General features: G+C 44.8%; 1 protein-coding gene and 1 non-coding gene across 2 annotated transcripts; one reads left to right on the plus strand and one right to left on the minus strand.

Moving 5' to 3' along the window:
• Positions 1-5,868: 5,868 nt before the first annotated feature.
• sdhaf3 (succinate dehydrogenase complex assembly factor 3) lies at positions 5,869-15,010 on the plus strand. Its single transcript, XM_068333430.1, has 2 exons — positions 5,869-6,330; positions 14,673-15,010. The coding sequence occupies exons 1-2, from the start codon at positions 6,154-6,156 to the stop codon at positions 14,865-14,867; spliced, it is 372 nt and encodes a 123-aa protein (XP_068189531.1). The 5' UTR covers positions 5,869-6,153; the 3' UTR covers positions 14,868-15,010.
• Positions 15,011-21,429: 6,419 nt separating this feature from the next.
• Positions 21,430-21,502, minus strand: trnar-ccg (transfer RNA arginine (anticodon CCG)). The gene has a single exon. It is a non-coding gene; the product is annotated as a tRNA-Arg (tRNA).
• Positions 21,503-63,475: the final 41,973 nt, after the last annotated feature.

Here is a 63,475-nt window from a genome sequence, read left to right on the forward strand (position 1 = left end):
AATCTTCTGGAGACTTTGACAGCATTATTCTGTATGAGCTCACTTTATGGTTGGTCCTCACTCCCATTGAGTTGTCATTAAGCTCCAGGACTGAGAAACTGACTGGTAACACGGAATAATAAGGGGATTTCCATTTTGATTGAACTGCTCTGCTTTGCTCACTCCAGCACCTTTAACACAACAGGAAGATACATTTGCAGCGCTGCATAAAGATTAAAATCCACAATCTTAACATTTAAATTAGTATTACACACAGTGACATCAATGACAGGTGAGAGAAAACAGATGCAGTCACACCACAAACATCAGTGACCGTTTCCAAGCAGGCCTTGGCAGGAAAAATAAGCAGGTGGAACATCTCATCTTTGATAGATAGATGGATGGATGGATGGATGGATGGATGGATGGATGGACGGACGGACGGACGGACGGACGGACGGACAGACAGACAGACAGACTGTGGTGTAATGTAGAGGACACAAGCCAGTGTCTTATTGTGCCGGTCCCAAGTCCGGATTAATACAGAGGGTTGCGTCAGGAAGGCCATCCGGCGTAAAACTTTTGCCAAATCAAACATGCGAATCATCCTATGACCTCCATACCGGATCGGTCGAGGCCCGGGTTAACAACGACCGCCATCGGTGCTGTTGACCTACAGGGCGCCGGTGGAAATTGGATTACTGTTGGTCGAAGAAGGAGAGGAGGAAAGTGTGTTCGTAGGAAGAGTGACTGCAAAGTAGTGGTAGGTGAGAGTGTAGCCAAACAACATAGGATGGTGGTGTGTAGGATGACTCTGGTGGTGAGGAAGATGAAGAGGGCAAAGGCAGAGCAGAGGACGAAATGGTGGAAGCTGAAAAAGGAAGAGTGTTGCATGACTTTTAGGAAGGAGTTAAGACAGGCTCTGGGGGATCAGGAGGTGCTTCCAGATGACTGGACAACTACAGCTAATGTGATCAGGGAGACAGGTAGGAGAGTACTTGGTGTGTCATCTGGAAGGAAAGGAGATAAGGAGACTTGGTGGTGGAATGAGGAGGTACAGGAGTGTATACAGAGAAAGAGGTTAGCTAAGAGGAAGTGGGACACTGAGAGGACTGAGGAGAGTAGACAGGAGTACAGGGAGATGCAGCGTAAGGTGAAGGTAGAGGTAGCAAAGGCCAAACAAGAAGCTGATGATGACTTGTATGCTAGGTTGGACAGTAAGGAGGGAGAGACTGATCTATACAGGTTGGCAAGACAGAGAGACAGAGATGGGAAGGACGTGCAGCAGGTTAGGGTGATTAAGGATAGGGATGGAAGTCTATTGACAGGTGCCAGTAGTGTGATGGGAAGATGGAAAGAGTACTTTGAAGAGTTGATGAACGTGGAAAATGAGTGAGAACAAAGACTAGAAGAGGTGACTGTTGTGGACCAGGAAGTAGCAAAGATTAGTCAGGATGAAGTGAGGAGGGCATTGAAGAGGATGAAGAGTGGAAAGGCAGTCGGTCCTGATGATATACCTGTAGAGGTTTGGAAGTGTCTAGGAGAGGTGGCAGTAGAGTTTCTGACTAGGTTGTTCAACAGGATCTTAGATAGTGAGAAGATGCCTGAGGAATGGAGGAGAAGTGTGCTGGTGCCCATTTTTAAGAACCAGGGAGATGTGCAGAGTTGTGGCAACTACAGAGGAATAAAGCTGATGAGCCATACAATGAAGTTATGGGAGAGAGTAGTGGAAGCTAGACTAAGGGCAGAAGTGAACATTTGTGAGCAGCAGTATGGTTTCATGCCAAAACAGAGTACTACAGATGCAGTATTTGCGTTGAGGATGTTGATAGAGAAGTACAGAGAAGGCCAGAGGGAGCTGCATTGTGTTTTTGTAGATCTGGAGAAAGCTGATGACAGGGTGTCCAGAGAGGAACTGTGGTATTGTATGAGGAAGTCTGGAGTGGCAGAGAAGTATGTTAGAGCGGTGCAGGACATGTATGAGGACTGTAAGACAGTGGTGAGGTGTGTGTAGGTGTGACAGAGGAGTTCAAGGTGGAGGTGGGACTGCATCAGGGATCAGCTCTGAGCCCCTTCTTGTTGCTATGGTGATGGACAGGCTGACAGACCAGGTTAGACAGGAATCTCCATGGACTATGATGTTTGCAGATGACATTGTGATCTGTAGTGAGAGCAGGGAACAGGTGGAGGAGAAGCTAGAGAGGTGGAGGTTTGTCCTGGAAAGGAGAGGAATGAAGGTTAGCCGCAGTAAGACAGAGTACATGTGTGTGAATGAGAGGGACCCAAGTGGAAGAGTGAGGTTAGAGGGAGAAGAGATCAAGAAGGTGGAGGATTTGAAGTACTTAGGGTCAACAGTCCAGAGCAATGGAGAGTGTGGAAAAGAGGTGAAGAAGCGTGTCCAGGCAGGATGGAACGGGTGGAGGAAAGTGTCAGGTGTGATGTGTGATAGAAGAGTTTCAGCTAAAATGAAAGGAAAGGTGTACAAAACTGTGGTGAGACCAGCGATGTTGTTTGGTCTAGAGACAGTGTCCCTGAGGAAAAGACAGGAGACAGAGCTGGAGGTAGCAGAGATGAAGATACTGAGGTTCTCTCTGGGAGTGACCAGGAAGGATAGGATCAGGAATGAGTACATCAGAGGGACAGCACATGTTAGAGGTTCTGGAGATAAAGTCAGAGAGGCCAGACTGAGATGGTTTGGACATGTCCAGAGGAGAGATAGTGAATATATTGGTAGAAGGATGCTGAGTTTTGAACTGCCAGGCAGGAGGCCTAGAGGAAGACCAAAGAGGAGGTTTATGGATGTAATGAGGGAAGACATGAAGGTAGTTGGTGTGAGAGAAGAGGATTCAAAGGACAGGGCTAGATGGAGGAAATTGATTCGCTGTGGCGACCCCTGAAGGGAAAAGCCGAAAGGAAAAGAAGAAGAAGACAGAGGAATAAAGCTGATGAGCCATACAATGAAGTTATGGGAGAGAGTAGTTGAAGCTAGACTAAGGGCAGAAGTGAACATTTGTGAGCAGCAGTATGGTTTCATGCCAAAAAAGAGTACTACAGACGCAGTATTTGCTTTGAGGATGTTGATAGAGAAGTACAGAGAAGGCCAGAGGGAGCTGCATTGTGTTTTTGTAGATCTGGAGAAAGCTGATGACAGGGTGTCCAGAGAGGAACTGTGGTATTGTATGAGGAAGTCTGGAGTGGCAGAGAAGTATGTTAGAGCGGTGCAGGACATGTATGAGGACTGTAAGACAGTGGTGAGGTGTGTGTAGGTGGGACAGAGGAGTTCAAGGTGGAGGTGGGACTGCATCAGGGATCAGCTCTGAGCCCCTTCTTGTTGCTATGGTGATGGACAGGCTGACAGACCAGGTTAGACAGGAAGCTGAAAGGAAAAGAAGATTTTTATTTTTTCAAAAACACTTAAATCACATTCAAAACATTTCACAATTTTTCATTAGATGAAACTTCAAAAACACTAAACACCAATAAGTAAAAGGAAATACAATTTAAAAATTAGTGCATTATAACAGGAACTTTGCAAAAGTGAGGTTATCATCAACTAAAGTGCATAGGACATTTTTGTAACACCAGATGTTCCTAAAGTTATTCAGGTCTTTTGTCAATTTATAGAAACCAAATTCTAGTTTTAAGCGACATCTGATGTGTGATGATCTGCATCTGCCATGTTCTGTTTTGTCTTTTTCATACGCTCCTGACTTTGTCTTTTGTTTATTGGTTTTCAGTTCATGCACTTTCTGTTTTCTGTCACTGCCACATTCCTTATTCTTTGCACCTGGTTTGTTCTCCCCTACATTCTGGGGAGCAACATTCTGGGGACCAACCACTTCCATTTCTTAAATTTCCCTTCTATTTTTTCAATGACGCCCTCCCAGTTCTTCCTGGTTGTTGTCTCATCTCCCAGGTACACACCGAGATATTTGAGACCATCAGTCTTCCAACACAAGTTTTGAGGAAGAACCGGGAGGTTGCCATGCCACTCGCCAACAGCAAGGGCTTCACTTTGGCTCCAGTTTACTTTTGCAGCAGTTACAACATTGAATGAGTTTGTCAAACCCACCAGAACATCAACATCCCTTTGGTTTTTGATAAGAACAACAACATCATCAGCATTAGCAGATAAAAGAATGTTCTCTCTAACACCAGGTAAAATCAAACCGTCGATGCTTTTGCGGATTCTACAGAGGAGGGGCTCCAGAGAGAGTGCATAGAGCATCCCAGACAGGGCACAACCCTGCCGTATGCCCCGGTGCACCCTGAAGGGGGCACACAAACTGCCGTTAAACTTCAGAATACTCTCAACGTCACTGTACAACACCTGGATCTTGGCAATAAACTCGGTGCTGAACCCAAACCTCTCCATAGTTGTCCAGAGGAAGCTGTGCTCAACACGGTCAAATGCCTTTTCCTGATCTAATGAAACAAGACCAGCATTCATACCCAATGATCTGGACACCTCCAAAACATCACAAATTAGGTAGACATTGTCTGCCATGGACCTGCCGGGCACACAGTAGGTCTGATCCCGGTGGATGACCTGCTCCATAGCTTCCCTCAGCCTGGTAGCCAAAGCCTTGGACAGAATCTTGTAATCGGTGCAGAGCAGTGACACAGGGCCCCAGTTCTTGATGTCCTGCAGATTGCCTTTTTTAGGCAGGAGGGCAACGACCGCCCTCCGGCAGGACAGTGGCAAAGAGCCTGAGGCCAGACTATTGGTAAACACGTCCAGCATATCACATGCTAGAATGTCCCAGAAGGCTGTATAGAACTCGACCGTCAGACCACCGATACCCGGAGATCGTCGTCCCTGCATGTTCTGCAGGGCAGTGTGGAGTTCCTCTAACTCCAGCGGCCGGTCGAGTTGTGATTTGGTCTCCGTGGAGACCTGAGGTAGCTCTGACAGAACTCCTCCAACAGTGGCTGGTTTTCTCGGTATTCACTGTCATACAAAGATGAATAAAAACTCACAGCTCACCTTCTGATCTGTCCAGGCTCTGTCAGCTCCTGTCCTGTGTCAGACAGCAGGGAGTGGATCACGTTGGTCTGTCCATGCTTCTTCTCCAGGCCGAAGAAGAAGCTAGAGGGAGCATCCATCTCGGTGATGTTTTGTACCCTGGATCGGACCAGTGCACCCTGTACTTTAGTATCCAACAGGTCGGCTAAAGCCATTCTTGTGGACTTGAGGATTTCAGTACACCTCTGACTTCCTGTGGAAGTGCTTGTCTCTAACTCCACGATCTCAGCCTCCAGGTGTTTCATAGACCGACAGGTGTCACGTGTGACGTTCAGAGTATACTATTGGCACAGGACTTTTATCTGTTTTGTCATAGTCCCACCACTGGCTAAGAGAGGTAAAATCAGCTTTTCTAAGTCTAAAAGTGCTCCAAAAATAACTGAAGATCTCCCTAAAGCCTCTGTCCAAAGCTAAAGTTGAATAAGAAGAAGAAGAGTCATATGTTAAGGATGTTGTGTACTGGGGGGATGCTGGGAACAGAAGCATCACTTTGTTTAAGGTCTAATGATGACACCAACCGATTTTAAAGCAGGATACATTTGTTTTTATTTCACAGTTTGAGTTTGGATGTGTAATTGCTAAGAAGTTATGTTGGGTCAATCAAAAAACCATTCACTCTATTCTAGTTTTTATTTAGTGTCCTGGTGTGTTTTTACCTTTTCCACCAATTTATTCTGAGATATTTTTAATGATAAGCCAAATAATCGAGGTAGTAATACTCAGATCTCTTTTGTGTTTTGAAATTTTAATGATCAAACAATGTTAAAATGAAATATACACACATTTAGGAAAAGTAATTTCCTATTGGTTCATGGGTTTTTTGAAAACCAAGTTATGGCGTTATCAATTTTACCAAGACAGTCAAAATGACTGCGTTGGTAGTTTAAAGGGATTAAAAAGGCCTCGAAACACTGAGTTCACTGAGAGAGAGAGGAACGTCTTGACAGGACGTGGAGAACAGCCTGGCTGCAGTTCCAGCTCCCAGCCACCAGGGGGCGGCGGCGGACCCGGCTCTCACCCCAGAGGCGGAGAGGAAGACTAACGTCCGGGACAGACAGGGACATGTTGGGTAACTACCGGTGTCACCGGTGGACCGTCGTCTCTGCTCCGCCGGGGGAGTGACCTCAACATCCCCTCTTCTGGGAGTCATGGCGGCTTCTGCTCACGTCTCCAAAGTCCGCTGGATGTACAAGAGGATCCTCGTCCTGCACCGGTTCCTGCCCCTAGAGCTCAAAGCCCTGGGTGACCAGTACGTGAAAGACGAGTTCAGGAGACACAAACAGGCCTCCGCTGAGGAGGTGAAGAGCTTCATGACGGAGTGGGAGGTAAACGTCTTGCTAAAGCCAGTGTCTGTGTGTCTGTGTGCTCATGAAGACAGACTGTCCGGGGAGACTTAGAACGACTGTTGTGGAGGTCAGGGATGCTGTCCGCTCTGTATGACAGTAACACAGTGCACCCACATTCTGTATGACAGTAGCACAGTGCACCCACACTCTGTATGACAGTAACACAGTGCACCCACATTCTGTATGACAGTAGCACAGTGCACCCACACTCTGTATGTATGACAGTAACACAGTGCACCCACACTCTGTATGTATGACAGTAACACAGTGCACCCACATTCTGTATGTATGACAGTCTGGGCTTGCGCTAGCCATTCGCCACTTCGCCATAGGCGAAGTAAATTCCAGATTGGTTACAAGGTTTTTAGACTCTGTAGCCACAGTGGCGTTCTTATTTTTACAGGAAAAAAAGCTAAAACTTTCAACTTTTTCGCTCACTAGCGCCGCTATTTTGGCTAGCACCGCTCGCTAGCGCTGCTATTTCCACTTGCGCAGCTCGCTATTTCCGCTGGCGCCGCTCGCTAGCGCCGCTATTTCCGCTGGCGCCACTATTTCCGCATGCCGACGGAAATAGCCGAAGTGACCCGAACGCTCCCGATCATTAAATATGCACTCAGGTCATGACCTCCTCTCGTCCAATGAAAAACAAAGATTCTTTTTTACAAGCTAAACCCGTGAATTGGTGACGACAAGGAGAGGACCATCGATCAAAATAAATTAAGAATCCAGTGTCATACAGTAGAATTTGTTTAAAAATACTAATCAGCAAATGGTGAATGCTGGGGGGGGGGTGGTGACAGACCGATCAGAAGGTCAATGAAAGATATTATCAATACTTGTTTTAGTCTTAGACTTTTGTTCCCTCTGACCAGCAGGAATAACCAGCGATGATGTAAATGTGTTTTCACCTCTGCTACAGTAGCAAGTAAAACTACCAGTAAACACTGAGTAATATTTTGTATGACTGTATCTTCAGAGTGAATGAAGTTATCAATGGTTGAATCTCACATTCATTCCTGCATAAAGTAGGACAGAAATAAAGAGAGTTCAGCTTCAGCTGTTGACCTTAGTGTATTGTTGTAGGTAAACTGAACAGAAGATTTTGCCCTCAGAATGCAGGAAAACAACCTCATTTTCTAAAACATTTCCCGGGGGAGATTCCACAGACCCCCTTTTGGGGGGCTCTCCCCCTACACACACTCCATGACGAGTGTTGTTTTACACTACTTTATTCAGGTATAAATGTGAGATTCAACAAATGAAAACTTGCATTCACTATGCAAAGATACAGTCATACGAAATATTACTCAGTGTTTACTTGTTAGTTTTACTTTCTATTATAACAAGCCGCTGTCTTGGACACAGAACGTGGCTTTTTGTGGCTTACTCAATTCTTTTACACTGAGCCACAGTGGCTTAGTCACACTAGCTCCTGGTGCAAGACCAGACAGTAACACAGTGCACCCACATTCTGTATGTATGACAGTAACACAGTGCACCCACATTCTATATGTATGACAGTAACACAGTGCCCCCACATTCTGTATGTATGACAGTAACACAGTGCACCCACATTCTGTATGTATGACAGTAACACAGTGCACCCACATTCTGTATGTATGACAGTAACACAGTGCACCCACATTCTGTATGTATGACAGTAAGGAGGCTTTTGGATTCATATCTTGTTGTATTCAACGACTAGTCGTTGGTAGATTTAGTTACCACAAACACCATGAGTGGTAAAACCTCCTCAGACACTTAATCTTTTTTTATTTATTTTTTTATTCAGTTTATTTTTTTTTCCAGACATGTTCTTACAGCAGACTTTCATCAGTGTTGGAACATCAACAACATCTGAAAAAAAAAAAAAAGGGTTGACGGGTCGAAGCCATTGGCTTGTAAAATTCCCTTCCCCTTAATCAACAATATCTCTCTCATTGAAACACACGATCAACCAAATTCATACATTGCACGTCACATTTCAATTACTTTATTTTGATGTGTTGTTGTCTTAAATCGTCCATTTAAAACAACAATGCACCAAAATAATGAATAAGGACTTAAGGTCGTAGTTTGTAGAGGGGCGATAAAGAGCAGACATTTTTAATATTTAAAAGATCATAAAATCTGTATCATTTCAGAATAATAAACCTCAGCGCACCCAGAGGTGATAGAAATGTTGCCAGAGGATGAGAATTCAGAGTCATTGCTTTTGTCCAACTCCCCAGCTGCTGTGACAGACTGCGTAGTGTCTGTAGACTGTTGGCTAGCCGGTTATGTCCGTTCACCTCCACATGATGGCAGAGCAGCATCAGAACATAGAAGCTCCTCAGCATCAGTGAGTCTTCAGCTGATGTCTGTTCAAGATGATGATGAAGGTCGGAATCAGACACCACAAAGGGTTTCCTAGTTAGCCGGAACAGCTCACATGTTAATGCAGAGTGCCAAACTTCATCACTCAAATCAGTTTAAAATCCCATTTACAGTGTAGATATGATTTAGAACTTGTTTTGTATTTTGTTTTGTTTTACCTGAAAGTGTCATGAAGTTACAGATGTCTCAGAAAACAACACTCTTCCTCCTCCATCATCTGTCAGACATAAATGTTTCTACTTTTAAATACATCAGTGTTTCCTACATTGAGAACAATTCAGACTGAAAACAGTCAGATTTACATGATGACCCCCCCTTTATGGGACAGGCCCCTCCCACCTGTGCATGGTTTTCATTACACTTTTGACAGCAATGAAGTGAAAACTGTACCATCTGTATCTTCTGCCAGAGACATTAATTGTAGTTACAGGCTATTGACCGTCCCAGGGCTGATCTAATCTGGTGTGGAAGCTTTGTGGGGACAGTCCCCTTCAGAGTGGGGACAGCCAGACGACACCTGGTTTTAGGGACCGGCAAGGGAACGAAGATGTGCTCAGGTTCCCAGAATAGTCCTCACCATGCCAGGTGTTTATACAGCAGAGAACCAGTGTTTTCCATTTCAATTACACACTTGAGGGGGATAGTGAATCACCCATCGACACATAATTTCTCTAATGAAGTAGATGGTGATTGCATCTGGAATCCCGGGAGCTTCTTTCATAATTTCAGTTGCTGTGAAGCCATCAGGGAGAAGGTATTCATTATACTCCACTACAGCAGCAGAATGCACTGCTAACAACCTGGAGTCCATTTGAATTGAAAGCCGTCAGGAGACGGCTTTTGTGGTTTAATCCTCTACGACCACACAGTTCTGTTCGGTGGTATTGGGACTGAAACTAGGAGTCGATCATATCAAGATCACTTTGAGAATGGACAGAGAAATGATAAGACCTCTGTGTAACTTTATAAGAACTGAAAAGATGTAGAAAAGAATGGGGTATAAAAATATTAATAATAATCACATAACAAAATATAATGTACAGTTAGAATTACAGAAGTACCTTGAGATATGAGCTGCTCCACATAGACGATATTTCAGATACAAGTCGTTGTCTTTCTAAATTTTTGTTCGACATACGTGCAACCACTGCTTGTTGGTGGATGGATACAACATCAGTGAGACCGGATCTCGTTCTTTATCATGTGTTGGCGGATGGAGGCAAACATGGTGACTTGCCGAACTCCGACAAGCTAGTGCTTAGCCCCCAGGATGGAGTTGTAAGCAAATGAAAAGAAGATGAATAACTGGAGTTAAACCACACAAATGACAACAATGAATGAACGTCAAACTGAATTACATTCAGAAAATATCAAGTTGTGGGTTCCGTACTTTAATAATGAACGGTACAGCTGGAGTCTTGCTTTCTTCCACAGACAGCCTTCCTTCAAACAGCGTGCAGTGGGGTAAGATCATCATTCATCCATTATCCAAACTAGCCCAACTCCTGTGGAGATCAGTGTGAATAAATGATCAAAAACAATAATTGTATTGGCTCAAACAGATTAAACCAGTAACTAAACGTGCAGCAGGTGACCTGTTTGTGTTAGACGAGCTGAACAAACACATGACCGACACCTGTCCCCAACTCACTACAGTCAGATGTGACTCATTGTGTCGGCCTGTCCACCAAAGCTGTGCGTTACTGTTTCTCTCTTTGGGCTTTAGCCCTAAAACTCCCTTCACTTCATTTATTTTTAATAATGACATTTAATACTATTTATTTGATTCTCCAGAAAAACAGATGTTTTTCCTGGTGGGCTGCAATCACACATGAACAGTCAAAGACAGTTACCACACAGAACCATTTACGTTGTTTACAGTGTTTGACATCTGTTGATAACACACTAAATTCTGTTATGTAGTAATCGGGGCTCTAACAGCATACACACTTTCTGTTACTCCTTTCTGAAGGAGATGAATTTTAGCTGCAGCTCTGTTTCCTCAGAAAACATGCGGAGGGGTGGAGGAGGAGGAGAACGAGACTCAAAACAAGATTTCTAGCACTGAGTAATCCATTTATTTCAGAAGCACTCACAGGAGACCTCTGCTCCTAATAAATCGGCTCCATGGTGCTAAATCAGCTCTCCCAAAGAGATGAAGAGAAACGTTTGGAGCAAAGAAAGAGACGCCAGCTTTGTCTTTTTCACTATCGAATGGAAACACTTTGAAGTGTATGTGCTAAAATGTATGAGGTGCACTGAGCCTAAAAGACCAAGACGTACACTTGGATATGTGATGAATTTTGGATAAGAAACCATCATTTAAAGCAGTTTGTCTTTGTCTGGGTTTGACTGAAGCTAATGGCTGCTTGTACTGGGGTACTGGTTATATTTTTAGAGCCCAAAATTATCATCGCAAATGATCTAAATGGAAAATGGATTGTCATCCCAGTCCTGGGAGTGTGAGATAAGATAGAAAAGATTCTTCCACCCTGTTAGCAGTAGTGTTCACACTTTGAACCTCTGTCCAAAAGGGGGAAAGGTGGAAACGTCTCAAAGGCACGTCTTGGCTTAGATGGCCTAGATTTCTGAATCAGAATCTGAGTGTTTGTCTCTGATGTGAATTCTTTTGAGGAACAGTGGATTTGTCCAGGTTGTAACCTGCCCCCCGCCCAAAATGGTTACATGATAAGTGGTTATAGAAGTGTGAGGTTGTTGGTTTTTTTATGCAGATTATTTCTCATAGTGCCAACTGACATAACTGAAGTTAATCACTAACAACAAAATAGTTGCTAATCTCATTAAAACAAATCAAATCTAACAAAGGTTGATTACTAGGTTTTGAATTAACTACGTTTAAACTAACTAGGTTTTAAACTAACTAGTTTTTAAACTAACTAGGTTTTAAACTAGTTTTTATACTAACTAGGTTTTTAAACTAACTAGGTTTTAAACTAGTTTTTATACTAACTAGGTTTTTAAATTAACTAGGTTTTAAAATAACCAACTATGTTTTTTAAACTAACTAGTTTGAACTAACTGACTAACCAACTAACCCAATAGGTTTAGAACAAATTAGATTCTAAACTAACTAGGTTTTGAACGAACTTGGCACCGATCTGTCTGTCAATATCACATTCATTCAGAGATGAAATCCTTTGGTCCCCTAACCGGACTACCTCTGGACCCTGGCTGCTCCTAGAAATTCTGTCCATAAAGATTATGAACAGAACCGGTGATAGAGGACAGCCCTGCCGGACAGCACCTGGAACAGCTCTGACTTTCTGCCGGCAATGTGAACCAAGCTCTGGTTTCAGTCATAGAGGGACCAGACAGCCCTCAGCAAATGGCCCCAGACCCCATACTCCTGAAGTTCTCCCCACAAGATACCACGAGTGACACGATCAAATGCCTTCTCTAGATCCACAAAACACATGTGGACTGGTTGGGCAAACTCCCATGAACCCTCGAGCACTCGATGGAGAGTGTAGACCTGGTCCAGTGTTCTGCGACGGACAAAAAATGCATTGTTCCTCCTGAATCCGCGGTTCGACTTTAGGTCTAATCCTCCTCTCCAGTACCCTGGAATAGACTTTCCCCGGGAGGCTGAGGAGTGTGATCTCATATAGTCCCCTTTTTGAAAAGAGTGACCACCACCCCGGTCTGCCAATCCAGAGGCACTGTCCCCATCTGCCATGCGATGTTACAGAGACATGTCAACTAAGACAGTCCCTGCACATTCACAGACTTGAGGTTCTCAGGGCGAATCTCAACAATATCCTCAGCAGTGGTTGCAGCTTCCCACCTCTACTATAAACAGGGGTGACGGCGCACCACTTGCCCCTCCCGAGGTGTCGAATAGTTTGCAGAATTTCTTTGGAGCCCACCAGTAGCCCTCCTCCATTACTTCCCCAAAATTTATATTATTGTGCTCGTAGGGGTTTTGATGCTGCTCTTAGTCTGGCCCCTCACCAAGGACCACTTTGCCAAGGCAGATTCTACCAGAAGTATAAAGCCGCTGACAACAAAGCTCCCACAATCATGGACTCAAAGTCCCCTACTGGCAGTTCTAGGGGGAGAATGGTAATGATAGTATTAATAAACTAACAAAAGTTAACAATCTGGAAGTGTGACAGAAATACCTACTGAAATTAAGCACAATTTACTTCCCCGGGAACTGCATGACTCAGATTACTTTCCTAGAAGAAGAAACAAGTCTTGTCTTCCTTTAGGATTAATCACATAAAACCAAAGTGACAATGTTTTCTGCAATAGACCCCTTAGTAATGTTGTAAATTCAACGCATCAGCTTGAGGTACGTCTATGAATGACAAAGTCAAAAGTACTGTGCCAAAGTGTTGGAATCTTCCTTTAAGCTGTAGCTCTCCTGAATCAAGAAGGACATTTACCCTTGGCACATGCTCAGTGTAATTACATTATGTGCAGGAAAAGAGCCTCAGATAAATGGCGCGTTATTTCTTACATCGAGAGCTTTCCAAAAAGCCAAGATGCTTGATGAATCGGTAAACACTGCAGACCGGATGCCTAAAAGCATTTGTGGTGTAACACTGTACACACACACACACACACACACACACACACACACACACACACACACACACACACACACACACACACACACACACACACACACACACACACACACACACACACACACACACAGAAAAAGATGCATATTGTTTTTCAGATTTATCAAACCACACACAGCGGATGCTGTTAATCAGCCCTATTTACGGTGGTGATGTCAGCTCTGCTCTTTTCTATTCACTACTTTTATCGACTTCTTTTCACCTGCAGATCAACATCAGTGAAGGTTCTTAACTGATGACAGCTTTGTGTTTATCTTGACTAGCTTCTGTTGTTGTTCAACCCTAACTCATGCTGAATTGGCTGCAACTAACCATTGCCACTATTCTGTCATTATTAACTATGCTACTTTTATCACACAGGCTAATGAATGGATAGCGATGTTGATTGGGTGGTGAAAAAATGATTGTATAGAAAAGAAGTCAATGAAATGCAACATGCGGTGGGGAAACTCCTGTCATCATTGAGAGGCTCGTGTGACTGAATGAGATGTCTGCTGGTCTGGACTGACAACGAGAAGAAAACAATTTACTGCAAATGAAGCCGTTTTTGCCTTATTTCTTCTTTCCTGCAAGTGAAATATTTCGTGAATGTAGTTCTAATGGACTTTATTTGAAAGTCTAAACTGCATAATTTGTAAGTTATAAGTAACTTGATCTGTAACTAACATCCTGTATATTTTTTTTCTAATGTGTGTTACGTTTGTGTGATTACCTTTTTTGCTAGCCCGTGCTAGCTGCCACAGGTAAAAACGTTCCTGCTGGTCCTGATACAAAGGTCTCAGAACACCATTAATCGGTTTGCTGAATTTGGGTTCCATAGCTACAGTTTTGATTTATGTGAAATATGTAATTAAAGCTTCTGGGGAAGGACGAAAAAGAAATTCTTTTCATGTCATTTTGCTAATTCTATTAAAAAGTGTTGGTCATTGAATGCATTTGCTTCTAAATTGCACCTGTAAATACACCTGGCTCGTGGTGATGCCATTCAGTTTGCATAAACTGCATTGTTAGGGGCAAATTTATGCATATTTGGTGCCCTTCCAGTAAGTTGCTGGATATGTAGGTTATTTTTAAAATAAACTACAGATGATTTGTTTCTAAGTAATGACACATGTTAAACTGTTTGATTTATGATTCACAATGATTTCATGTCAAGATACATTTAACTTTTGAGGCACATTGTTGTTACAACTAGCAGGAATCCTTGGCTGGAGACAGGTTTCCAACACAATCCTCTTCAGTGTCAGTTTCAAACATCACACAGTGTGATGCTTGACAAATCCACAATAGTAATACGTGTGTAATCACTTCTCTGTGTTCTTTCCCTTCCTACAGAACTACAAGGACACCCTGCAAGCTCAAGTGCTGGAGTCGGCCGGGGAACAACTCCAGTCAGTCAAGTTTGGGGCCGACCTGTCAGAGGAGAAATTCAACAGCCTCCAGGAGGAGCAGATAGGACAACTCTATGAACTCATGCTGGAATCCACCAAATCCAAAAGACAGTTTGACATCCAGGAGGAAAGAAAATGAAACCTCACGAAAAACAGGAGGTGCTGTGATGAATTCACACCATTAGAATTCATTACCTCTCACTACTTCACATGAACGGTGGCACTCTAATCCTTGCAGAGGCTTTTAAAAATATTTAATTGTAATAAATTTCTGGATAACTCTGTGTTCCTGCGCTTGTCTCTTTTGCTGTGACAACAAAAAGGTTCATTGTGCTCTGCAGGTGCACTAAAGATGAATTTTTTTACAATAATACACTTGTGACCTCATGGTCTTGAGGGAACGTCATTGAGATGTGTCTGATCGGCGGATGCAGTCGGAGCAGCAGCAGTAATGCTTTTCTTCAGGCTCAGTGATGTGACCATAGTCGGGGTGAAGCCCTTCATTACCCGTGTGGAAATAAATATATAATAAATGCACACATATATGAAAGTCATGAGCTGTGTGTTGAAGAGGAGATGAGGACATGATAGAGCTGTTACGCAAGTCAACTCATTTGTGCAAAAATTGCCTCCCACAGAGTTTAGACATCAGTGATTTCTCCAGAGATGAATAGCAATCAGGCATGCGCCATGCAAATGTACTGATGGGTCTTTGTCCTGCATATGATCCAAACACAATGGTGCTGTGAACCTCTGCCTCCCACTGGCTTCTCAGCCTGTCCTGATGGCCTGTGTTTCAGTCGCCCTCAGAAATGTGAACAAACCCTCATGACTGGCAGTGAGGCCTGATTTCCATTAGAGGTGGCGGTGTGGGTCATCACGGTGGTCCTACAACTCTGGGGGAGGCTGGAGGTCAATCAAACTAAAATATGACTGAATATATAAATGTGAAAAATGTGAAAGCAGGATATTTTCACTTGAATACGAGTATGGGGGAGTCATCTGCAAATAAGGGGCTTCTACAGTTCCTGTCGTGGGATGTGTCGTGTGTGGATATTCGTCCTTCCACCTGTCCGTCTGACTTGCCTTCGATTCATTTCTGCTACACCAAATATCATGAGTGCCATGATTGTAACGGCCCCATCATGCCTCCATGAACACCTAACAGAACATCCTCCTGTGGATGAACTATTCAGATGTCTTCAGATGAGGCTGGTAATGATGTCATCCTGGTGAGCGTGAAATGGAAAACAGCAAGAAGCCACTGGTAGACTGCCGGTCCACGGAGACCAACCCCATGCCCCTGATCAGGTGGGCTGGGGGTTCAGACTCTTTAAAGCTACCAGAATGCTTCCCACCAATAAGCTGTGGTTAACAGAGTGAAGGCCTCCATGTCACCGAGCACCTTCATCCGCCACTGGATTCCTGATGGATAAATGCTCACTAACTTGCAACTAGAGTAGAAAACCTGGAGGCCAAACCTGTGATTCCACTCATGATTGTTGGCGTCATGTTTTACTACATTCCACAAATTGGTGATGTGTCAGCGTCCATCTGTTCGTCCACCAAATATCTTCACAACTGTTGCAGATAGAAAGATGAAAGTAATAGCAGATTGCTCCGGCAGCAAAGGGGATGAAAATGAGAGGATGACCTTGACCTTGAGAAAACGAGGTCAAATTTCAACTTTTGTACATTTTTATGCTCATATCTCAGGAACTGGATAAGGTAGAGAGACACTAAGAAAAGGTGTTAAATTTAGGAAGGCAAGGTGATGAACATTAGATCAAAGTGTGACCTTGAAAAACTAGGTCAAGGTCAAATTTTCATTTTTATACCCTTTTAGGTACACATCTCTGAAACCTGATGAGATATAATCACAAAACAAAAAGCAACATTTTCAGGAAGCCAGAGGCACAAACATGTGTAGGTCAGGGTCAAATGTTGAATTCAGGGGTGTCGCAGGATGTTGCGGTCTCTGACTGCCTTGTGTCAGTTGAAATGATGATTAAAAGTCTATCCTGCTTAAAACAATCACATTCAAACGACCTGGTCCTGTTGTTGAATTGTGAAACTTCTAATTGCATGTTTGTTGTTCACCTGACCCCCCAGCTCTTTTAGAGTCAATCTCAGAAAACCTAATGAGAGGTTTTACGATGGCGCCGGGTGTCTCCAGAGGAGCGGTAGCTGTGGCTTGTTAACAAATAAATGGACTGAAGCGCCGAGGCTCTCGGTGTGAGAACATTAACGTCTGATGGCCACCGTGGTCCCTCTGAAGCCTCTGTACCCATAGATTGATTCATCTTAGCCTGGGGCTAAACACCAGTCGGGGCTACCCCACTGGGTGATATGTGTGTGAAAGCCATCAAGGCTAACTTCAAGGAGAATTTAATATTCAGACAATTTAAAAAAAATAAATTTTCAGTTTTGACAGGAAGTGCTCGTTTAGTGCTTCACCTGTAACACACGTGTAAAAGCTGAAAACAAGGAGTAAAAGTGATGCTGCACAGTCTTCAGATACGTCATCCATTCTCACCTGTGGCTCAGACGGGTCGCGTGTCACGTGTCTCAACACAGCTAAAGAAGCCATGATCTTTGATATGACTGATCAACACAAACGGGTCGATGCTCATTGGACAGGAGCCACCTGGACAACAAATGTCTGACGTGCGAGAAGGTTTTTCTCCAAGGACGAGCTTCAGCTCCGCACTGACGGATGGTCAATTACTATTACTACTCTTTCACCATGTTACATGCGTGTAACACGAGGGGGAGGAATCGATATTCCACAACAGGTTCATTTGCAGCATTATGTGAGCTGAATTCGCTTATAGGAATAAACCCCAAGTGTTAACCCGCTAATCATTTGGAATCAATGTGGGATCCAAAGGTCTTCACTGCAGGAAGAACAAACAGAACAAACCAGGAACTCCAGTCAAGCTTTGCATCAATTTATCCTGAAGAAGAAACTGTTTTGGACAGTTTGTGAGTCATAAAATCTTGTGAGGACATCGATATGAAAGAAGAGAGTCCACTGAGTCCAGAAACAATTAATATTCCTGTTCTGTTTTAAAGCAAAGCTGCTGATGCAAACTAAACACCCACCGATCTGAACAGGATCAAAACAAGGGATCAAAACCGTTTTTCAACTAGTTGGGTTAGGTGTTGAACGGCAGACAAATCAGGGAAAGTTAAAGTTGAGCTGGACTATATTTCACTCCAACCATCATTCTATAGCTACATTAGCTTTGATAACATCTAGACTGAACTCTGTATCAGCACCAGCAGAAAATAGATTTCAAGTCTTTCATCTCAAACCAGTCCCCTTGTGCAGGTTTATGCTGTATCCTTGCTGTGCTTCAGAATAGTGACAATACGATGGTTTGGATCCATGATAACTTCTGGATAAGCATCAAAAACCACCAGTATAGTCTGTTCCCCTCCCACCCTCAAACAGAATTGGGCTATATTATTATTATTATTAAACTGCTTACAGTCACAGAGATAACCAGAGAGACATTCGGCAGATGGAATGGAGCCCATCATAGAAATGTAGAACTGGTTTCTAAAATGAAACGTAATTTTGTTCCCTACTGGGGCCATAGTGGACTTGAAGGGGGTGAGAGGTCATTTTAACCACGAGGGGTCATCCCCCTGCATCCTTTCCCTGAAGCACAGACCACAAAGAGCTGGGAGGTTGTTTGTTTGAATATGTTTGTCTATCTGATTTTTGATCTATTGCACTACTGAGGTGTGTTCAGGTCAAACCGGCCACGACTACAATCATTGATGAATTCAACTGAAGTAGCAAACACATTCCCATTCCCATCCATTTTTACTCTATATTGCCAAGTGTGTCAGATTTGATATATACAGCATATAATTTTAGGTAATTTATTTGTAAATTCCTAAATTTTCATTGTATTAAAGTTTAAGCATTATGCATTCTATAAAGCATTTTTCTTATTTCATTAAACTAATTAGAGGTTTAATTGACATGCTTTTGTATATTTAGACTAATTTCTTTTGTTTGCTGATTTCTGTGCTACTGAAACTAACAATTCTGAGAAGAAATTGCTTTTTTTACTTTTGTGTGTGTCTTTGATGGCAAAAAATCAAGTGTGTAGGATGTATTGGAGTTGATTATGGATGGGATTCCAAGTGATATGGACCAATTAAAGGATGGTGATGATGAGGAGGTCAGGGAATGGACTTTGTTGAGGACCAAACACCAAAACAGGACACAACAAAGAAGTCAGTAAGAGGAAAAGGGATAAAGAAAGCATATCAGAGGAAAAAGAAAACTCCAAGACTGTGACTTCGACAACGACATAGCCCTGCTGCTCAGAGAAAATGGATTAATTCAAGTTTCAATCAAACTTTATTTGTATTGCCCTAATTCACAAATTACAATGCACGTCTGAGGGCTTTACAATCTGTACAGCATGACATCCTCTACCCTCCATGAGAACCTATCCAGAAGAAACCTCTAGGAGAACCACAGAGGAGGGATTCCTCTCCATAGGACAGGTAAACCTGTCGTAGAGGTTACAAATACAGAGAAGAACAATAATAACAGTCATCAAGAGCGGCCAAAGTCCAGGGTGATTGATCTGTCTGGGAGCATGTTGTTGAAGAGGCGTTCTCAGGTTCAAAACTCTTCACAACACAAACAAAGTAAAACTAAGTAATCGTCCCATTTGAATGACTTTTTGTGACATTCACCACGTTGACATTATAAAAAAATCACAGGTCAACAGTGTCAGCGGTGATTCACTCTGAGAACAAAACCGATGTAGGCGCAGCAGCCATGCCAGGTGTGAATGTGCTTCACCTTCTCCTCATCACCGCGACCGTTCAGCCCACACTCTGAAGCTCTGCAGCGGGTTCGTGGTACTGCCACAGAATCAGTGAATCAAATCATGGAAAATTCAAATCAAATCAGGATTTTAATTTTGATTTTCTTCTGCATTACAAAATATATTTGGGACCTCTATATGTTAGCACTGATAAAATAATAATATTAATAATAGTAATAATAATAGCAATAATATAATAATAATATAATAATAATAATTATAATAATAATAATAATAATAACCTGTTTTTAATGTCAGGCGGTTAATTTAATCCTAAATACGCCACTCTGTTTGGCTGTAAAACTGACTTTAGCATCCTTGCCTCACCACACGTCACTGGAACCCAGCATGTTTGATGGGGAAATTAGGATCATTTGTGACAAAAGATCCAAAAATAATGAGTATTGTTAAATAAGTAGTAGAAAAAAGTTCAACCAAACTCACTAATTTTCTTCTGATACCTTGTTTTAGCATGCGCCCACTAATATGATGCACCTTATGTAATGGTTAATGGGCTCCTATTATGAAAATCACTTTTTCAGGTCTCTACATATACATAGTGGTCCTCCCTAACCCGACAGACTCCTGGAATCTGGTAAACAAACTTCCTGCATCAATAGATGTTTGTAGTTTTAGGAAGTCATGGCTCTGAACGGGGGCGGCACGGTGGCGCAGTGGTTAGCGCTGCTGCCTCACAACACGGCGGACCCGGGTTCGAGTCCAGCTCTGTGCGGAGTTCGCATGCTCTCCCCGTGTCTGCGTGGGTTCTCTCCGGGTTCTCCGGCTTCCTCCCACCTCCAAAAAAGCATGCGCTTCAGGTTGATTGGCCGGTCCCAAATTGACAATAGGAGTGAGTGTGTGAGTGAATGATTTGTTTGTTTCTATGTGGCTCCGCGGTGCACTGGCGTCGTGCCCGGAGTGTCCCCCGCCTCACGCCCTGAGACTGCCAGGATAGGCACTGGCTACCCCGCGACCTGCGTTAGCGGATTAAGCGGATTTGGAAAATGACTGAATGAATGGCTCTGAACGAATCAAAACAAACACATTTTGCTAGAATACCATTTGTGATGTCACCGACGGCGCTCTGTGATTGACAATATTGATTGGTTGACACACCCAAGGGCGTGGCAATCCTCGAAGGGGGAGTTCGTTTAGGCTACGGTAGCGGTGTGTGGTAATGTCCTAGCTCAAAGCTACACACTGACAAGCTGGTGGACACAGTTAGCATTTGGCTAACTAGTTAGAGGTCCACTTCAGTCGTGTGTGTGAGTTTGTGTGGGTGAGCGTGTGTGGTTCGCGTTCAGGCTACGGCAGCGGTGTGTGGTAACGACTTGGAAGAGGATACTCAGCGCTCAGCGCTGAAAACTCAACCATTATATCATGAAAAACAAGAGTGGAAAACATGAGAATTAGACCGAAATACGTAGCAGTGAAGTTACCGAAGGTTAAAAAAGTTACAGACAATGGCGATCTATCGATCCATAATGCAGGTGCGTAACAGTGGCCAAGTAGACAAATGTACGTGAGTCCGTGGGGGAGGGCAGTGTTGATTGGTCAGTTCAGAGGGGGAGGAGATAGGGAAGGCTCAGGGGGGGAGGGGGGGAGAGACGGAGCTGAGAGCTACGCCCCATTAAAACAGACCTTCACAAAACGGAAGAGGATTTATCAATATTCAATGAAAGATATTGAGGACCACGGATCAGTTTGAGGCAGGACATTTCAAATCCAGTGTAGTTGGACATCTGGCAGCTGGAGGACGTCAATTAAAAAAACCTTTATATGGGACCTTTAAGTAGATCCTGGAGTTGAGACTGTGCCTTATGGTGCAGAAAATGGCAATTGCGACCCAGATGGGACTCGAACCCACAATCCCCAGCTCCGGAGGCTGATGCCTTATCCATTAGGCCACTGGGTCAATGCTGCTCTCTTCTTAAATGTATTCTTCTCTCTCCATGTTCAAAGTGTTCACAGTGACGTCGTACTGTGGTATGGTAGAAGCCACCTGAGGTTACAACTATTTTGTGACCCCTGCTATGGACTAATACATCCACTCAACACTCTCATTGGCTGATGGGTGAGCTGGACAGACAGGCTGTCAATCAAACAGATTTTTAGGGTTCTTTTAGTAAAACATAGATGAAGTTTGGAATCAAAGCCTGTAGCTTCTTAATAATTAGCTTAGTCCAGCATACTGTAAAGTTTTTCTGTCCTTTATCCCCAATAGGGATTTCTATAATCTAACATTGCCTAAAGACACTCGTACTTGATGATTCACCCTGGAAAGGCTGAATCATGGAAAACACTTGTTCCAGTTTTGAAACAATGTCAGGAGGGTTCTCTGTGGGTCTGACGCTGTCAGCCCAACTCAAGCTCCATTCTGCGACGGGTCTGTGAATCCATGACTATGACTCCATGACTATGAATCCATGACTGTGAATACGGCTTTGTTTTTCTCTTCCATATATGCAGCAGTTATTTAAACTCCTCTGTTATATTTTCTCTTCACATACCACGACAAACTGTTTTGATGTTCTCCTTCTATAATTTCGGGTCATTCAGGCCATCAGTGACTACAGGCCCACCAACACCTCCCCCCTTCCTCTGATACATCTTTCCTCAACGGGCTTAAAAACTTCTATGCTGGATTTGGGAACGACAACCAAGTACCTGAAGTAAAGGCAGAAATGGCTACCGACCACCAAACCCTAACACTTTCCCCCGCTCATGTCAAAGCAGTGCTGAGGAAGTTGAGGAAGATCAACATGCATAAAGATGCAGGCCCTGATAGCATCCCTGGACGTGTACTCAGAGCATATACTGGGGAGCTGGGGGGGTCCTGACAGACGTGTTCAACCTGTCCTTGGCCCAATGCTGTTGTTCCAACCCGTTTCAAATCCACCTCCATCGTTCCAGTACCTACACACTCCACTCCCACGTGCCTAAATGACCACCGTCCAGTGGCGCTCGCCCTCATCATTACAAAATGCTTAGAGCAGATGGTTCTGGCTCACCTCAAATCCAGTCTGCCCCCCACCCTGGAACCCCACCAATTTGCCTACCGCAAGAACAGGAGGACAGAAGACGCAGCCTCCATAGCGCTGCACTCTGTCCTCTCACGCCTGCACAATAATGACACGAGCACCAGGATGCTGTTCGTTCACTCCAGTCCAGCATTCAACACTCATCCCACTAAGTCAATAACCAAACTCACAGATCTGGGAGTCAGAGCTCCAATCTGCAACTGGTTACTGGACTTTCTGACCAACAGGCCACAACACGTTTGGTTAGATCACCACTGCTCACCAACTCTCACCATAAACACTGACGTACCACAAGGCTGTGTGTTGAGTCCGTCTCTCTACGCCCTCTTCACCCATGACTGCAGACCTGAACATGACTCCAACGCCACTATCATGTTTGCGGATGACACCATGATGATTGGCCTCATCAAGAACATCGATGAGTCGGCTTACAGAGAGGAGGTGGATCCTCTGACCACGTGGTGCAGCAACAACAACCTGCTGCTCAACGCATCCAAAACAAAAGAACTCATCATGGGCTTCAGAAGGAATGTTGTCACTCATCCACCAATCCACACCAACGGTGTGACAGTGGAGGCGTGTGACCAGCTTCAAGTTCCTGGGGATCCACATTTCACAGGACCTCACCTGGACGACCACCTGCTCCACCCTGGTCAAGAAAGCTCATCAGTGCCTCTTCTTCTTCAGGACTCTGAAGAAAAACCATCTCTCTTCTGACATCCTGGTGAACTTCTACCACTGCACCATCGAGAGCATCCTAACAAACTGTGACAGTCTGGTACGGGGACTGTTCTGTCTGGGACCGGAAGGCGAGCCTCACTTCCTGCCATTGACGGCATCTACAGAAGACTTTGTCTCAGGAAAGCATCAAACATCATGAAAGACTCCTGTCCTCCAGGAGGCGCTACAGGTTCAGGAACAGCTTCTTCCCTGCAGCTGTCTCCATGCTTAACTATACCAATTATACCATAATCGTTGTGAATATATAACCACAACTGTTTCTGTTATACCGTATCCATTCATGCTGTACATCATGGTCATAGTGTCAGGGTTCTGTATTTGTGTCGTGTTAATCTGCGGTCCTGAGGTGTGGCAGGAGGAGGGACCGAGCTCGTGGGCAGAGCCTCGTCTCCACACCTGTGCCTCATCTCAACACCTGTGCCTCATTAGGCTGATCAGCCTGAGGCTTTTGAAGCCAGATTCTCCTTTTGTTCTCAACCAGATCGTTTCTTTCCTTCAGGTTTGCTGAACCTTTTGAGATCTCTTGTGTTTCCTGGATTTTGTTATTCTGATTAAACTATGAATGAAAACTTCTCTGGTGTTCTGCATGATGCATAGCCTGTTTACGGCCTGCAGGTACTCGCCACCACATATACTGTATACCTCCCATACTCTACACTATGTATAATTACCATGTGCAGTGATCCCTCATTACTCACGGTTAATGCGTTCCAGAAACCACCCGCAAAATAAAATTCCGCGATACAGCGATGAACTGTTTATTTTATTATTTAGAGTAATTTAAACATTAACGAACCCTCCCCAAACTGATACTAAACCACCTTCTATCTGTGTTGCCTTTCCCCACACTCTTATGTCTTACGGAAGTGGGTGCGTTCCGAGACTCATGTAATGCAACACACTTCCGGATGCCGTCATTCAATAGGAAGCACATACGGTATCACGTGACTACTTCAAAATCTGCGATGTGGTGAAGCTGCGCGTGTTGATCGCAGGATCGCGAGGGTTTACTCTACTGTTTTTACTTATTTAATCACTGCTTAAGCACCTTTGCTTAGCTGCAGTCTGCATTTTGTTGTGTTGTCACCGACATGTGCGATGACAAAGTTGAATACTTTCTGCTTCCTCTTCACTATAACAATGCTTCACGTCGTTATGGTCTCACAATTCTTGTTAACTATCATGGTCCAAAGAAGAATCTTAAGTTTGCAGCTCAATCACTGCTGTCACGTTACTTCTGAGGACTGAACAGTGATAAAACTATTGACTCCAGCTAATCTCTTCCCTACTGAACCTCCCCCTCAGCCTCCATAAAAATGAATAGGAAGCTGGGGAGGGCATTAATTATTCAGAGCCAATTACTCAGCAGATTTTTGTTCTATAGGACACAGCGGCAAATGTCTGCAGTGTGCTTCAGGGGTATTTTTGGGACTTTATCATGCTGGATATGTGAGCGTCATCAAAGTGCCACTAAAACAGTAGCAGGCCTCTCCATGTTCAGTCGGGGTCTAGCTAAACAACTTTTAACATGCTTATAAATTATTATACCATGCTGTGTCAGATGATGTATCTTTGTTTTGCAAAAGAAAACACTTTGAAATCACTGAAAGTAAAACATTTAGCATTGTGCCTGTGGGGGCATCTGTCTAGAGATGCACCAAAGCCTCTCACAGTCCCATTCACAGCTTTGATATTTGATGCCTCAAGGACTTCGATCATTTTGATCACAGATGGCGTCTGTTCAATGGAAAGTATACATTTTCATACTGACATTTTTATTATTTTGACGTATCTGAAAATGTCCCAGATGTCCCTCCAAGCATCCGTTTGCATAAAAACAGGCCAAAATTAAAGCACTAACTAATGTTATGACTGCTTCCATGGGGTGTCAAACTATGAATTGTTGTTACCCAATGTAAACTCATAGGTACGCTGCTATTTGTGCACAAAATCAACTGTAGTGTTTCATTTATTGAAGATAGATCAGCTTGTCTTGTACTGTTTGGAACGTTAAATGAATTATTACAAGTCTTCTGATTCATGTTGTTCTTGGGGTGATCCTAGTTTAATTTCAGACATCTGTTAAATAATGAGGTATTTATTTTAAAGTGTGACACAGCAGCAGATAAAGGAGTTGTGGTCCAATGGCTACCTTCTCTGTGTTGAGGGGTTACTGGGGGCTTTGGGGAGCACTAACTTACCACTGTTCAGTGTCTGCCGGGTGAACCAGTCATAATTTAACAGCAGAATCATGTTAAGGTGTCTTTGAGAGAGGTCAAGAGGTCTTTCTATGCATCCTGTTCAGTGAGGAACTGGCACATTTACTTTGACTGACCATTCTGTTAAATTCTATAGTTTTCTCAGGTGTGACCTCTTCTTTGTGCCTCTATGATGTCTGATTCAATACATAAGTTCTTAATGCTCTTGAAACACATGATTTGATAGAACTTGGCACTCAGCTAGTCACTGATTGCTTCAGTCACAAAGCTGTGTGGTTTCTGCAGGCTTCATAATGAAAGGAGGCTGATGCTGTCCATCTGCCTGCTTCAACATGAATGTCACCTGACCTGACTGCTGCCAACGCTTCATCAAGCTCCAAGAAGAAGATTTCACCTGTAAAACAAAGAAAAAAAGTGTCTATGCTGTTATCGTAGCATATAACTACGATAGCAACAGAAGGAGCGTTGAGTGTTAGCATCAGCTGTTTTCCGTCTGCAGCTGGAGTAACAGATTGACTGATACCTCTCTGGGTCGTCACTATTCTCTACCTGAAGGTGAAAACATCCAAATCTCCCCGTGGTGACCGTGTCCTCAGGGGAAAAAGGCTGTTGAGATAACACAATCTGTTGTTGGTTGATGATGATGTCTGCCGTACCTCAATGAACACAGAAATACATCATCATACATCCTGATTTTTGCATCATGATATCAATAGAAAATAATCATAGCTACTTCAATCGGACATTTGTATTTTCTCATTGTGGCCTTGATCTGCATTTAGATTAGATGTTGATACCGACACTGACTGAAACGTGATGGGATGAAGCACAACAAGACGATTAGACCAGATGGAAGTTAGAACCTTTACTCATCATTATTCTTTAAGTAGCCCCACATTTTGTCCATTTATGACGGACGTATCGCTCAGTGGCCATTTGGCCGGCTAAAGAGTGATTTCTCTCAATGAATCTACGGTATTGATAAGGTGGCAGCTTGAGACCATAAATCTCACTGATTGCATTTACATACAACTCGTATCCTGATAATAAGAGATGTTTTTGCTTCTGGGGGGCATGGAGGTAGTCTGGAAGAAAAGACTCAGCCGAACACAACACTGATGCAAAGAGGCAGCAGAGAGAATAGAGTCTTTCCTCTGAGTAGCACCTTCATGAAGAGGCATGACATTTCATCTGGACATACGTCCAGCAGCCACACAATCAACACCTGCTCACAGATTCACACTTCACACTCTTTTCAAGCTTTTGAGTCTCATAATGATGCAGAACGTACCGACTTCAGCTTTTTCCTGTGTGCAGCCGGCATGAGGGCTTTGCCTTAAACACGTCATCACATTACTTTTAGTCACTTTAGCCATTGCTCACAGAATTAGCATGAAAACGTCAGGTAACACAGCAGATAATCAGAATTTTGTTTTGTAAACACAGAAATCTGGGCTGGTATGAAAGGGATTAAACCAGAACTCAGACAACATTCGCCTCCAACTTCATAGTTTGGTGCAATCGGTAAAACTTATTATTAGTGTGGTCGGTAAATCCACAGCATGAGTTCACGATGGAATTAATTTCCCTGGTTTCTCATGTATAACAGTGGTAGCACAGTTCAAGCCCTCCGGGCTCTCTCTCTCTGCCTGAGGACGGTGAGGAGCTCAGACGACTGGAAGGAGCTTCAAGTGGCACCTCTGCTCTCCGGCGCTGAAAGGAGGTGTTTAGGGAGGAGTGGAGCTATTCTGGGTACAGTTCTTCTTATCTTGCTGTTCTGGGAACACTTTAATGTCCTGAGAAACAGCTGGAGCACCTGAGGGTCGACGCGTGTGTGAATGGATGTACGTTTGATGGACAGAGCATGGATGTGTGTGCGATGAGGAGGAACCTCGTCTTTATGAGCTCAGCAGATTTGAATGTTAGTTAACGTGAGTTTGTTTCTGGTTATTTTGAACGTTGTTCAGAGTTTTAATAGAAATTTCATTTGGATACAAAATGTTTTCTTCAGGATTCTTTACCATTGTGGGACAATTACTAGGTTATAAGTACTATATGAACACTTTCTACAATGATTGGACAAAACTAACACAATGACATCATCATCATCAGATCTAGCACACATCAGAGTCTGTTCTGGATCCAACTTATTTTTAACTTCATGTTTAATTTTACATGTAGAGAAAATTCAATACCGGTAAACCTGTCATTTTGAGTTACGTCATTCTGTATTATACGTTTTTATTTTCAAAAGAAAAATACACAGAAAAATATAAATCACGTTTACATCATGTAACGTCGGTCCGCCACAAATACTGGACTCCTAAAATCACTAGTAAACCATTAAAATCTCATATTATCATGTTACTGTACAATAAATCAGAACATATATCCTATTATAAGCCCGTAGCAACCCCTGTGCCCCACAGTGAAGAAGTAAATGAGAATAAATGAGTAAAGATTTATTTGTTTGTCAGCTTAAATAGAATCTTATTAACCAAATATTATTGAAAATGTATTCATAAATAAAGTTAAGTAAAGAATGGGAATGTTTCCTTCAGTTTATTCTGGAGACGAGTTCATTCAAATTACCTCATTTTTTTACATCGTGACTCCTGGAATCAGTTAACAATGTGAGCTGAGGTTTACCTGAACTTTGGAGTCAACTTCGTCTTCTAAAGTTCAAGATTTAGACCCTGAAGTGAAAAATAAGAAAAGTGTATTTTTTCTAGGACGATTACCAAACTAATTATAACATCAATGCGATCCAGATTCTAGGAGCAGGATTTCCCAGTCGCATTGAAAAGTCTCACGCCCAACCAATCACGGTTGAGCGTGATCACGTGATTCCTGCCAGCAGGAATCACGTGATCAATATGGCGTAAGGCATCGGCCAGCGAGGCTTTTTCTTGCAGTTACGCCTTTCGTCCACACGACAACGCAGATACCAGGGACCAAAACTCTGGGCAAAGTGAAGCTTTTTGAAAACGCCGGGTCTACGTTGTCGTGTGGACGCTGTAACCGAAACATTTTCTCCCTGTGATGAAACCCGCTGTGACGTCAGTGTGTGTGACCCCTGTCTACATGTGTGTGACCCCTGTCTACATGTGTGTGACCCCTGTCTACATGATTGGGAGGCCATTCCTCCCAATCACGCCCCTCCAAGTGTCTCCATCATTGCCGCCGTGTGCATTGAAGTCCCCCAGGAGAACAATAGAGTCCCATGCAGGGATCCCTTCAAGGACCCCATTTAGGGACCCCAAGACGGCCGAATACTCTGAACTATGCACAAATAACAGTCAGAGTCCCCCCCCCCCCACAGCCTTAAGGCGTAGGGAAGCGACCCTCTCATCCCCCGGGGTAAACTCCAATACAGCGGCGCTCAGCCGGGGGCTTGTGAGTATCCCCACACCCGCCCTGTGCCTCACGCCTGAGGCAACTCCAGAGTAAAACAAGGTCCAACCCCTATCCAGGACTTTGGATCCAGAACCGAGGCTATGCGTGGAGGTAAGCCCCACCAGATCCAACTGATAACGCTCCACCTCCAACACAAGCTCCGGCTCCTTCCCCGCCAGTGAGGTGACATTCCACGTCCCCAAAGCCAACTTCTGCCGCCCGGGTCTGGTCCGTCGTGACCCCCTGTCGTCACTGCCACCCATATGACAGCGCAACCGACCCCATCGGTCTGCCCTGCGGGTGGTGGGTCCACAGGGGTGGGAAGAGTCCACGTTGCCTTTTCGGGCCGAGCCCGGCCGGGCCCCGTGGCAGACCCGGCCACCAGGCGCTCGCTGACGGGCCCTCCGTCCAGGCCTGGCTCCAGACGTGGGCCCCGGGCTTCCTCCGGGCAGGGTCACATTTTTCCCTTTCCGATTTGTCATGGGATCTTCTGAACCATTCTTTGTCTGGCCCTTCACCTGAGACCTGTTTGCCTTGGGTGACCCTACCAGGTACACGACTCCCGACAACATAGCTCCCAGGATCCTTAGGGCACACAAACCTCTCCACCACGATAAGGTGATGGTTCCTTGGAGAGGAACCAAGGACATTGTGTTGCAGCTAAAGCTCGGCTAGCATCAGGTGGCTATTGTTTAGCTGGGGCTCTCCACATTAGCAGCGTAGCGTTTGCTCCATAGAACAAGGTAGATCTTTATTCTTTTCATATGTTTGGTATGAAGTCGGATATTATTGTTTTATCGTGGAATTTCCGCGGGTTCTCGCTAGTGATTGTATAATTGTGTAATGACAATGAAGTTTCTTCTTCTTATCTGTCAGGTTATGAAACCCACAAAACTCCATCAACCAAGGAGTTTTAACCAAGTTAAAATGGTATTCATTACTGCATTGTGGGAAATATAGGTTTTGGTCAATGCACACTTTTGACCTATTTATCTTTAGACACTCTGACCTTTTATACTCTCACTACATAAAATGATATAGAGGGACACACGGTTTTTACAGGGACATTAGGGAGAACCTGAGTTACTTTGGTGGGGGGTTACTTTCCAGGCGATGGTTGGTCCCAAGTCAAGTTTTGGAAAATGTAACCGTGTTAAGATTCTTCTGTCTCCTGTTATTTTTTTAACTCACCAACATACATTCTAGTCTGAAAAGTGAAATTCCTTGCATTCTTCTTCTTTCTTCTCCTTCTAGCTTCTCCCTTCAGGGGTCGCCACAGCCAATCAGTGTCCTCCATCTAACCCGGTCCTTTGAATCCTCTTCTCTCACACCAACTCCCTTCATGTCCTCTTTCACTACATCCATAAACCTCCTCTTTGGTCTTCCTCTAGGCCTCCTGCCTGGCAGTTCAGAACTCAGCATCCTTCTACCAATATATTCACTATCTCTCCTCTGGACATGTCCAAACCATCTCAGTCTGGCCTCTCTGACTTTATCTCCAGAACCTCTAACATGTGCTGTCCCTCTGATGGACTCATTCCTGATCCTATCCATCCTGGTCACTCCCAGAGAGAACCTCAGCATCTTCATCTCTGCTACCTCCAGCTCTGTCTCCTGTCTTTTCTTCAGGGACACTGTCTCTAGACCAAACAACATCGCTGGTCTCACCACAGTTTTGTACACCTTTCCTTTCATTTTAGCTGAAACTCTTCTATCACACATCACACCTGACACTTTCCTCCACCCGTTCCATCCTGCCTGGACACGCTTCTTCACCTCTTTTCCATACTCATATTCTAGTCTGAAAAGTAAAGTTCCTTGCATTCTAAATATATTATTTTATCATGATTGATCAGTCTACATCAGTCTTATTTAGAGTAGAGGAAGACAACAGATGAACATTGATCGGTCACCATGACTGGCAGCATCTATTGCTTCAAAACTACTTCGGGATCAACCTCAACAATGGAGAGTCGTTTTCCCATCACATGTTGTGTGTCCTGTGTGGTGACAGGGACCAGTCTTCACCATGGTAAAGGAAGGGAAACCCTCCTAGTTTTACCACCATGTCCTCACGCACCTCCTCTGATGATGATGAGCCCTTCAGACAGGTCCTGTCCAATTTTTTAGGGAGGGCTAACTTGTAATTTTAAATTAATCAGAACTGTCAGATCAGTTGAACCAAAGTCTCCGTAGCTCATTTCCTACTGAGGACATGAGCTTCTCATTCCCTCATACCACTGGAGCCGTCATGTTTTATTAATGAATTTGAGCCAAAGAGTCATCAAATCAGGTTTTCCAGACAATAGAAGAAGCGACTGGAGTCACCTGGAATAAATTAGGAATGCTTCAGTGAAGCTAAATTCTATGAAAATTAAGAAAGGAGGGCTCATCATTGCAGATATAGTCACTTCTTTTTCAATTAACTTTTCAGTAGTCATCACCATTTAATGAAAATCCAACTTCTCAGATGATTTGTTAAAGAAAAAGAAACGTTGTATAATTACTTTGTCATTTAAGTTGATCAGAGGCTAACAGACTACAATGTTCGCCTGTCTTGCTGTCATCTGTCATTACAGTCTGTTCTTGATTAAACCCCTGTTTCATCAGGCCCTCATGGTGATCCACCTCAACGTCTGGTCTGATGAGCTCCCAGGGAATCCCTTCAGCTGTCCAGACAAAATCTCAGTTGTCATCATACCGTCAGCATTCCTAGTGTTCCTGGGCCAATGACATGTGGCTTCACGCCACTTTGAAAATTCAAAAGCCATCACAAACCCAAGTAATTCGAAACAGGGTCCAACGACAGGCTCCACACAACTACTGTAAATACCAGAGATATCCGCTATAACACTGGGAGCAACCAATCGTTTGTGGTGATGAAGTAATATGACGTCAGTCTGCAGTAACCCTCAGTTTTAAAGGACATAACATCAAGATTTATATCTATATCTACATTTCTATCTATATCTAACATCAAAAATTTACATGTAACTCATTCTGAAATCAACTCAGTCATTTATATTTTAGGTGGTTAGTATTAGTCTAATAAAGTAAGTTTATCCTTCGGTCAGGTTTCTTTCGTGCTCTCTTTTTGCAATTGGTGTATAAATAAATCAGTAGTTTGCACTGAAATGTTCATTTCTATAATTGTAGGCTTAGTATTTGCATAACTGATATTAAATGTTCTTAATTATATCATTTGCTCTCAAACATTCACACATTCCCCAGAACAGCACATCAGTGAGGGAACAACTAAATACAGATAACTATGAATTCACAAAAGAGAAAACAAGTACACCATCGATATCATATGAATACAGACACACAGACAAACATGTGAGTGCACATCTAAAAAGGTGGAGATCCAGAGCAGAAATCGAGGCAGTCATGGGGGGCAACAACAAAAGGCTAAGCTAACGGTTGGAGCCACTAGCCAGATGTGATTCAAGCCATCCATCATAGGGAATGTGAACTTGCCGCCCTACAAGCTGGACTGAACAGCACTAGAGGGAGACCAGCTTCTTCTCATGAGTTTTCATTGTCCTGGCTCTCAACATTCCACTGAGGATGGACCCTGAGATAGAACAAGACCATCTGTGCCACCTCCTCTGCTATGGAAACCCGGCACCCGGAGGGTCTGATCATCATTTCAGGTGACTTCAACCACCAACGATGATCCAGTGTGCAGACTGCTCAACATGGAAGAACACAAAAATCAATCTGTTTTACACTAATGCCAAGGAGGCCTACAAAGCCAGGTAAATCAGACCACAAGGAGGACATCGAGGGGACAACTCAATGCTTAACGGATTACATGACCTTGTGTGTGGACACGGCGGTTCCTGTCAGAACAGACGAGTGCTACTCTAACAATACATTTTGGGTAATCAAGGAGGTCAAGATTGCCCTGAGCTGGTGTTCAGCAGCGGGAACGAGGAGGAGATGAGGCTCAACAAGAAGACTCTGCCTGGGGGAGGTCAAGTTATCAAGGTGGACTCCCACCTCATGAGTTGGATCACCCACTACCTGAATGATACGCCCAGTATGATCGAATGGGGGACTGCTTGTTATCAGTGGTGACCAGCAGCAATGGGCTCCACAAGAGGCGTTGCTCTCTCCCCTTCTCCTCAGCCTCTACACGACTGACTTCAAGTACAACTCGGATATGTGCCACATGTTCCCTGATGAAACTGTGATTGTGGCATGTATCAGGGAGGGTGTACAGGAGAGCGGTGATGGACTTTGTGGAGTGACATCAACAGAATGAGCTGCAGCTGAACGGCCCCAATAGATGGTCCTGAACTTCCATCGGGCACCCCTCTCTCCACAACCAATTGGCACTGAGGGCGAGGAAGTGAAGGTGGCAAGTGACTAGAAGTATTTGGGATGTCAGCTGGACAGCAGACTGTACTGGTCAGTCAACTACAACTGTGTGTACGAGAAGGAGCAGAGTTGGCGTGTTGCTGTCAGGAAGAAAGGACTCATCCTCAGAACTGGTTCTGTGGTTGGTCAGAACTTGGACAGGAAACAGTTCTGGACAGGAGGACCATGTCCAAGTTCAGAGTAATACTGGAGAATACCAGACACCCCCTGCACACCACGTTCTCCCAGCAGAGGAAAGCCTTCAGCGGTAGACTGCTGTCACCGGTCCCCTCCAAAGAGAGACTGAGGTCCTCTCTTGTGCCATCAGGGGGTACAATGAGACCCTCAGGTGGAGGGGAGCCTCCAGGTTACCTGGCCACCCTCTCTCTGTCTCTCTTTCTCTGACCCTGTCCTTATCTTCATTTTATATCTCTTCCACCCAACTGGTTAAGGTGGATGACCGCCCAAAAGACTCTGGGTCCTGTCTGGAGTTTCTTCCTCAACGAGGGAGTTTTTCTCCACCGCTGTCCCTTATGTTTGCTGTGGATTGTTCAGTTGGGTTTCTGTCTGTTAAAGTGCTTTGAAATGTCTGTTGCTATGATGAGAACTTGATTGAATATTTAATGCAAAAGTATGACATTTGGTGGTTATGGTGATTGTGGTGTTTGTATTTCATGTGCTTCAACTGGAGTTAATTGTAGCTGATGAAGTTGTGAAGACAAACACACGTCAACACAATCTGACTATTATGTTTTAAACCATTGAAATGTTTTACTTAAATCTGACATTCAGCTTTAACTGGTGATTTAGTTTAGAAGTGCTCCTCCTCATACAACTGCATTTTTATATTTTCAAACAGGACTGTAATGTATATTTCATAGAATTTGAATTATACTGTATTTGGTAGTACTGTGTGATTTATATGTTGGTATTATTTTTAATACATACCTCAGGCCCATGTTGACAGCCTGTGATAGAGGCTCATGGAATAAAAGGCAGATATTAAGTCTGTCAGTTGCCAGCGAGTTCTGCGACTGTTCACATAAACCACATGCAGCCTGAGATGAACAGTCATGTGTAAATGTACAATGTGTGGATGGCGTGGGTGGAAATATGACATCTGAATTTCTGCAGGGATCAAACATCATTCCCTCGTCTCTTCATCACTGCAGAAGCAGTGGAGTGGTCTCCTCTGACACATAACGCGAGTTAACCTCTCTAGCTGGACTGGAACACCAACATTGCAGCTGTCGTATGGAACTCATGCCCGTCCTTAACGAAACTGAAGACAGCAGTCCTGGATGCAGATGTGCTGGAGTTGCCATGTGGTATTATGGCTGCGCTGTAACAGAAGTCCATCAGATGCATTTTAATCACCTATCAAAGACATCTACACCCCAGATGCAGCGCCCCCTGCCCTCTGGAGGCTGCGCTACATGCAGGCTAAAACATCCAGATTGAGAGATAACTTCTACCCCAATACAGCCAGACATCTGAACTGCTCAGATTGCACACTTTAAAACGGATACGGATGATTCCACACCATAATGTTGCTACTGTTGGAACAAGACTGCTGAATTTGCAGTTTTTATTTTTACCGCAGCGGTACACATGCAATGTAAATATTAGTATATCTTTGTCCATCCTTCAACTTTCATTTTTTGGTCATCCATATTATTCTGTTCCGTTTTATTCTACTCTATTCCACTTTTTTACGGTCTATTCATATTCATTCATCATTTTCAATACTTGCTTCTTCCGCTGTCGCTGGTCGGGGTCTGTTCATATTCTGTTTCTTATTAATTCATTGCTGCTTAATGCACACAACATTTCTTTCACAAAATGCAAATGGTTTAAATGACAATGAAGTGATCTGGCTTCAACGGGGGTAAGGTCAGACGAGTGTCTGGACAGACGAGGGGCTTTAAGACAAGACCTGTACACATCACCAAACGATCTGAGTCCTGTCCCATAAAGCTGGATTAACCTAGCCGGGCTTCCTCTTCCTTATCTGGCTTCACTTACCCAGACATCTGCCCTCCAGATTTTCGGTACCATAAAGCCGGCTATCAACTCACTAATTCAATCCAGACTTGTCCACTCTAGATCTGTGCGCGCTCACATAAAAAGGGTGGAGTTTGCTGCATGCGACCAATCACAAACATGCAACAGACCGGCCTGAGCCGCATATTTCACAACGGAGGAGCAAACAATAATAATCTATAAATACGATCAATACAAATCAATAATCCAGGTAAACAGCAACACAGTTGCAGCTGCCAAACGGAGCAAGGATCTCTGGGAAAACATGGCCGACTGCGTCAATGAGGAAGTTAGTGCCATTATAATATTACTGCCCCACTATGACTGCACTTGTGTATCTGACTACAGTAACATGTGTGTGTTCATACATGTGTGTGTGAACCACATGTTTGGTTATGACATGTGATCGTAGCCCCGTGACTTTATGAACAGCTCTACGTACTGTGTTCTTCACAGGTTTTCAGCATCGCCAACACAATACATTAAAGTACCGATCAATCAATCAATCAATCAATCAATCAATCAATCAATCAATCAATCCATGATTTACTGAAACAAATCATTGATCAATGACATTCTATCTGTCTTGCTTGTAACCCGTCCAACGAGGGATTTCAGGACATCATAATAATGACCAACATCACTCAGAAATATATGAACTGTCTCAAAGACCCTCAGGTCAATGCACACTGTGTGGGGCTGTCAGCGCGGGGTTGGGGTGCGTTCCATTCCTGATGTGAGGCTCCAGCAGCTGACAGATGTAATGTAACCCCTCCCCCCAACACCTCTACCTTTCTACAGTCATTGTTCAGCCAATCCCACCGGATTACAGCCATCCCTAAATATTCTCTCTGCCTGAGCGCTCTGCACACAAGCTGTGACCCGAGATCCACCGGGTTCTCAGGGAACGGACGGCCCGTTTTCAGGAGAACTGATTGGTCAGTAGGTGGGGCTGTTATACCTGCTGAGCTCTGATTGGTCAGTAGGTGGGGCTGTTATACCTGCTGAGCTCTGATTGGTCAGTAGGTGGGGCTGTTATACCTGCTGAGCTCTGATTGGTCAGTAGGTGGGGCTGTTATACCTGCTGAGCTCTGATTGGTCAGTAAGTGGGGCTGTTATACCTGCGGAGCTCTTATCCTGAACTTATCCTGCTCTGGAGCAGGTTAGGTGTTCAGCATAGGTTACCGCGACAACGTAGCTGGATAGAAAGTCAGCCACCTTTATGGTACCGAAAAGCCAGGGTTAAGCCTGAAGTTATCTGGCTAAGCCGTAATCCAGCTTTATGGTACAGGCCTCTGATCTGAATTTACAGTAGTCCCAACCAATGTCCCAGACCACATTTGTGTTCCGCTCATACAGAACAATAAGCTAAGACTAAACCTTTCTGGACTATTCTGGGGTTTTATGATGAGGTTTAGCTTCTAACTGTCTGTTTTACTGTTCCGGTTCGTTTGCATAGTAATTTCTGATCTATTGGAACGCTCATGCAGAGGATAAAATGTTTTGCACAAACTTTTCATGAACCTCTCTCTTGGTGAGGTTCAAAGAATGGCATCCCATAATATTTAATATCCAAATATTTAGAAAAAATATGAGGTGTAATGACCTTTTAGATATTTTCCACATATTTAATATGTTCTGATATTTGAGGAAAGATAGAAATTACATTTCTCTAAAGCATGAGAGTGTAAGAACTACACAGTGACGAACAAGACAGCATGCAATAGCTTTGAAGATTAGTTTCATCTAATGTAGACTGAAGTTGAGTCAAAGGTCAGGTCTCAGTAGGTTCTGAGCCCATCAAAAAGGCCTGGACTAGTATCTGAGCAGCCACTCAGAACCCATGGAGACCAATTAACTCTTCACACCAGGCAGCTTTCTGATCCCTCAATAGTTTGACAAATGCCATGGGAGTATCTGACTCACGTGCTCCTGCCACCTGATGTCCCTCCCACCATGAAGAATAATGAAACATGTGCAATATGAAGTATATAACTGATCCTGAAGAAAACAGCTCATTTAAAAATCATCCTTATTCAAACAGAAGCAGATGAATAGGGCAGCAAACGTCCATCACTGCGTTGTCATCATCCTCACTCTCAGCAAACAACGGCTTTTCTTTCAATCTATTTGACTTGTGATGAGGTTGGAGAAAGGGCAAAGGGGGCACAGACTCCAGACACGACTGACACCACTCATTTCAAAAAATTAAACATCTAAAGCGTTCCTGCTGGCCTTACGTGACGCTGACTGGCAGCGCGTCAGCGACACAAAGCTCCGCCGAGATCCATGTTTGATTGAAAAATTAGGCTTGAGTGACTCAAACTGTGATGAGAGAATGAACCGTGACTGTCAGTATGGATGAGTTCAGCGCTCACCTAATATCTGTCATAACGGGTAAATTCACTCCTTATCAGTATTTGAACATAACTATTTCATAAATACAATCAGAAAATGCCGTTCCTTTTACAAAACTGTAGTGGTACTCTAGACGGATTGTTTCCCACCAAGGCGAACACTCCCACACGTCTGTCAGCTTATCCGACCCATGACAAACATTGCTCCAAACTGGATGGAAACTGGTTTATTCATCCTGATACACTCAATCCAGTGGTTGTGGTAAGACATCTTCACCATAAGTGTGGCTCTTTAAGTACTAGCGTACATAAAGAAAGACTGGAAAGGGCCTGTCAGTAAGACCTGGGGGGCACCTTTGCTTCATCATCACTACCAGAAACTCTGATGCTTTAGGAAAACAAAAACATACTTTACATTCATTACAGTAACCCCTCGTTACTCGCGTTCCAGGAAACACCCGCAACAACAAAAATTCTGTGATATAGCGCTGAACCGTTTATCTTATTATTTATGGTAATTTAAACATTTATGAACCCTCCCCATACTGATATTAAACCCCCTTCTATCTGTACCCCCAACACAGCAAAGAAAGATGACAACACCACCACACAATGGCAGTACTATGGTACTATATTGTGTTAACAGAAAGGTCAGATTCACTCCCGTCTTCAACAAAGAAACAAACAAATGCTTGAAGGACTGTTGAAGGTCCCGCGTAGCCGTTTGGCCGTCACAGGAATAGCTGCTCAGTGTGTCGTGTGTGTCTGAGCAGAGATTAGTCAGAACACACTGATCACCAATTAGCAAGAAATGGGTTTGTAAAAGAGAAACATCAAACCGTGTTACAGCTGTTACTTAGACTCACTAACAACTCTTCTGTGTTCACGGTCATCTTTTAAATGTCAGAACAATTTGTTTCCCTTTGGTTAAGCTGTATGAGAGCTCAGTGGTTCGCAGTGTGGATGCTGTGGCCCTTTGAGGTGCATGTGGTCCAGAGGTGCAGCACAACAGTGCTACCCATGGAGGTTTTCATCACGCTTTGTTTGTTATTTAGCTGAACATTTCAAAAGGATGTGGAGAGGCGGTCCGTCTGATGGAGGATGGGAGATGAGATCAAGCAGCGCATTCAAGATCCCTTCAATCCAGGATGAAAATAAAACCTGGTGACATTACAGCCTGTGTGTTGTCGTAGTTGTGACTGATATTACATTAAATATGTTTTCTCTCAGGCTACAGGCAAAAAGAAGGATTGCAGTGATATCCATACAGAGTCTTATAGAGCTTTAGTATTATAATGTGGGGTGTGATGCAGCTTGGATGGAGCGTTATGCTCTGTGAATGCAGTCGGTCGGTATGTGTTCCAACATGTTTCTAATTACACATAAACTACTAACGTGCATTAGGTCCGTATTTTACTCAGATCACTGGAGATCATTTATTGTTTCATTTCAGCACATCGAAAAAGATGACATTTACACTAACTACACTTTTAAATATATCAAACAAGAAGGAGGGAGGGGGAACCCCCATATTAAAAATACTGAACTTAAAATGTCAGCAACTAGAAGTAATGACCTTTAGTGTAGCATTGGAGAGATTTGGCATGGTACACAGAGCTCCAAGAAACACGCAATGTGTGTGTCTGTGTGTGTGTGTGTGTGCGTGTGTGTGTGTGTGTGTGTGTGTGTGTGTGTGTGTGTGTGTGTGTGTGTCTGTGTGTGGGCGACACACACACAGACACAGGGGGGCAACACTAAAAAGTCCAACATTAAAAAGTCCAACCAGAAAGTTAAGAAAAATAAAAGAATCTCAGATCCTCAGGGGGATTAGAACCCAGGGCCATCTTACTGTGAGGCATCAGTAGTAACGGGTTTTCATAGAATAGGATAGAGTAGAATAAAATTGTATACAACAAATTTAGGAGCACCGCTTTGTTTGGCGCCTTCAAACAACTAAGAAAAAAACCCCCACACCAGTGTGTGAAATATAATTAAGATAAAAATGTATAATATTTACAAATGAATAAATACGTGCAGTTCTTATTACAGTAGTATTGCACATGGGGGGTTAAGGTAATTGCACATTATTGTTATTGCAGTGCTGGAGGTATGGCAGTCGTGGTGTTTTGAGGTGTTGAAGTTCAGAGCGCTCTTTCCTCCTAGAGGAAGTCTTAAATGCTGGAAAGTCCCGCAGGAAATGAAACAATCTGCCAGAGCCTGACAGGTAGGAAGTGGTTTAACGACCAGAACCAGGTGCAGCGACAGGTGAATGGCATTTGAGGGTGGGACTGGTACAGAAAGTGAGGGGTAGGCAGTGCAGATGAAAGGGCCTTAAAGTGAATGATGTGGGGAACATGCAGCCAATGACAAACCCTGCTTAAATAGCAAGAGCTGGTGATGTTATCCAGTGAGCAGAGAGCAACCAGTGATCTTCTGCGTGGTGTTGATCACCCTCGGCAGAGCTCTCCTGTCTGCTGCTGGCATAAGGTTGCTTCCAGACGTCAGGATGCTTCCATACATCCTTAAAAACACACAGCCATCAGGCCACTTCAAGGACTTTCAAGAGGGTTCTCAGTCGACCCAGATGTCCACGTAATGGATGGTTATTGAAGTATTCAAGAAAAGTAATAACAAGCCACAAGTCGGTATTTGTCTCCCCCTTACCCTACGGTGGACTTTAAAAGACAATTGCTGAAGTTGCAGTAATTATCTTCGGACAATTACTGCAATTGTGATTGTGCCTGAGCGCTGTAGGTGACGGCAGCCACTCCGCACGCTCCGCAGCACAGTTTTTCCTTTACTTGTTTTTCTGTCAATTTTACTACTTTTTCCACTTTTATTACTTTCTTATATATATATCCCATGGATATGCCAGCCGTACAACCGAGTACCGTCCCTCTCACTAAATCCAGAGAGGAGTTACTGGCCCTCAGAAACATGGCTCACAGACAAAGACACGAAATCCCGGCTGAGCTGAAGAGCCGTTACCATGAATGCAAAGCCGGGGCTAAGCTACAGGCTAGGCAGGCAGACAGGCAGGCAGCAGACAGCGATTCAAACCATCGCTTCCCTCCGTCATCATGGGCAATGTCACCTCGCTGCCAAACAAGATCGACGAGCTGGCCGCTCTGGAGAGCCAGCGGATCTACCGGGAGTGCAGCATGCTCATACTTACAGAGACATGGTTAACCGATGCTACCGATGCCGGATGCTAACGTTGAACTGTAAGGCGTCACTGCGGTGACAGCAGACAGAGACACGAAGGCATGTGGGAAAAGCAAAGGTGGGGGACTCATCATCTACACCAACAACCGCTGGTGTAACCCCAGCCATGTATCAGTGAGGTGGTTGTATGCTGCCTTAAGCTGGAGCTGCTAGCTGTTAGCATACGGCCATACTATTTACCCCAGCAGTTCAGTCACGTGATCTCCCTCTGTGTTTACATCCCTCCATCGGCCAACGCAGCCGCTGCATGCGAGAAGATCATCAGTGTCGTTGCCCGGCTGCAGACCAAACATCCTGAAGCCTTCATGATTATTTCTGGAGACTTGAACCATGTCACCCTGGACACTGGCCTGGTTACCTTCCACCAGGTTGTTGACTGTACATCAATGTTAAAGAGGCATACAGAGTCACCGCCCTGCCTCCACTGGGCAAGTCAGACCACAACCTGGTGTACGTCCAGACCCAGTACACCCCCCTGGTCAAAAGACAGGCAGTCTCTACACGGACCATCAGGAGATGGACTCCTGAAGCAGAGGAGGCTCTCAGAGACCTCTAGAACACCACGGACTGGGAAGTACTGCTGGGGGGACATGGAGAGGACATCGATGGGATGACCCACTGTCTCACGGACTATTTAAACTTTTGTGTAGATGTGGTGCCCCCCCCCCCCCCCCAAGACAGTTTGGTGCTATCCAAATAACAAGCCATGGATAACAGACGACGTCAAGGATGTCCTCAACAGGAAAAAGAAGGCTTTCAGGACGAAGGATGAGAAGGAGATGAGAGAAGCACAGAGGGAGGTCAGAGGTCAGGCGCTGCATAAAGGAGGCCAAGGACTCCTACAGGAGGAAGGTGGAGCAGCAGCTGAGCACCAGCAGCATGAGGGACGTCTGGGAAGGTGTGAGGAACATCACTGGACACAAAGCCAGGACCAGAACTGAGGTGGGAGGGGCGCAGAGAGCCAACGACCTGAACGACTTCAATAGGTTCAACTAGGCCCCCCCCGCAGCACCCCCTATCACCCTTCCCCCCACCTCCACAGCAGCAAAATGGCCCCTACCCACCCGCCCACCACATAGCTCCCACTCATCTGTAGTTACAAGGGAGCCCCCCACCACCCCCAGTCCCTCCTTCACCAACAAACCTACCAACCCCCCCCCCTGCAGCAGCGGCGCAGCCCCCCTCAACCCCCCTTCCCCTGAGCGCTTCTCCTCCCCCCATCCCACCCCCTATCCTACCACCCTCACGAACACCTCGACCTATCACAGCTCCCTCCTCTCCTCACCCCCCCCACTCTCTCACCTGCAAGCCCTCCTCCCTGTCTCAGACACCCCCCCCTCCCCAGCTCCCACCACCCACCCCTCCCTGCTTCACAGGGGACCAGGGGAGAGGAGAACTGAGGAAGCTTTGGCCCCGAAAAGCAGCAGGACCAGATGGGGTGAACCCCCGTCTACTCAAGACCTGCACCGCTGAACTCGGGGAGCCGCTACAACGGGTCTTCAACCTGAGCCTGCGTCTCAGGAAGGTGCCCCCCCTCTGGAAGATGTCATGCATCGTTCCAGTTCCCAAAAAGAACCGGCCCAGCGAGCTGAACTACTTCCGACCAGTGGCGCTCACATCGCATCTGATGAAGACTCTGGAGCGGCTCTTCCTCAGTCTCCTCAGGTGAAACATTCTGAGGACTCCCTACAGTTTGTCTACCGGGAAAAGGTCGGCGTGGAGGACGCCATCCTCCACATGCTACACCGAGCCCACTCGCATCTGGACAAGGATGCGAGTGGGGATCTGTGAGGATCCTTTTTCTGGATTTTTCAAGTGCCTTTAACACCATCCAGCCCTGTTTCCTACAGGAGAAAACTCCTACAAATGCGAGTGGACCCCGCCCTGGTTGACTGGATCCAAGACTACTTCACCGACAGACCACAAGTGGTCAGGCTAAAGGATGTCACGTCTGATACTGTGGTCAGCTGCATCGGTGCTCCACAGGGGACTGTCTTGTCCCCAATCCTCTTCTCCCTGTACACGGTGGACTTCTGCTACAACACAGAACTTTGTCACATCCAGATGTTCGCAGATGACACAGCTATTATGGGATGCATCGGGGACAATGAGGAGGAGGAAGAGTATAGATGCCTGGTGAAGGACTTTGTTGACTGGTGTCACAGCAACAGTCTGCAGCTCAACACCTCAAGAACTAAAGAGCTGGTCTTTGACTTCAGGAGGGGCAGATCCCAACTTAGACCAGTTCTGATAGGAACGGAGGAGGTGGGTGAGCAGGATGTACTTTCTGAGGAGGCTGAGGGCATTCAACGTCTGCAGGAAGCTCCTGTGGATCTTCTATCAGTCTGTGGTCACCAGCGTCCTGTCGTTTGCTGTGGTGTGTTGGGGAGGGAGCGTGACCAAGGCGGATCTCTCCAGGATGGAGAAGCTGATCAGGAGGACCAGCTCGGTGGTCGGGATGAAGCTGGACCCTCTGGTAATGGTGGCAGAGAAGAGAACCTTGGACAAACTGCTGGACATCATGGACAACGTCAGCCACCCTCTGCACAGCGTTACCAACAACCAGAGGAGCCTGAGCAGCTAGAGGCTGAACCCCCCCAACATGAAGGACCAACAGACTGAAGAACTCCTTCATTCCCCGAGCCACTAAACTGATCTGCTCCTCTCTGGGGGAGGTGAAGAAAAAGAGAGTCCACACCAGGGCGGAGGGATGACAAAAAATAAATAAATGAAATTTACCAAACAATGTAAACAGTACACACACTACCTATGCCTATCCATGTCTATTTATTCATGCCCTTTATTCCTTAGCCCATTTATGTCTCTGTATTTGTATATTCTCTTTATTTAGTAGGTTAATATGATTTATATTCTCTCTATCTGGTGGGTTTTATTTATTACTCCTTCTATTTGGTGTTGGCATTACTTTCTGTGTGTCTTTTCTTTCTGTGTACTCACTGTGCTGTGTGATGTGACGGAGAAATTAATTTCCCTGATGGAACCTCGTGAAGGGATGAATAAAGTCCTACTCTACTCTCTCTACTCTGCTCACTCTCTCTCTACAATTAAATGCCCTGGTTAAGGACACTTGATATGTATGTATGGTAAATTTGAACCCGTCATGGTAGTGTCTCCACTTTTCCACTGTCCACATGACTACAAGACACTCTTTTTCCGAGGTCAATCAATCAATCAGGTTTTATTTATATAGCCTTTAATCATGACAACAGACATTTCAAGGCACTTTAACAGACATGGCGAAGACGGACACGGTGAGGGAGTACATGATGGTCCAGTCCTTGAGTTGGTTCCTTTCCGAATCAGCACCGTCTTGTAAAATGCTTTAATGTACGCAGCAGGGAAGTTGACCACAGCCAGATTGTAGCCATAAAGCATGGAGCTCCCAACCCGGTACACGGGTTCTCGTGCGTTTTTCAGCGCTTCTGTTTGTTGGGCTACGGTGCAGACCAAAAATGTAGTGAAAAAAGAGACTGGTCCGTGGACGTTGATGGCAGCGGTTTGCCTGGAATTGCTCCCGGTCATTTCAGCGGACTGCAACTCAATGGAGCAGCTATCTGAAGGAACTAAAAGTTCCTTCAGGTAGGTCGGTGCCTGGCCATGAAGGGCTTTGTAAGTGAGGAGGAGTATTTTAAAATCTATCCTAGCTTTCAGAGGAAGCCAGTGCAGAGAAGCAACACAGGAGAAATATGGTCTCTGGTACTGGTTCTGGTCAGAACCTGGTCTCTGGTACTGGTCCTGGTCAGAACCTGGTCTCTGGCACTGGTCCTGGTCAGAACACGGGCGGCAGCATTCTGAATTAGTTGAAGAGTCTTCAGCGACTTTTTGGGGCAGCCTGAAAAAAGTGCGTTACAGTAATCTAGTCTGGAAGTGATGAAAGCGTGGATTAATTTCTCTGCATCACTCCGTTTTAAAATATGCCTGATTTTAGCAATGTTTTAGATGGAAAAGGGCCGTTCTATAAACCTGCTTAATGTGTGTGTTAAACGAGATCCTGATCAAAGATGACACCTAGGTTCCTCAAGTTTCAAGTTTATTTATTCTTCTATAGCCCAGATTCACAAACAATGTCTCAAAGGGCTTTACAATCTGCACATGGACGATATCCCTCTGACCTTTGTGTCCTGTAGCAGTACGACCCTCACATCGGATAAGGAACAACTCCCCCCAAAACCCTTTTAAAAGGGAAAAAAATGGATGGGAGAAACCTCAGGAAGACTAGAGGAGGGCCCCTCTTCCAGGAGTGGACAGACGAAGCAATAGATACCGCATGTACAGATTAACAACACAGTAATAATAACAATAATAAATGTATGACAAAGACATGCTGATCCATCCAGTAGAGAGTCACCACCAGCCGATGAAGCACACAGAGGTCACCGATCAGAGGATCCACCACTCTGAGGACAGACCAAACAGTGCCTAAGTCATTGATCTCAAAAACATTAATGTATGATTACCCCCAAAACCCAAAAACCACAGCAGAACCCAATGAGATGGAACCAGACTCCCCTAGTGGATGGTGAAACAGGACCATTGTGTCGCTTTTGATATCGCCAGCCACGGAATTAGACAGAGGTAGCCGATTGCCGATGATCCACCACACAAAGGCCTGAGAGAGAGAACGGGAGAGGGAGGGAGAGAGACAGAGAGAACAGGGGGAGAGTGGTGCTAGAGGGACCAGAATAGCAGAGGATTAATGGGAGGCACTAAGAAATCCTATGGCTCATCGGCAGGACTAGGTTGAACCTAAACACTGAGACTGTTCCCCCCCCCCATATTAGTTACAGTATTTTCCGCACTATAAGGCACACTGGACTATAAGGTGCACCCTCAATAATTTTTTTTTTAAATAATTTATTTCATATATAAGGCGCACCGGATTATAAGGCGCACACAATAAAAATAAATAAAAATTATTTGATAAACTGCAGCGGCTGTAGTTGCGCAATCCGTCCACTAGATAGAGCCGCGCTGCTCAGACAGTCATGATTGCATTCATGACTTCCTGACTACCTTTGAATGGCCCCTATTGTTATGTCAATGAGCCATTCTGAGCCTCATCAAAGAAACCTGATCACTTTGCCATCTTAGAAAGAAGTCAACACGGATATTAAAAAACCTGACATTAAAAACTGGTTAAATTCATTACGAGTGCAGTCAGTGCCAACAGAGCGGATTATTTCCTGATCGGAAGTTCGAAGCAGATATTTAAGCTCATTCATCATTTTCAATACTTGCTTCTTCCGCTGTCGCTGGTCGGGGTCTGTTCATATTCTGTTTCTTATTAATTCATTGCTGCTTAATGCACACAACATTTCTTTCACAAAATGCAAATGGTTTAAATGACAATGAAGTGATCTGGCTTCAACGGGGGTAAGGTCAGACGAGTGTCTGGACAGACGAGGGGCTTTAAGACAAGACCTGTACACATCACCAAACGATCTGAGTCCTGTCCCATAAAGCTGGATTAACCTAGCCGGGCTTCCTCTTCCTTATCTGGCTTCACTTACCCAGACATCTGCCCTCCAGATTTTCGGTACCATAAAGCCGGCTATCAACTCACTAATTCAATCCAGACTTGTCCACTCTAGATCTGTGCGCGCTCACATAAAAAGGGTGGAGTTTGCTGCATGCGACCAATCACAAACATGCAACAGACCGGCCTGAGCCGCATATTTCACAACGGAGGAGCAAACAATAATAATCTATAAATACGATCAATACAAATCAATAATCCAGGTAAACAGCAACACAGTTGCAGCTGCCAAACGGAGCAAGGATCTCTGGGAAAACATGGCCGACTGCGTCAATGAGGAAGTTAGTGCCATTATAATATTACTGCCCCACTATGACTGCACTTGTGTATCTGACTACAGTAACATGTGTGTGTTCATACATGTGTGTGTGAACCACATGTTTGGTTATGACATGTGATCGTAGCCCCGTGACTTTATGAACAGCTCTACGTACTGTGTTCTTCACAGGTTTTCAGCACAGCAGAACCCAATGAGATGGAACCAGACTCCCCTAGTGGATGGTGAAACAGGACCATTGTGTCGCTTTTGATATCGCCAGCCACGGAATTAGACAGAGGTAGCCGATTGCCGATGATCCACCACACAAAGGCCTGAGAGAGAGAACGGGAGAGGGAGGGAGAGAGACAGAGAGAACAGGGGGAGAGTGGTGCTAGAGGGACCAGAATAGCAGAGGATTAATGGGAGGCACTAAGAAATCCTATGGCTCATCGGCAGGACTAGGTTGAACCTAAACACTGAGACTGTTCCCCCCCCCCATATTAGTTACAGTATTTTCCGCACTATAAGGCACACTGGACTATAAGGTGCACCCTCAATAATTTTTTTTTTAAATAATTTATTTCATATATAAGGCGCACCGGATTATAAGGCGCACACAATAAAAATAAATAAAAATTATTTGATAAACTGCAGCGGCTGTAGTTGCGCAATCCGTCCACTAGATAGAGCCGCGCTGCTCAGACAGTCATGATTGCATTCATGACTTCCTGACTACCTTTGAATGGCCCCTATTGTTATGTCAATGAGCCATTCTGAGCCTCATCAAAGAAACCTGATCACTTTGCCATCTTAGAAAGAAGTCAACACGGATATTAAAAAACCTGACATTAAAAACTGGTTAAATTCATTACGAGTGCAGTCAGTGCCAACAGAGCGGATTATTTCCTGATCGGAAGTTCGAAGCAGATATTTAAGCTCCGACGTTCGTCTTCGTTTATTAATTAAATATTGATTCTATCGATCGGTAGTCCAGTCGGAGGTGAGGTACAGCTATTTGCTGCTGTGTGTCCTAAACAATTTTTAACTAGTTTTCAATGTCAGGCTGATAATTTACTGTCAAACATGACGCTGTTTTACTCCTAGAACTGACTTTAACGTCGGTGTCTCACCGCCGTGAATCTCACCGCACGTCGCTGCAGACAGAATACACAACCAGAATGCGCCCCTCCGCCCCCCCAGAGCTATCAACTACATTTGTAAATCAATGCAGCACACCTGACACCTTTGTCTAGCAGTGACTGCTCTTGGACTTTCAGAAAAGGCTGGAAGTTCATCTTTGAGGGTCTTTCATTCACCTTTAGTCCAGTTTCTCCGTGTGTTTCCACAGACTAATAGAATGGACCGTCACTAGATTCCAGATGACAGCACAATGGGGTTTTTAGACCAATTCAGTTTAAAGTGGGTTATTTCTGACGCCAGATAGTTAGAAATACTGAGATCAGTCAGTCAGTCAGACTTTATTCATAGAATTGTTGAAAGTTCCTCATGTTTTGCTGTAACCACCGGTGCTCCTACAGTCTGCTCTACCGTCTGAGAGCAGTTCAGTCAGGACTTCGGTGACGCCCCTTGACTACCGTTGTTAGGGGGCGTGGGCCCGAGTGCCTTGTGAGGGGGCCCTCTGGTGGCGGAGTGCGGCATGACTGGCGGCCAGACTGCCGGCTTTTTTTCAGCGATCATGTTTTTAACCAATATTAATATTAATCCATATATAAGACGCACCGGATTATAAGGCGCACTACGGGTTTATGAGAAAATTTTAGGCTTTTAGGTGCGCCTTATATTCCGGAAAATACGATATATGTTTGGGAGAACAGATACGTTTTGAGTATAGATTTAAAGATATCTACAGATTCAGACTGTCTAATACTCATAGGGAGATTATTCCACAGGAAAGGGGCATGATAGAAGAAGGCCCTCTGGCCAGCTGACTTCTTTTTAACTCGAGGAACACAGAGGACGGGAACAGAGACCTGTATTCTGAGAGCGGAGAGCCCTCATCGGAGTGTAAGGTTTAACCAGATCAGACATGTAGGTGGGAGCAAGCCCACTAATGGTTTTATATGTCAATAAAAGTACCTTAAAATCAGATCTGATATGAATCGGGAGCCAGTGTAATGCAGCTAAGACTGGGGTGATTTGATCAAATTTCCTAGTATTAGTTAATATTCTTGTTGCTGTATTCTGAACCATCTGAAGGCCCCTAGTTCTAGACCGAGGCAACCCCGATAACAGAACATTACAATAGTCAAGTCTAGAGGACACAAAGGCATGAATCAAAATTTCTGCATCAGCCATGGCTAAAGAGGACCTAATTTTGGAGATATTACGTAGATGAAAGAAGGCGATCTTTGTCACCTCTTTAATATGTTGGTCAAAGGAGAGAGTTGAATCTAAAGTTACTCCAAGATTCTTGACTGTTGAACTTCGGGTTATTAAACAGTTATCTACAGATATTGTTAGTTGTTGAAATTGGTTTTTATGTCGAGGAATCTGATAATTTAGGTGACCAGGAGGAGTAGCTTCATTTAGGGAAAAATACTCATCCTCACTTAGCCAGGTTTCTGTTAAACAAAATAAATCTATATGATAATCTGATATAATATCATTGATTAAAACAGCTTTTGAGGACAGAGATCTAATATTTAGGAGACCACATTTCATTGTTTTGTACTCTGGAGCTGTTGAAGTTCTGGTTTTGATTTTTATTAAATTTGGATGTCCAGTTGCTTTCCTCTGGACTTGAAATGACATAAGTTTATATGATGTAACCCAGTGACAATAAAGGGTTAAAAATAGAGAGAGCCGATAAGCCAATAATTATATTTTATTGGTTAGGTTCCGCCTACGAGTGGACATGATTGACAGATCAATCCATGTGATGGGATGAGAGAGATGTGACGTGCTCATGACAAGCGGAGAACAAATTGATGCAGTTTTGAAAAACTTTAAAACTTAATTTTGCAAGTTTTTCAATAAACGTGCAAGATATTTGAACACTCTAGAAGACACCGTGAGTTGGGAAGTCCCTGTGACTTGCTATAATATATATCTTGGTAAGCTAGCAACACATTTTAACGTGCTAATTGTGTGTGCGATGCTACGCAATTTATTATACGAGTTTAACTATTGAACAACTTGATTAGAATACATTTTAAAGTCCTGTTTGTAACAAAAAACCAAACAGGTCAGGTCTTAAGGATAGAGTGAGGACCACTTCCCCGCTGAGCGGGGAAAAGCTGTTCGAGATATCGAGTGGTTGCAGGGATTGGTGGTGAACCCGAGGCTTTCGCCTGCCACTATGTTTCCTACGAACAGTCACCCACTGCTCCTGCTCCTGCATCATCATACATTTCAAAGTGCTTTAATAGACAGAGAAACCCAACAGAGCCCTCTAGAGCAAGCGGGGAAAAACTCCTTCATTGAGGAGGAAACTCTGGGCAGGACACAGACTCTGGAGGGCAGTCATCCGCCTTGACCGTTAGGGTGGGAAAGGAAAAACAACAGGGATAGAGACAGGGAAAGAGAGAGACAAGAGAAAGAGAGAGAGAGTGGCAGACAGGCCAGATAGAATTTGCAGTCATAGTCGAGCTCTAGCTGCTGAAGCGAGGGCCAGATTTCCAGGCCTTTGGATTTACTGTCTTCTCTATTTGTTCCCCACCTGTCGAGCAGAAGCACATAGACAGCGATAGTATCTTGAATATATCCATCCAATTTCTTGAAGATGAGACAACCATAATCGCCTTCAACCATTTTTCCACCTTCCGGTTCACAAGTGTTGCTTGAGCCTATCACGGGTGACTGTGGACGAGTGGCGGGGTACGCTCTGAGCACTCACTACAGATATAATAAATGAAACAGAAATTATCTCAAATTACTGGTATCGTTTAAAACATTTTTTTTTTTTTACAAGAAATGCCAGTACATATTGTATTTCTCAGGTACAAAGTCATATATGTCATAATGTGTTGAGGTTTGGGAAAACACATCCAGAAAATATACAGACCCTTATAATTAAACTCACAGAAAAGAAACCCATAATTAATAGCATCTTGCACCTTAGAATTTGTAGATAATGTATACTTAAAAAAAACAGAAATATTATATCAAGCAAAGAATAAAATAAGTCCTCCTACCTCCAGTCAACAGTATTTGGTTGTTTTATTTTGGAATGCAATTACTGATGATTTGAAATTGTGTAGATTTCAGTAAAATGTCAAATAATTAGGGATTGCAATTTAAAATGTGTTGGCGGATGGATACAACATCAGTGAGACCGGATCTCGGTCTCGTTGGTGGAGTAAAGACTTAGCTCATATGTTCTTGGGACTTTTGCGTTTCTTTTCATTTTCTATCTTTGTATACATCACATATATAATTACTTACACACAGGTAAAGTCTGCATGTGTCATGATCCTGTCTGTTAAGTGTTTTATTTGCTTCCCAATGTTTCATGTCTTCCTGTTTTGTTCCAGAGACCCTTCCCCCTCCCCGTCTGCGTGCGTCTGATCCTTGATTGTGTTTCCCGCACCTGTGTCCACATCAGTCCTGCATATATTTCCCCTTTGTGTCTTGTCTTGTCGCCAGTTCGTTTTAGTTCCTTGCTCGCGTCCCAGCCTTTTGTCACAGTTCTTGTGATTGCTTTTCGTGTTTGAACCTTGCTCGTTTTTTTGACCTTGTCTTTTTGCCTCCCGCCTTGGATGCCTCTGCCTGGATTGACTGTCTTACCTGTGTACCGAACCCCGTCTGGAATAAACCTTGTTTTTCTGATTTTACCGCTCAGTGTCGTGCACTTGAGTCCTGCCTCCCTGCGCTACGTTCGTGACAGAGCGAACTGACCAGAATGGGCTCAGCCGACTCTGATTCGGTTCATAAAGCCCTTCGACTACAGGGAGACAAGCTGGCTCAACAGCAAGAGCAGCTTACGTCCCTGTGCACCGCTCCGAGAGAACTGGCGGCTCGCAAGGACTCGATGACTGGGGGGAGTTGTTCCTTATCCGATGCGAGGGTCGCACTGCTTGCAGTGCACAAAGGTCAGAGGGATATCGTCCATGTGCAGATTGTAAAGCCCTTTGAGACATTGTTTGTGAATCTGGGCTATATAAAAATAAATAAACTTGAAACTTGATGACATTGTTGGGCTCACAGGTCAGTGAATTACTCCTTCACCTGCCTCGAGAGGCGTCTGCTGCAGAGGTGTCAAACCTGGCCACTCTTCCGGGGCTCTCAGTCACCGACCAGCGCCACTTCTTCCTGCCTCCAGCTCTCCCGTCCGGAGCTATTCTCCGGGGAATCAGGTGACGTGAGACCATTTCTAACCTAATTTGAACTACATTTTGAACTGCAGGCTTCAGTCTTCCCAACAGACCAAGCCAAAGTTGTGTTTATCATCTCTCATCGAACAGGTGTTCCATCACACCTCACCGGGGAGGGAAGCCGCCATGTCACTGCTAAAGCTTAGGCAAGGTAAATGCAAGGTTTCAGACTATGCTATTGACTTCCGCACCCTCGCTTCAGAGAGCGAGTGGAACCCTGCGGCTTTGACAGATGTATTTTTTCAAGGACTCTCTGAAACTATAAAGGACCAGTTAATTTCAGTCGATCTGCCCAAGGATATAGATTCTCTCATTGCCTTGGCCATTAAGGTCGACAAGAGACTCGCCTAATGGAACCAGGAACGGGGACGACTTTGGGTTCGCTCATCGCCACATCGCGGGTGGAGGAGCAACTCCCAGGATTGGCCGAGTTACATTCGTCCAGCGGCAGCCAGCTTTGTACCCATCCAACCACCCCACGGAGGAACCCATGCAACTGGGTCGGATTCACCTGCCCGTTGAGGAGCATCTCCACTGACAAAGGGACGGCAGTTGCTACTACTGTGGACAGCTGGGACATTTAGAGAAGGTCTGTCACATCAAGGGAGTCGGGGCACAGGCTAGAGAGAAGCTTAAGGTGAGCAGGAGTTGTGTCATTGGGAATCCTGCCCAATTCCAGCGTCTGGTTGAAATCGTTTCTGACTCTAATTCACTTCTGGTATCTGTGTTCATTGACTCTGGGGCCGACACTAATTTTATGAACTCTCCCCTTGTCTGGAGACTGGGGCTAAGAAAGTTTGCTCTCCAACGCCCTCTTGAGGGTAAGGCCGTAAATGGTAACCCTCTGGGCTGGATAATTCATCATGCTCAATCTGTTAAGCTTACTTTCCCTGACTCCCACACGGAGACATTAAGTTTCCACGTTTTTGACTCTATGGCACATCAGGTAATTTTAGGGCACCCGTGGCTGAAGACGCACAACCCGAATTCTGATTGGGGTAATGGGAGTATTACCTCCTGGGGACCAAATTGTGTGGATTCCTGTCTCCCCAAGTCTTACTGTTCTGCCACAGTCACTGATCTCTCGAATCCTGACTTAGTTAACATTACAACCCTGTTACCATGACCTTGCTGAAGTTTTTAGTAAGGCTAAGGCCATGTCCCTGCCACCGCAGGGACATGGCCTTATGATTGTGCTATTGACTTGTTGACAGGTAGCACTCCACCCAGGGGTAGGTTTTATTCTCTCTCTGCTTCAGAACGCAGAGCCATGGAGGACTTTGTGAGGGATTCTCTAGCTACTCGGATCATCCGTCCCTCCTCTCCACCTGCTGGAGCCGGGTTTGTCTTTGTGGAGAAGAAGGACAAGACCCTCCAACCCTGCATAGACTATTGTGGTCTTAATGACATTACCATTAAGAACAGGTACCCCCTTCCTCTCATCTCCTCAGCTTTCGAGTAGTTGGAGGGGGCCAAGATTTTTTCTTAACTCGACCTCCGCAATGCTTACCATTTGGTGAGAGAAGGGGACGAGTGGAAAACTGCTTTTAATACTCCCACGGGCCATTAAGAATATCTTGTGATGCCTTTCGGTCATACCAGTGCTCCTGCTGTTTTCCATAACCTGGTTAATGATGTGCTCCGGGACATGCTTAATGTTTTCATCTTCGTTTATTTGGATGACATCCTGATTTTCTCTCCTGATGAAGAGACCCACACTCACCATGTCCGCTCTGTGCTTCAGCGGTTGCTTCAGCATCAGCTGTTTGTGAAAGCGGAGTTTCACAAACCCTCGGTCTCATTCCTTGGGTCTGTGGTTGCTGAGGGGGAGATCAGGATGGATTACGAGAAGGTTTCTGCAGTTGCGGAGTGGGCCACCCCCAGTTCACGCAAAGAGGTCCAAAGGTTTCTAGGTTTTGCCAACTTTTATAAAAAGTCCATCTGCAATTATAGCTTCATAGCCGCACCTCTGCATGACCTTTTCTCTCCTCACAGACCTTTTGTCAGGATCCCCGAGTGTGAAGCAGCATTTTAGACTCTAAAGAAAAGCTTCACCTCTGTCCGTGTTCTCATCCTCCCGGACCCTAGCCAGGAGTTCGTGGTAGAGGTAGATGCTTCAGACTCCGGGGTTGGGGCGATACTCTCTCAAGTCAGTTCCAAGGACGGTAAGGTGCACCCCTGTGCGTTTCTGTCCAGGAAGCTCTCTTCAACCGAGCGAAATCATGACATTGGTGACCGCGAACTGCTGGCTGTCAAGGTGGCCCTGGAGGAGTGGAGACACTGGCTGGAGGGAGCTTCTCAGCCTTTTCAGGTTTGGACTGATCATAAGACCCTTGAAAATTTAGAGACCGCCAAGAGACTGAATGTGAGGCAGGCTAGGTGGGCTATCTTTTTCAGTCATTTTAATTTCACGCTCTCCTACTGACCTGGTTCAAAGAATGTAAAACCTGATTCCCTGTGTCGTATGTTTGCTCATGATCATATTGACTATGAACCCAAGACTATTTTACCCGAGTCATGCTTTGTGGCTACACTTTCTTGGGAAGTGGAGGGCAAGGTTAAGGCGGCGGCTGATGGGGTCACCATTCCCCCGGAGTGTCCGGATGGTAAGCTCTTTGTGGCTCAGGCCCTCAGGGGGGAGGTGGTTCATTGGGCCCACACCAATAAGACTGTCTGTCACCCCGGTATCAATAAGACTTTGTTTGTGATTCAACAACGTTTCTGGTGGCCCAAGATGGGGAGGAATGTTAACGATTATGTCAATGCTTGCCCTATTTGTGCCAGTACCAAGGTCTCTCATCAGAAGCCCTCGGAGAACTCAGGCCCTTGCCCATTCCTCAACGTCCCTGGTCCCGCATCTCCATGGACTTCGTCACGGGGCTTCCCCCCTCTAGCAGTAACACTGTGGTTCCGACGGTTGTGGACCTGCGAGATTTTCTAAGATGGTTCACTTTGTTGCTCTCCCCAAACTCCCCTAAGCCAAAGGAACGGCTGAGGTCATGATGTCACACATCTTTAGGATTCATGGTTTCCCCAAGGACATAAACTCAGATCGTGGGCCTCAGTTTGTCTCGCAGTTCTTGAAGGAGTTCTGCAACCTGCTGGGCGCCACGGTCAGCCTTTCCTCCGGTTTTCATCCGCAGACCAATTTGCAGGCTGAGCGCCTCAATCAAGAACTGGAGACTGGCTTACGCATCACGGCGTCCCAGAACCCCGACACCTGGTCACAGGAACTGGTTTGGGTTGAGTTTGCCCACAATCTGCTTCCACTGGTTTGTCTCCCTTCCATATTGTTCATGGTCATCAACCACCTCTGCTTCCCTCTGTTGACTGGGAGTCTTCGGTGCCCTCTGCGTTGGCCTTGGTGAGGCGCTGTAGGAGAACCTGGGAGCGGGCTCGCCAGATTCTCCAAAGGCAGTCCACCATCTACAAGGCAGCCGCAGACCGAAAGAGAACATCCGCTCCACGTTACAGACACGGCCAGTAGGTCTGGTTATCTATACAAAGAACTTACCACTTTGGGTGGAGTCCAAGAAGCTTGCTCCCAGGTTTGTCAGTCCATTTCCCATCGCCAAAGTCATCAATCCAGTCACAATCCAGCTGAAGCTCCCAAGGTCAATGCGAGTCCACCCCACCCTCATGTAAGCCACGTCAAGCCTGTCAGGACCAGTCCTCTTGTTCCTCCGGCCAGACCCGATCCACCCACCCGGTTCATTGATGGTGATCCGGATCCGGTGTTCACCGTACGTCGACTCCTGTCTACTCACCTTCGGGGCCGGGGTTTCAGTACTTGGTCAACTGGGAGGGCTATGGGCCTGAGGAGCGCTCCTGGATCTTGTCCCGGTTCGTCATGGACCCCTCCTTCATCCGGGATTTTCATGCCGCCCACCCTGACACTCCTGGGCCTTGAGGGGCCGGCCGGCCCTGGCGGGGGGTACTGTCATGATCCTGTTTGTTTAGTGTTTTAGTTGCTTCCCCATGTTTCATGTCTTGTCTTCCTGTTTTTTTTTGTCATCACTCACTCCTGTCTCTGTTCCAGGTTCCTGTCTGCCCTGCCCCCTCCCTGTCTGCATGCACCTGATTCCTGATTGTGTTTCCCACACCTGTCTCCTATCACCCCCATCAGTCCTGCATATATTCCCCCTTTGTGTCTTGTCTCATCGCCAGTTTGTTGTAGTTCCTTGCTCACACCCCAGCCTTCTTGTGATTGCTTTTCGTGTTTGAACCTTGCTAGTTTTTTTGACCTTGTCTTTTTGCCTCCTGCCTTGGATACCTCTGCCTGGATTGACTGACCCTAATCCTTACCCCGCCTGGAATAAACCTTGTTTTTCTGATTTTACCACTCAGTGTCGTGCTCTTGAGTCCTGCCTCCCTGCGCTACGTTCATGACAGCATGTCTATTTGTTGATTAAAAATGTTGTTGTTTTTTTTTCATAATTTAAGGGGTTTGGGGCTTTTTTACAAGGCTGGCGTGAATTAAAACTTGTTTGACTTATGAGCTCAGTCACAGAACAAATGAAACTTATATCGCGAGGTACTAGTGTCTATCAAATCCTTACAAAAATCTATTGGAAGTCATAAAAACCACTTAAAAGCTAAGCACCAGACTGAGGAGCAGAGAGCTGCTGTATCTGTGAGCGCCGCCATCGCCACATTCCATTTTTACAAAAGGGGATTTAGACACACTCTAAATTCACATGGACAATGAACTATTGGGCAGCGACTAAAGCTAATGCATAGATAGCTGCTTGATGATCCTGAATATAAGCAGGACAGTACAGTGCTGGCAGCATCTTTCACTGCCCACTTCATTCTGACATGGTGTACATTTGCAGAGCACAGGGCTAAATGTATTCTTTGACACAGAGAACAGAGAAAAGAAAAAGTCTCTTCGCCCACTCAGTAGCATGTACTTGTAATTATTCTGTCAGCATCTCAGTGTGATACAATGTGAATGAACATCATCTTGAGCTTCCTGCACGTCCTGGGGACTAAAGACATCCTCAGACCTCAGAGTGTCTGAAATTATTGTTGCACAATGCAGTTTGTGACACTGAAAAAACAAAAACAGGGATTTTTTCACTAGCATATGTTAGTGAACTGATGACATTCCTATGTAGAGATAAATAAGTATACCTATATCTCGCCGCAATAGGCCGTCTCTTCAACAGAAAATATACTACTTCTAGTAGGCTTGTTGTTTCCACAGCTTCCAACTTGTGTTGGAAGCTGACAAAAGTGTAAAACAACAGAAAAGGTTAAAAACACAGTTTGGAATTGGGTTTTAATCCACATGGAATAATAACTCTGGAATAATAACTGTGCATTGTGCAAATTTCCCTATGGCATTATTCAATCATCCGCCTTGACCGGTTGGGTGGAAAAGAAATCAAATGAAGATAGATAGATAGATAGATAGATAGATAGATACTTTATTAATCCCGGAGGAAATTGCATATATCCACTGCTCAGGCATTACTTAACAAATAATACTGGATAAACACCAGGAGAAAAGGAAACACTGACATCACAGGACATACCACAAGACATACATTACACTAACAGACAGACACATGCAGCACTAACAGGACTTATATACTAAACTATAACTAAAAATATAAACAGTATAAAATTTAAAAATATTACAGTATTAAAATATAAACAGTATAAAATAAAATCTAAACAGTATAAAATTGAATTAAAATATAAAAACAGTATAAAAAATAAATAAATAAATTTTATATATATATATATATACAACAGTATAAAATTAAATTTAAATTAAATTAAATCCATTTTCAACCCCGTGCTGACCTCGCCACCTCCCCCCCGCTCCTCTTGAGAGAGTCATTGTACCCCCTGATGGCACGGGGCACGAAGGAGGACCTCAGCCTCTCTGTGGAGGCGCTGTGTGACAGCAGTCTGCCGCTGAAGGTGCTTCTCTGCTGGGAGAAGGTGGTGTGTAGGGGGTGCCTGGTGTTGTTCATGATGGCCTTAATTTTAGACATGGTCCTGCTCTCCAGAAGCATATCCACAGAGTCCAGGCTCAGCCCGACCACTGAGCCCGCTCTGCGGATGAGTCTGTTGAGACGGTCCATATCTCTTTTCCTGGCCCCCCCACCCCAACACACAATGGCGTATGACAGCACACTGGAGACTACGGACTGATAGAACATGAAAAGGAGCTTAGGACAGATGTTGAAGGAGGCCAGCCTCCTCAGGAAGTACATCCTGCTCTGCCCCTTCTTGTACACACAGTTGGAGTTGAGTGACCAGTCCAGTCTGCTGTCTAGCTGCAGTCCCAGGTACTTATAGTTTTCTACCACCTCCACCTCACTGCCATTGATGATTACCGGCTGTGGAGAGGGAGGTGCCCGCCGGAAATCCAGAACCATCTCCTTTGTCTTGGAGACGTTGAGCTGGAGCTGGTTCTGTTGGCACCACTCCACGAAGTCAGCCACCAATGCCCTGTACCCCCCCTCATCACCCTCCCGGATACATGCCACTATCGCGGTGTCATCGGAGTACTTCTGTATGTGGCATGTATCCGAGTTGTGCTTGAAGTCTGATGTGTAGAGGGTGAAGAGAATGGGGGATAGAACGGTCCCCTGTGGCGCCCCCGTGCTGCTGGTCACCATAGAAGACAAGCAGTCCCCCATACGGACGTACTGGGGTCTGTCCGTTAGGTAGTCCGTAATCCAGCTCACGAGGTAGGGGTCCACAGCCATGGAGGTCAGATTATCCTGCAGGAGCTGGGGCTGGATGGTGTTGAAGGCACTCGAAAAGTCGAAGAAGAGCACTCTGACGGCACAGCCCCCGGCGTCCAGGTAGGAGAGTGTGCGGTGGAGGAGGTACATGACAGCATCGTCAACCCCAACCTTGGCCTGATAGGCAAACTGGAGAGGGTCCATAGCACCCTGCACCTGTGGACGCATGAGCTCCAGGACCAGTCGCTCTAGGGTCTTCATTACGTGGGAGGTAAGAGCGACCGGTCGGTGGTCGTTGAGCTCAGTAGGGCGTCCTTTCTTGGGTACAGGGACAATGCAGGAGGTCTTCCACAGTGACGGGACCCTCCCCAGCCGCAGACTGAGGTTGAACAATTGTTGCAGGGGGTCCCCTAGTTCCGAAGCACAGGCTCGGAGGAGTCTTGGGGAGACCTTATCTGGTCCAGCCGCCTTGTAGGGACGGAGCCTCCTCAGCGTTGTCGTCACCAGGTCTGCAGTGATGATGGTCTCGGTCGTGGTGGGAGCAGGAGGTTGTGGCGAGGTTGGAAGTCCAGTGGTTGAGGTGGGGCCGTTGAGCTTCGCAGTTCTTGGAGTGGGCTCAGGAGAAGTGGCAGGGGTGGAAGGAGAGGAAGCACAGGAGGAGGGAGCATCAGTGGAGCGGTCTGTAGGGCCAGGAGAGGCCTGTAGGCCAGGAGAGGCCTGGGACGAGGAGCCGGGAGTGGTGGGGGAGCTGAACCGATTGAAAAAGCTGTTAAGTTCATTCGCTCGTTCAATATTCCCCTCCACAGTGCTGCGCCCTTTCCCGTGTCCGGTGATGGTTCTCATCCCATTCCAGACCTCCCGCACTTGGTTGCGCCCCAGCTGCTTCTCCAGCTTCCTCCTGTACGCCTCCTTGGCCTCCCTCAGGCAGAGTCTCACTTCCTTCTGGGCCTTCCTCATCTCCTCCTCGTTCTTGCTCCTGAACGCCCGCTTCTTCCTGTTCAGGACAGCCTTGACTTCCTTGGTTACCCATGGTTTGTTGTTGGGGTAACACCTGATTGTCCTGACAGGGGCCACGGTGTCCACACAGAAGTTTATGTAGTCTGTAAAACACTGAGCTGCCCCCTCAATGTCTTCCCCATGTGAGCCCACAATAACATCCCAATCGGTGGTCTGGAAGCAGTTCCTCAGCATCTCCTCTGCTACCGGGGACCACCTCCTGACCTGTCGTGTTGTTGCTGGCAGCCGTTTCACCAGCGGGATGTAGGTGGGCTGTAGGTGCACTAGGTTATGGTCTGATTTACCTAGTGGAGGGAGGGGGGTGGCGGTGTATGCCTCCTTAGCATTAGCGTAGAACAGATCGATGGTTCTGTTCTTCCGTGTGGGACAGTCTACACACTGGACCATTGTGGGGAGAGATGAGATGAGAGATGAGATAAGAACAGGGAAAGAGAGAGAGAGACAGAGAGAGAGTCAGATAGTCCAGATAGAGACAGTGTCAATGTGGTTAAAGTTATGTTTCCCATTGCTAAAGTCAAGGCGCAATTACAGCTGCATGGATGACTGTATGGCGGCACGGAGGAAGAAAGGAAGCAGGACCCCAGCTGATGGATAGTTGAGGGGGGGTACTGGTGGGCTTGGAGGAGAAGGTCCACAGAGGAAGGTCCACGGCGGCTGGGCGGATGAGGGGTGGAACAGTAAGATGACACCAAGGAAGAGAGGCAGCAGGACCCCAGTCGATGGTTAGGTGAGGGGTGATACTGGTGGATGGGAGGTGCAGGTCCACAGCAGATGGTCCACAGCGGATGGGTGGATGAGGGGTGGAACAGTATGGTGGCACGGAGGAAAAAGGAAACCGGACCCCAGCCGATGATTAGGTTAGGGGTGGTACTGGTGGGATGGGAAGAGCAGGTCCATAGCAGATGGGCGGATGAGGGGTGAACCTGAGAAAAACCTGTGAGGACATAGAGCACAGAGACTCCAGGGAAGAAGTTGAGTTAGTGTTTCCAAATTATATTATTTGGAAATCTCCTTGTTAACTGAATGGACAGAGACATTTGAACTCTTAATATCTGTTAATCCACGTAGCAACAGGAAAAACAAGTATTTTGACCTTACGGTACAGCAAATCGTTGCAAATGTTAATAAGTATGTATATTACTTAAGTATTTATGTATAACCCCCCCCCCCGCTGCCACGATCGCACAAATTTCCCCGCTGTGGGACAATAAAGGCTTATTTTATCTTATCAAACGTGGCTTTCTTCACACCAAAGGAAACGTTTTACACAGATGCAGTTTCTAATGAGTAATTGGGTTTTTTCTGTCTAATTTTGGTTAGAATATCTATTTTTGAAGACAATTGTTCCATCAGGTTTTACATTTTACAGCTGAGAACTCATGTAAGGCTCTATAAATGACACTCATTCAATTCAGAATATCAGTTGTCAAGACAAGAAAATGTGAAAAGACAAGGGTCTTCAGTTTTAATTCTGTAGGGGATGTAACAAGTGCCCATCAGTGGTTCAGATAAAGACTCTCCTCTATTTCCGATGAGTGCTCCATGATTTAAAGTTTAATTTGAGCCTCACTATTTAATACTACTTGGAGTTTTAATGTGGAACTCTGCAACAGATGGCCTTAAGTTTCATAGAACAACCTGATGAAAGATCATAGATAGATAGATAGATAGATAGATAGATAGATAGATAGATAGATAGATACTTTATTAATCCCAGAGGAAATTGGAGGAGATTATGGAGGAGATTATATAAAAATGTTTTAAAATGTCTCTATTTTTCTCTTTTTTAATGGATAAACAAGTAAATATACAGGTAAAACTCATCTTACGTCATTAACTGGTTCCAGGAGACATAAGATGAGAAATGATATAAGTTGAATTAACTAGTCTGCATAAGCAGAAAATAATGATTCCCAGTTCTGTACAGTCTTTTACTTATGAATGTACTGTATTTTCAATAATATTTGGATAATAGGAGTATATTTTAAGCTTACAAACAAATAAAAATCTTTTCTATGTAGTACAGAAAAAATTCTAAATTTGCAAATACAATTTACTGATCTTCAGCATTTCAGGGCGAACCTCATCAACACCTGAGGCTTTGCTATCTCCTATCCATCTCCCAGTCGTATTCCCTTTCTCTCACCTCAACCAGTCAAAGCAGTGGACTCTCTGATATTACTTTTGCATCCGCTCAAGATTTATACCTGTTAAAATCAATCAATCAATCAATCAACTTTAATTATTATAGCGCTAAATCTGCAGACATTTCAAAGAGACAGTAAGCCAACAGTACCCTCCAGAGCATAAGTGACGGTGGCGGCGAAAAAACTCTTTCATTGAGGAAGAAACTCCAAGCAGGACCCAGACTCTGGGGGGCAAAATGAAGTTTTTTCTCTACTGTTTCCATGTTCTACTCATAAAAGAATGTTGAGTCCCTCAAGAATAAAATTTGTACAATATGTTGTGATTTTCTTTAACTGTATAAATAATTTTAATTGAATTGAATATATAACAAATTAACACATTAATTTTGTGAATTGGCTTTTAAACACAACACAGGGAGTTTGTCAGACACTTGCCTGGAAGGGATGTGAGAGATGAGCCGTCACACACAGATTCAGTAGGAAACCTACATGCATGAATTTTATTGTATTTTTCATGATTAACCAAGTCAGTAATTTCAAGTGTTAACTGTGTTCCACTGAGCTGTGTGTGCACGAGCACCACAATAAAACAGAGCACTAAGTGGTGGGCAGAGAGGCCTGACATCACTCTCAATTGCTTCATAAATGTTTTTAGCACATCAGCAGCTACAATGCATGGCAATGACTTCTCCTGCTGTGATAACACTAGTGGGTGTATACTCACAAAAAGTCATAGAAAATGGTGTCGAATGCGAAATGTCTCCAATTCTTTCAGCAAATTCTATCTTCTATTCTGGCAGGCGAGTGTTGCAGCCATATTGTGTTTGCTTGGCCGTGGATATGCTCCTTCCATCAGTGTGGCCTTCAAGTACACCCTGCTTCCACACTGTCAATGTCAAACCTACACATTCCATGAATAAAACCTCTGCACTGAGGCTTTTCTCACACACCACCCAGCCTTGACCATTGCCTTTACAAAATGGGACAGTGCAGCAGGGAGAAAAACATTGTTGACCGCAGGCTTTCAAGTGTGAAATAAACAAATTTCTGTTTAGAAACCATTAAGCTTCAGAATGCACAGTGACGGGTAAAAAGTAGAAGGTTTTTTGTGAAGATTCTCAGTCAAAATGTTTCCCAAAACAGGAGTAAAGGATCAACATACAAGTATTCTAATTCATGGACAAACACAAATGTGGTCAAAGAAAACATTTACATTGACATTGATCACTGATATTAAAATCAGCCAGTGATGTGAAAAATGACACAAATCCCTCTAAATCATGAGGCTTGGTCAAAACCCATATCATTAACAGCACCCTCACAAAGATGGTCACATTTAACTGGACATTTATAGTTATTGAAAGAATCAAATGAGTATATACAGTATATACTGTATATAAACATATGTATGTATGTATGTATGTATGTATGTATGTGTATACACATGCACACACACACATATATATCTACATACAGTGCGA

The sequence above is a fragment of the Antennarius striatus genome, chromosome 14, assembly GCF_040054535.1.
Source record: "Antennarius striatus isolate MH-2024 chromosome 14, ASM4005453v1, whole genome shotgun sequence".
NCBI lineage: Eukaryota > Metazoa > Chordata > Actinopteri > Lophiiformes > Antennariidae > Antennarius > Antennarius striatus.

What these genes read in the sequence shown, in the direction of transcription:
- sdhaf3 (XM_068333430.1), top strand. Translation starts at nt 6,154, where the DNA reads ATGGCGGCTTCTGCTCACGTCTCCAAAGTCCGCTGGATGTACAAGAGG. An exon ending in GCTTCATGACGGAGTGGGAG is followed by an intron (nt 6,331 to 14,672) that starts GTAAACGTCTTG and finishes CCCTTCCTACAG; the next exon opens with AACTACAAGGACACCCTGCA.